The sequence below is a fragment of the Alosa sapidissima genome, chromosome 14, assembly GCF_018492685.1.
Source record: "Alosa sapidissima isolate fAloSap1 chromosome 14, fAloSap1.pri, whole genome shotgun sequence".
Taxonomy (NCBI): Eukaryota; Metazoa; Chordata; class Actinopteri; order Clupeiformes; family Clupeidae; genus Alosa; species Alosa sapidissima.
In genome coordinates this window covers 18,481,604-18,553,692 of record NC_055970.1, presented here as the reverse complement: position 1 = coordinate 18,553,692, position 72,089 = coordinate 18,481,604, and the positions used below count along the sequence as shown (strand labels likewise).

Sequence of the window (72,089 nt, the reverse complement as noted above, 5' to 3'; positions counted from 1 at the left end):
ACATTCAGCAGGCCCTGTTTTCCAATCACCACTGGCTGGCCAGGAACCCAAGAATGGGCACTGGAACCTGTTTTTTCCCACTTTACTTCCCAAATGTTTTTTTGTTTTATTTGTTTGTTTTGTTTTACTGTATGTTTATTATCTGTCTGCTTTATTTTATTGTATTGTATGAAGAGCCACCGTCAAGTAGTAGTTTTTTTCAACTGATTTTGGTAACCTCAACACCAGTATTGGTGCTTCTGAACTTATCCTTCAAAAGATATGAGCTAAATGATTTGAGTCAAAGAGCCTTAGGCTCGGATGGGGTAGGTGAAAGAGCTGGTCATGTTAGGTGCTTTCCTATGGTGCTCATTACTTTCATAATTTCTGTCAGGAAAGCAAGTGGTCTAGTAAGCATAGAACTAAAATAGCCCCCTTTTTTTAAAGGAACCTATAGTGAAACCTATAGTATCATCACTTTACTCCTTGGTTTCAATTTATGTATTTATGTTTCATCAAAAAGTGGGGCATTGTACCTGTTTAGTTCTGAAGCTAGCTAGTAGAGACAAGCGTGTGGATGTGGAAACACAACTAAATCCATTGCCTTGAGTAATTAATCCGTTATTAATCATTAATTAAGTCTGTTTTTGCACTCGGTTCACAGTTATTCTAGCCTGGCGAGCCAGACCCACATTAAAATGTAGGGTCTGGGCACTCACCGTTCGCAGTGCTCAGTCAGCGGGGCGGGATAATCAGTTGTCTTTCAAATTCCCTCTGCACGCAATAGGACGCAATAGGATATTTGTTTTCAAGTAGCAGGGAATTCAAGCCAAACCGTTGCAACTCTGCCATCAATCATTATGTTAAGCCCACCAAACGACTCTATACACGATTTCAATGACCTGATTAAGTCTCGATTTCTGGAGCTCACAAGCCAACGGAGAGTTGCTAGACTAGCCCTGGCAGCAAATGTAATTTGCTGCCGCTAGGGGCGCGTCTAGATTTCTAGGCTACAGTTATTCATGTCTCGGAGGCAAAATGTCTCCCTGAAAACTAACGCCATTCCCATGGCTGCAATCAGTCCTGGGTAAGTCACACTCCCTAAACGCTCCCCTTTTAACTAGGTGTGTGTGTGTGTGTGTGTGTGTGTGTGTGTGTGTGTGTGTGTGTGTTCAAAGTCCGAGTTTGATCTCAGCCTCTCAGAGTCTGGCTGCGGCTTGTCAGTGGCACAGAGCTCTGGCAGGAGACCACCGGGGCTGCTGACACAAGAGTTCAGAGTCAACAGTTGAACCACGGCACTCGCTCGCTGATAAACACACAGCTCAGCATATAGACTAAGACTGAGAAAACAGAGGTCCCCTCCACTGCCACCCCACACCCCAATGCAGGCGCTCACGTTCAGTCCAGCTGGTGGCTAATCAATCCGGCCTAATATTGTTTGCCCAGAGATTCTCAGATACGGCCGAACGGCAGACCACCCGCTGCGCTCTCGCGCTCTCTCTCTCCGTGTCGGCCAGAGCTCGGCGTCTCCCAGCGTGAGCTTCCCGATGCTGCTTCCCAGTGAGAGCGTTCAGGGGATCCTTTAATGTGGGAAGGACGGGGGGGGGCCTTATTTAATTGGGTGATGGGGTCAAATAAAGGTCCCCCCCCCCCCAGAGGAGGTCTTTGAAGGCCTCCCAACCGTTCTTTTGTGGTGCCGGTGTGCAGGAATCGAGATGTGCTGTTTGTTTTTTGGTTTTGGTTTTGTATTTGGTTTTGTTTTGTTAGTTTCACTCAGCAGAAGTAAATAAAAAATGTGAACGTTGACTACAGGACTGCCTCGGACGCGCAGACCCGTCTCGCATACAGACCCAGAGTTCCATGTGTGTAGAGGCCCTGGTCCTCAGCTGAGAGGGCCCTGAGGGCCACAAGTGGTGCTAGACATATTTCAACTCTATGGAATTTCAGCTCTCAGTGTGTTACATGTTTGTTTGTTTGTTTGTTTTGTTTTGTTTTGTTTTGTTTGTTTGTTTATGTTCTTCCATATGTAATTGTGGACATGACTTTTTATTAGGATTATTTAATACTTAATAGATATAGCTACCTTTTTTTATTCCTGAATAACTGTCATTGATGGCTTTTATTTTTTGTGTTTTGTTTATTTTCTGTAGTGCCAATTTCTTGTATAATCATGTACTGTATGTCTTTAGTTGCACAGATGTTTTGGTACATAAACTGCCACTATATGCATTTAATGGTGCTGATTCTGTTCATCATACATTTTAAGATGTTATTTCTTTAATAAATTAATGTCTTGACATAAAGGGGTTTCATCATCTTTTGTTGCGTTGTACAGATTGGCTCTATTCAGCCCTCTTATTGGAATGTTTAATTCAGTAAAACTGATCACAAAGCTTAACATTTAAGTAGTGATAGTTGTAGTAAATAAAAATGAAATGATGTGGTGATACAGTCCTACAGCTCCGTTTGCATTAGGTGACAGTCGGCTATTTTCACATGATATTCCGATCCAAGCAGTTTTTTCTTATCATCCGTCTCCCTAAAGCCCATCTTATCTCACAAGGAAAATCTGGGATCTTCAGTAAGCACTCAAAACTCATGTGATGCAAATATTGTCATGCAAATCAACGTTCTGTGGTGTGAATCTGTCCTTAAGGTCACAAGCAGAGCCTGTTATGCATATTTTGTGCCTGTTTGACTGCTTTTGTTCTTAAGACCCCTTCGCCTCGCTTGCGTGATGGACAACAGCGCTCAGCTTGAGTTCTCCTGCGCAGAATCCTCCTTAATGCTTTCAGGCTTTTGGATGCAGATCAGAGAACAGAGGTTGTCTCTGGTGGTGACCAAGGCCATCTGCTCTGCAGTCTCCATCAGCTCTCTGGCACCAGTGACACTGTAGAGGACAGAGGGAGACCGCTAGAGGTCACAAGGGTCTCCACAAGCACTGCTTTATTAATACAGATGTAGTACCAGTATGTATGTTCCAATACATTGCATGGGGCATTGTCCCAACATCCATATGGTCAAAAATCTTACCCAAAGCAGTGGTTCCATTTATGTGGAAAACGGCATTGGTACAAACTTACTGAATTAGTCTTAACTTTTAACAACACTATATTAATGTTTCTACAAACATGATTATTCCAAATGTAACATCTTTGATAACATGCGTAAGACACGCATCTTAAATTATCAGTCTCTATAATGTTTAATAGGGTATTTTATGGTTTTGGCAGTTCTACTGTGTGAGCAGTAAGACATGGGTAGTAGAGCACCAGAGGGTATTTGCATTGACGCCAAGGACCGTAACTTCACCTCTGACTCAACATCATGGGCTGTACTGGAACTGAGTTGTTGATGTAACTCAAAAGTAACTATTGTTGGCAGGCAATTCTCTTGTGTAATTGAATGCACTGTTGCTATTTGATTATGCAGTTTATGGCATGATATTTCTTTGTATTTCTGTGTTTGAACCTTCCATGACATTATTCTCTACTTCTTGTCGTATTATATAGATAGATGTTACATCCCGTGTGAAATAGACATTCTAATTCGTTTACAATTATGAGAAGCGTGATAACAATCGATGTGAGTGTGTCTCGTTTGAGGCATTGTTGAACAGCTTACAGTAAACACTGGTATGATTAATGGGCCCAGCATTTAGCCGAAGCTTTCTGAACGTCCAGATCTGCTGGGTGTTCGGGGCGCACCCCTGATCCCTGTCTGCTGTGTGCTGCCGGCCCGGAGGATAATCTCCACCACAAATCAGCTGTCAGTAAACAATTTACATCTCGGTGTGCTCGCCGTTTCACTCTTTTTCTCTCTCAAGCCCGAGGAATGGCAACAGCGAAAGTTGCTGTTGAAATATTGACTGATTGCTGCGTGATTTGAAACAGCACTAGAGACAGATAGACCTGCAAGGGGGAAAAAAAACCTCCCTCCAGCTGCAATTACAGTCCTCTCGGCCTCACAGCAATCTTCTCTTATGTAACCCGCCGCTACCCCCCCCCCCCCCCCCACACTGTGGCAGGTGACTGAGATCCATCTTTATAGCGTATCCTGCGGCTGAAAGCTCAGTTCCCCCCACCGGCAGAATTGCTGGAGAGCAGCACCTTCCAGCTCTTGCATTCCTGCGTCTGCCACATTCTAGCCAGCCGGACCTATAACGTGCTGGAATCCATCACAGAGGAGAGTTTCCGACCGCGTCTAAGACGAGTAGCAGGGTGGGAAGAGACCGTGGGTACCGGGGTGTTTATCGAAGGATTAGCGAAGAGGTGATCGCTCCTCAGATCTAGTCACAGGCTAGCCAGACAGCTCTCCCATTACTGTGCTTTTTCAAACAAATGAGGTCATCTCATGGTTAATGTTTTGTGGCTCTCAGCCAAAATGAGCCGGGAGAAAGAGAGAGATGGTGGGGGTGGGGAACTGTAAAGGGAGCCATATGTAACTCTAATTGAAATGGTGTGCTATGGGCCAATGGAGGCTCGCTGCAATGCCTTCACTGCCATCAGCGGCCATGTCTGTTATGTAATTTGCCACACGATCCCCGGCTTATTATTTGGTGGGCTTTAGATCACTGTCATCAGTGTCTCATTGTTGTACCGGCAGTCTACTTACCGTGCTGATAAAGGCTTTGAATATGAATGTGTACAGTGAGTTTTTTTTTTTTTTTTCTATGGGGGTGTTGAATGGTTCTGGTACAGCACTCCCTGTTCCCTTTTCATTGTTTCGCATCGGGCTTCAGACAGATTAATGATCGGAAAGGTTCTCCTGCAGAAAGGAAAGTGGGGGGGGGGGTTGAATGTAGCCTTCAGCTGCTGACTGACTATCGATGTAGCCTGCGTTCTCAGGTTGTGGTTGCATACGAACCAGTAGGGGCCTCAGCTGGTTCATAACACTTCATCAGAGACAGGAAGTGTCTGTCTGAGCGACTCTGGTGAAAGACTAGTGACGGACATTGTAAGTGTTAGATTAATGACTTTTCCCCTTGGTTTAAGACTGTCTCCCTGCAGTCAAGCCCATAATTCACTCAGAGCAATAATATTTCAATCATATTGGAAAACTTATAAAGATGGATTGTTCTTTTTTTATTTCTACAGCAGGTGTTTGTACTAAATATTAAAATGACCTGTTCTTTCAATCAGCTCACTTGAAGTGTAAAATGGCGAGCCACTGTTAACAGATTAGCCTATATAGGCCTAGGCTACTGTAGTCATGTAATCACACTCAAGGCCGACTGCAACAACTTTAGAAAACGGCTGTATTGAATTTCACTCTAATTTATAATGCCCTTGGCTGAATGCCCTGGTGCTCTGCCTTTGTGGTGTGTTGAGAGCGTGTCCGACATTATTGACCGTCTGCATATGTCGGGATTGATCAACTGGTGTGCTGGCTGTGCGGTGGCGCGTCTGCCCTTTGTGTTTGTGTGTGTGTGTCACCCTCACTAGTGAGTGCTGGGTGACAGAGACACTCGATTATGCTCAGCATCCCGGAACTGTCCTGTCTCCCACAATTAGGCTCTGCATCAGGGAGACGACTGCTCCTGGACCCTCGCTGTTTCACTGGGTCCCCTGTATTAATTTGCACTTAATCTCCACAGCCCACCCAACCTGGGCAGACCTCCTGGAGAGGGACACCTCAAAGTTGAGCTTTCTAGCCCACATTTCAAAGCACACACACACACACACACAGAGCATATATATATTCTCTACTGTCTTTCTCAACCTCTGGTTCACACAGGTCTTGAGCCCTCTTTACAGTTGTCTGCTCACTTTAACCTTGTACCTAATGCACTGTCAGAATAGTCCACTTGAAATTTTACCGTGCTGAGCTGAACTTTTCCCAATCATATCTCATATCACTCTCTCTCTCTCTCTCTCTCTCTCTCTCTCTCTCTCTCTCTCTCTCTCTCTCTCTGTAGTCCAGCCAGGCAGCACTGATGTGTGTGCCGCAGAGGGAGAGAGAGAGATGACCTCCAGCACTGCTGAGAGGAATGCTTCCCAGACAGGTGAGTCATGTATGACCGTGTATCAGGCTTGAATATCATACTCGTGCTCAAGGTCAATGTGCTGGGCTGCAATAACATAGATAATACAATCTTTCAGAGACCTTTCAGCTTTGTCTGAGGTTTAAAGGACTGCAGACAAGATGGCTCTGATACTAAGGACCTTATAGAATTGGTCATTCATTGCAGAATGGCACATAACCTTTCCAAGGTATAGACTAGCCTGTTCTGGAAGCTTTACATCAGGGAAAATAATTATGGAGGTATGACATGAAAGGGAATGGTCCTTTTGTGATCTATAAAAACCAAGGGCCATGATCCAGGTGGTGGCGACCTGAGTTGCCTTTGTATTGTGTATATTTTGTTATCTATAACCAGTGAGAAGGAGACAAATACAATATAAGGCTGGGATCACATTGACCTGCAGCAAGCGGCAGGTTTTCTATGGTTCGGCAGCAGAACGGTGGCAACGCGGTGGCGTAAGCTGAGTGTTGAACTTGGTTCAACTTTCAAACTGCAACGCGAGCATATTCAATTAATCAGTGAGTTAAGGCATACCGTTTGTGTTACCATAGGAACGAGATAGAACTTATTATGGTCTGAGTATTGTGTTACGCTTGCCGCTGCCGCTTGTCGCCGGCCAATGTGATCCCCGCCTAAAGAGCATCATGCATCAATGTAAAGTTCTGTCTATTCACAAGTACACATATTTGCATACTGCTGCTGGAATGGATAAATGTAACCCTGCAAGGGGGTGGTGTGAAACTGTGGAGCTATCAGGGTGTATAACTGACAGGCCATCTGCAGAGATGAGCCAGCTTCATCCAGATGCTGGAGACAGGCCGCCTAACCGCTCTGTCTCCCGTGTCAGGGGGACGGCTCTGTTGACGGGCTGAGTGGGAGCAGCAGACGGCTGGCCGTGACCTCGACATGAGGCAGTGTGGATGTGTGTGTGTGTCCGCCACAAACAGAGAAACCCCCCAGCCATCCCCGTGCCACGCCCGTGACAGAGAGAATTACCCGTGTCAAAGTGAAGCCTGAGCTCGCTGCGTTAAAATATGCAAGGCTTCAGCGTGGTGTCAGACTCCACATCATTTTCAAGTTAAGAGCTGCCCTTGTGTTTTTTTATGGTGCTTTTTACTCTTGAAAATCTGTGAAATGTTGATGTTTTTCACCTCACAGAACTCTTCTCCCCACAGTCCTCATTAAATGGAAATATGGCACTCCTACACTGCATTAATTTCAAAGTATGGAAACACGGCAAGCCTTTACATGTTTCCTTGAATCCCTTGCAACAATATTATGTCCCCATAATGAGGCGGTGTGGACTGGCTTTATGAGTGTTTGTAATCCGTTGTCCACCTGCTATTCCTCCCTCCTAATTAAGAGTGTAATCAGGCTGCCGGCCACTGCTGTGAGGTCCAGTGGACTTGCGGTGATGGGGCCAGAGCAGGTGACTGGATCCAGCTTTCCCCAGAGGGCTGGGGGTGGGGAGGGGGGGCCATCAAGCCCAGCTGGGGCTTGTCCTCAGGGAGGCTGTAAGGACATAGGGGGCATGGTCCAGACCCACAAAGGTTAGTCCAAGGGGAATAAGGCTCCGATTAGAAAGAGACCTGACTCTAAGGCGGTGATCACACTGACAAGTGGCAAGCGGCAGGTTTCCTATTGTTCTCTTTGGTTGGGCAGTGGAACTGTGGCAACGGTGGCAGCGCTAGCGTAACGCTAGCGTTGGACAAGCTGAGCATTGAACTGTGCAACGGAAGCGTATTCAATTGTCAGTTTAGGGAAACCGCTTGTGTTACTTAGGAACGAAATAGACCTTATTATGGTCTGAGCGGTGTGATCCCTGCCTAAGAATGAGTTGGATCAGCATCTGAAGGATAACACCTCTAACACAATCAGGCATGTTATGATCTACACTCTTAAAACAAATGTGTTGTTCCTATCTGGACACAGAGATGTGTTAAAAAACAATGCAAGTTGTGTTATTTTCAACACATATTGTGTAACAAAAATAAAAAAAGGAAGCAACACAAACTGTGTTGTCACTATCTGGACACAGAGATGTGTTAAAAACAACACATTCATTTTGAGAGTGTATTTTATGAATTATTTCAATCCTCTACTGTGTTTTATTCTATGCCGTTATCCATGATTAGTGCATGAAGGAAGATTCTGCATTTTCTTTTTGTGTTATTACCTTCATAAAAGCCATTAATGCAGATCAAATGTCAGGCCCTACGGACCCATTCTGCTGTAACGGTACAGCAACAATTCTGGTTAAAAGTCCTTCCTCTGCTATTTTCATTTATTCCTTTAACACATAGTGTTAATCCAAATGACATTGCCAATATCCATATCCATATGTGTGCACCCTGGGTGTGGAACCCTTGATTGAAGTGTTGCTGTTACTGTCATACTGTGTATTTCCATATGATCTAGAGGAGCATTTAGATGTCTAGTCTAGTCTCCCACAGATCCCTGCAGTATAGGCAGGCAGATAGGATGGAGTTCATTGTCTGATATTCCTCACCAACAGTGATACGGTAACCCATAAACACTTCAGCCAGTCAGTATCCTTTTACATAATTCCACTTTGAATGCTTCTGTATCTCTTCATATGCATGCACAGTCTTAACTCTGTAGGCCTTACTCTGAAATTATATCATTGGCCCATGGCTTTATCTGTTCCACAGAAATGACCAGTGTGTGAAAAACGCTCCTCTGCTGTGACAGTCCTCACAGGCACCCCCTCTCACACACACACATACACACACACACACACACACACACAGACACACACACACAGACAACCCCCCCCCCTAACAAGTGTTAGAACAGATCTGTCATGCCATCTCTCTAACAGAGAAGCAGATCTTCAATACAGAAAGTCAACTGACTGACAGTTTGTCTGTACTGGGAAATCTCTTAGTCTTTAGCTCTTCAGTGTGAAGGCTATAGAAGGAAGTCATTCACACTCACAGGACATGAAACTGCACGCAGAGGGGAAAACCGATCCTCTTTTCACAGGTCTTGGACTGTGTGTCTATTTATTTTTTACTGTTTGTGTTCAGTGGTTAAATGTTAAGTGTCTGCTTCTCATTAATAGCTGGCTGCTGTAACATTTTAATTTCCTTTTGTGGGATTAATTAAGTTCACCTTATCTAATCTCCTTCTGCATTTTACAATACCTTTCCCTTTCCACTGGCGAGATTAAATGCACCTGTTATGCTATCTAATTCATTGAGGTATTGGCTGCCCCTAGGACCTATGTTTGTGTGTATTGTGTTTTTTTTTTTTTTTTCCGAGTGGCATAATAGCTATATGACTTTATAATACTTTATAAGACCAGATGAAATAATGAAAAAAAGTCATCTATTGTGTTGGTCACAGATCCTCATAAAGAAGATTAAATTGAGATATTTTGTGATATCATGAAGTTAAAACAAATGAAATTGTTCAGGCTAAAATAATCAGTCTGTCAGGCTGTAATTATCAGTCTTTCAGCAGGGACAGAGTACAGTTGATGACTGTGACAGCCATGTGGATTTGATCCACCACTCCATTTTATTGACATCTCTACTACAGCGTTTTGTCAGAGACAGCTCCAGCTTGTCAAGCTTGATCTGATATTCCAGCCAGTGGCCTCTTGGGGTGTAGCACGGTGTGATGTCACTCTGGGCAAACATGGAATGATCTGTGCTGTTCCCTGTGCTCCCTCTCGAAACTGACCCTCAACCTCTCCTGCCGTTGGCCTACATGCATATGTGTATTTGTGTGTGTGTGTGTGTGTGTGGATGGTGCATGGACAGTATACGTGCATGTGTGTTCGCGTGTGGTGGTGGTGTTGGTGGCGACATTGGGGGGTGGGGTCACATCTTCAACCCCTGCCTCCACCACTTTGCTCTAAGATCTCCAGTGTTAGTACATTGTTTTGGCTGTGCCAACTCACAGCATTATGTCATCGGCGCTCGCTGTGGTAATTAACACTCAGGGCCCCCAGGAGAGGGGTCGCAAGGGAGGAGCTGCTCTCTATCTCTTTCTCTCTCTCTCTCTCTCTCTCTCTCTCTCTCTCACTCTCCGTCTCGCTCTCACACGGTCTCTCTCTCCCTCTCTCTTCTTTCTTTCACACTCCTCCTTTCTCTCCCTCTTAGTGGGAAAGCATGAGGACATGGGAAAGGCAGGGGTAGATTGCCACCGGCCAACTTTAATTTCACCAATCAGACCCTGATAATTAACGGCGTCCCATTCTCTGTCTGAGCCTGAAAGCGCACTGAGCCGTGGCCGTCACAACATTCCGGCCCTCGAATGAGGGACCCGGAGACCTGCTGTCTCTCCCCCCCGACGGGCCGCCACTCACATAATAAATAGCCTCTCAGTCCACTCAGCCTGATGAATTGGCCCCTTCCTCACTGAGATGTCCACTGGGTGAGAGCACCACCCCACTTCCTACATCCCCTCTGCCTTCACACACACACACACACACACACACACAAATACAGACACAGATACACACACACACACACGCATACACAAACACACACACATATTCAACACCGTCAGGTTTGTGTGGGATTTTGTGCACATAGTCTGCACCTCCACCACAGCAGCAGCTGTCTCCTCATTTATCCCATAAAATGACAAAATCACTTGTGGTTTCTGTCCTTCGGTTTGTAATTGTCATCAGATCATTACGTGCTGTCCCAACATGGGAGACAGCCATTCAGCTGGCCTTCCAAACACAGACATGCATCTGGACATAAAAATGCACACTATTGAGTCCAGTCTTTTAATAGGGAGGGAGCTGGCTACTTAACAAATATTTACAGTACTTGCATGTCAATGACAACATTTGTGGAAAAAAAACTGCAGCTGGCTGTGAAAGGCCTGCACAGCTTAACCTCCTGTTGTGCACATTCAAAATTTCAGTGAGAACTCAATGACCAGGGGGTATGGCTAGTAGCCTACAGGGTGGCTCCTCGTTTTTTGTACAAATGACCTATGGCTCAATGTCTGTACCATCTACAGCCTGTCAACCTCTTTGGAATGATGAGGTGATCTAGGAAGCAGGTTATCTAACTCAGCCCTGTACGTTCTGCCATACGGTTCAGCCTCTATCTCTGCAATCTCTTCCCAGGTGAAAATATGCAGCGGAGATATATCGCTGTGAAGCCGTGAGCAGGCAGCAGCATTAAACGAGGTGAAGGCAGCCATGAATTTGCCTGCCTGTGAGAGAGTCAGCTGCCACAGATTACAGAATGTGGTTTCCCATCAAAGAGGGCGTTCAGCCGAGGAACCGCTCTCCTCCTGAGATGGGTAAAATTGTCTCCCCACTGAACGTGCGCTGTCAAACCCAGCTGATGAGAACACCGAGGTTAATGAATTGTTTGTTTGATTTCTATATCACAGTAAATTGGATGGCAGTGTGCTCTTGAGAAAGTTGTGCTTACACAACCATTTGAGGCGAGCAATTAGCCAAGCTCTCCCAGTGGCGCTGTTGTAGAACATTCAACCCAATCCAGATGGTAGCGCACAATTGCCATCCACTCACTGTCTCGCAGTCTGAAACTCTGTTAGAATAAGCCATTATTTTGCCAAGAAATGTGATTGATGGATCAGTGCAAAATATTTACCTTAAATTGTAGTGAATGATGGATTGATGAAGTGTGTTAATTTGAAAAATGTGCTCTTCTATGTTTGGTTATCTCTCTTATTTTTTGATCATTAGGAATACTAATTATTATCCAAATGTGCTCAATTGCTCATTGTTTATTGAGTTCAGAATCAGATGCTTACTTTATGTAAAAGGCAAATTGAGTGTAGCTTCTGGTTCATCCTTGAATATATTACTTTGCCATCTGGTGGACATTTGTGAAGATGCAGCTGTTACATAAGATAAGGTACACATGGTAAACAGCACATGGTGAAATGGCACCTTGTTACATACACACACACACACACACACACACACACACTGCTGATTGTCAGTTTGTTCTGTGACATTATTTAATTGCATTGCTGTGCAAATAACTCTGTTTCTGCTAAATGATGTCTCTCAGAAACCATTAAGAAACCCTTTCAAAGCGGATATTTATTCAGACATGATGACTGTCAACACTAAAGGCACATTAGGCAGAGAAATAACAGAATGTTTGCTCACGATGAGAGCCCCGCACAGTGTACAACATACTTAATGATGCCACCAGGAAGACAGAAAACAGCCCACCAGAAGGTCAGATGAATCACCATATTTCAGAGTGGGGCACGTTGGTCTGACACTTTTTTTCACATTTCCTAGGCCATGCAGATGAACAGCTTCTGATTTATCTGTGGGCTGCATGAACAATAAGCAGTTATTCCGAAACTGACCTTCCTGGGAATCATGATTTATTTATCTGGTGTGCGGACCTTCACTCTGACCAAGTCCTTCTCCATTATGCATATCCATGGGGCATTCCCATAAAATGAGAGGTGAGAGAATAGCAAACACAGAGAGGATGGCAGACATGACTTTGCAGTATTGCTTACCGTCAAAATGTACTTAAAATGCTAGGCCTGTCGGTGCGAGTCCAGCAATGCCATAGCCATCGTGAGCTTGCCTTTTTGTTTCATTTAAAGCTCCAGTGACTGAACAACTTGGTAGTGCAAGTGGGAGGGAGTTCCAGAGTTTGGGGCCAGCCACGCTAAAGGTCCTGTCACCCATGGAACGGAGATGTGCAGTGGGGGTGGATAGGAGGTAGGCATCAGTGGAGTGTAAGGTGCGGGTTGGTTGGTAAGGGGTCAAGAGGCTTGAAAGATAAGAGGGTGCAAGATTATGTTGTGCGTTATTGTACAGGGAGCCAGTGTAGTTGATGGAGGATGGGAGTGATATGTTGCCAGGGCCTGGTACGGGTGAGAACTCTTGCAGCATAATTTTGTATGTATTGTCTAATCTCTTTGCTGAGACACCAAAGAGCAGGGCATTACAGTAGTCAAGTCTGGAGGTTATGAAAGCATGAATGAGAGTCTCAGCAGTGGTGGGGTTAAGGGACGGGCGGATTTTAGAAATGTTTTTGAGGTGGACGAAGGCTGTTTTAGTGATGTATTTGATTTGAGAGTCAAAGGAAAGGGTAGAGTCAATTATGACACCAAGGTTTTTGACTTCAGAGGTAGTGGTGGTGAAGTAACCAGGGATGGATAACTGTGATTGTTCCAGCTTTTTCAGTACAGATGGTGTGGCAATGAGTATGGCTTCTGTCTTGTCATGGTTTAATTTGAGAAAGTTTTGTGTCATCCAGTTGCTTATGGCATTGAGACAGGTGACCAGATTGGAGGGAGGGAGTGTGTGGGAGGGCTTAGTATGAATATAGATTTGTGTGTCGTCAGCATAGCAGTGGAAGTTTAAGCCATACTGACGTAAAATATGACCATGGGGGAGGATGTAAATGACAAAGAGCAGGGGACCTAGGACAGAACCCTGGGGAACACCATGTGAGAGGGGTGAACTGGGGGACCTGAAATTACCTATGGAGACAAACTGTTCCTAGCTGTGAGATATGACCTAAACCAGGAGAGTGGAGTGCCAGTGATACCCAAGAGTGTTTCCAAACTGGTGAGCAGTGTGTTGTGACAGACTGTGTCAAAGGCAGCTGTAAGGTCCAGCAGTAATAAAATGCTGACATGGCCTGTATCGTTGACATGGACGGTAGTTTTTGAGATCATCAGTAGCTGCTCCAGTTTTTTTTAAGAACAGGAGTGATAGCTGCAGTTTTGAGAGAGTGAGGGACATAACCAGTGAGAAGAGATGAATTTATAATGTGAACGAGGAGGGGTCACAGCACCGACAGGCAGGTCTTGACCAGTGGAATAGGCACAGGGTCCAGGATGCAGGTAGAGGACCTAGCCTTGGTGGCAAGGTCATGGACAAAGTGCTCATCCACAGGTGCAAAAGCAGAGAAGGACTAGACTGGTAATGCAGGGGTAATGGGGGCATCACTCAGTGTAGCAGCAGTGGGGAGTGATTGAAATTGCCTGTAGATGGTGTTAATTTTGTTTTGGAAAAAATCAAGAAAGTCACAGCAAAGATCAGTTGAAGGGGTAAGTGGAAAAGATTTGTTAGGCTGGAGTAGTTTATTGACTGTGGAGAACAGGGCTCTAGGGTTATTCTGACCTCTGGCAATGATGGTGGAGTAATGCACAGATTTAGCCTCATTAAGAGCCTCCTTGTAGGCCAGTACATGGTCTTTATATGCCTGTGCGTGAACAGTTAGGCCAGTCTTTCTGCTACGTCGCTCCAGTTGGCGGCCAGCAGCCTTCATTTTGCGCAGTTCAGGTGTAAACCATGGAGCAGAGCGTAGAAAGGAGACAGTGTGTGTTTTCAAGGGGGCCAGATTATTAAGTATCAGATAGCTGAGAGTTGTAGAGTAGGACAAGATCATCAGGACGTTAAGTGGCTTATCCACGAGTTGGGATTGTAGTGTGTCTGATAGCCTTAGCTGTGTTAATGTTCTTGGTGTTCCTATATGTGATGGAGGTGGGTGGGAAAGTTCACATGCTGGGCAAGATCAAAGCAGTTTAGCATATTGAGAAAATTATTGGCAAAGTTGTTTGAATCAACATGTATATTAAAATCACCCAGAGCAAGGATAGATGGATACAGAGGGCATACAGAAGATAGAAGCTCAGCAGTTCATTTAGAAAATTAGGTGATGCTTTAGGCGGCCTATAGATAAGCAAGATAAGTAGTGGTAGACTACCAGTAAGTTTCAGAGTAAGACGTTCAAATGATGAGAAATCTTGCAGAGGCACACACAACCTTAAAACAGGAGCGGTAGAGCATAGCAAGCCCCCCCCCACGTCCAGCCGAGCGTGGCTTATCAATAAATTCAAACCCAGGCGGAGTGGCTTCATTTAATGTGATACATTTGGCACTTGCCAGGTTTCAGTTAAGCACATAAAGTCGATGTCCATATCAGTGATTAAATCATTAATGAAAGGTGCTTTGTTGAGGGAACGTACATTGAGCAAGGAAAACGATGCATTCAGAATGTAACCATTCTGGAGGGTATTTAATAACATTATGGGGCACAGGTTGTTAAAGTCAGCAGTGCGCTCTACAGCGTTGCGTAATGTTTTCCGAGTCCAGCTCCAGAGAGAGTCAATGTTATTTGGGTGAAGATAACGGCCAAACTGTCTACGGGAGCCCCTGTGGTTGTATTTTGAGCGACGATGCAGAATGCCAAGATGTTCATGACAAGTGCAGTATAATAGCCTCGTGAGACCATCCTGATCTCGCGAGATTCAGGTTTTCACTCGCAGATCAGTCTGGCAACTTTCCGATAGAGAAAATTTGGAGCAGTTCACCAAATGAACGGCCAATCAGCGTTGGTTTTGCAACGAACAACATGACGGCATCCACAGATGAGATGAGCATAGCTATCGCGCAAGTTTTATTCAAATTAGAAAGTTTTCCTGGGTAAGCTGTGAAGCTATGCGTCTCAGCCATGCAGCTGGGAGGAATGAACGACACAGACATCCTCCACGGCCGATTCCAGTTCATAATGGAGGAATATACTTTCTTCAGAAGTGTAGGGCCTACCGTGAAAACTTGATGGGAATTGCCGTTGATTAGGTTCATGTCACATACAAATGGTAAGTTAAAAAATGTTAACGTTAGTTACGTTACCTAACTAATTGTATGTTAAACAAAGACATAGAGAGCCGAAGTCACGCCCTTGACCCTTCTTTCAAAAAAATATGAACGGGAGGTAATGGAGAGAATTATTTTTTGGTCCAGTTTGAATTGTGCCACGAATTTCACATATGATGTGTGTGAATTTAAAAGATAATTTTTCACGTCAAGAAAGTACTGTAACGATTTGTTAGCGACACACACAGTTGTCCAATCAAAAGGTTTATTAGCTGAGAACGAGAGCTGGGACCCAGACCCAGAACACAATACACACGGGGCAGGTCAAGTACACACACACGCTACACATACAGGGGAGGACGCAGCCCCCCACACAAAAAGGATCACACACGAGGGAGAACTAAAAGGGAAACATGTCACAATAAAGACGCTAACATTACACTTATAACTTAGGAGAAATACAGACATAAACCCCAACTGTTCGCTCCCGCATCCCAGCATGCCCTGTGTGGGAGGACGCTATGCAATGTCTTGTGCGCCGACGTTACAGTACTGTTGTTCGATAGACTTCAAAAGTTATGTTGGTTTTGTGTGAATCCGCTCAGTGGACTACATCTCTCGTCTCGAACGATGTACGTCACCAACGTAATGAAACGATAAGATTAGCTGTTATGCTAGTTAACGGTTGCATCTTGCTGCCTGCTATGTCACTTAACAGTATCTAATGTACAGTCTATGGACGAATACAACTTACCTGATGTGTTTAATCCTCTGACTCATGGTATTTTCATTGGCAAGGAAAGCCCAATTAAGACCTTTTGCTGGTATGCTTGTACAATCTAGTGTGGCTGTGAATGAGCTAACGTCACTAGCACGACTGATGGGTTTGTAGTCGTTGGAATCATGATCTTTCACAATGTTGTAATTCAATAGTTATGAAACAAACGGCAAATGTCTTTACATGAAAAATTGTCTTTAAATTTGACAAACATCATATGGGTAATTCAAGGCACAAGTCAACCGGGACCAGAAAATAATTTCTTTTTCGCCATAGACTGGCGTTCAAAATTTTTTGAAAGATAGGTCCCATGGAGGCAAACGGAAGGGGCGGGACTTCGGCTCTCTATTAGAACACTTTGTTCATCTAATTGGTTGATTTGGCCCGTCGATAACCAACATAGGTGGTGATAGACAGATGGTTTATCCAATCAGCTAACCAGTATTTCCGCCCCTTCCCAAAAGTTCTCCAACGGAAAGTTCCCAGATGGACATGCAGAGCAAATGCGAAGCATCCATCTGGCGGAGTCAGGTTAGCAGGCCATCTGGATACTTGTAACAGTTTTTTCGCAGGCTGTGGAGACGGGCCGACGAGTATTTGAGAGTCATGGTTGAGTAGCACAGTAGTTCACACGGCACGCATGGAGACCAGCGTAGCAGCCAGAGCTCATAGACGAGAAGCCAGAGCAGCCGCGATATGGATGCAGATCGCATAGGGAAGGAGGGTGGAAGACAGGCACGGCCAACTAAAAGGTTCCAGCAGGCAGACGCAGGTTAGCGCTGACACACCTAGCCGATGTCCTAATAATCTAGCACGTTAGCCAGCAAGTGTAACCACTGACACTCTTGGGAGGTAACCAGGTCCCTGCGAGTGTAACAGCATAGGCAAGAGGCTCACCCACTGATGTAGCAAGCAAGACACTACCAAAGCAGTCTCAGTGGAGTATCCTTGAGAGGGCTCGCACAGTGACACATAGGGCAGGCAGGGGCGGGGTTCACTCTTTATTACGACATCCCGTTATTACGACGACCATCTATTACGACATACCGTTATTACGACATGCCTCTATTTAGACAGAGAAGCCCCTGGCTGCAGCTTGCAGATCGGGGCTGGGCTCAATGTGGGGCGGAGCGCAACGTTGAGCTCAGCCCACCTTCAGCACGTCTTCTCACGCATGTCCGTAGGGCCTACCTTGTTTCCTACTGTCCAAGTTATATTTCTCAACATAATCTCTAGAAAGAATGCTTAAATCTATAAAAGCATTTCCTCGACTCAAAACACGGAGGTTAGACTCTCGCTGCAGGCTAACAGTACTACTGGGTAGGGTAGCCTATAATGCGTAGGGGAGAGGTACAATTGTAACAGCGGTACAAATGTATCAGTGTTTTATTCTCAAGATATGGTGTAGCTACGGAAACGTAAATAGACACATATCATGTAATTATGTAGAATCTTACAGCCATCCAAATATGAATGGTCTACTTAAATACGACCAGAGATATTAAGAAAAAGGTACAAAATTCAAGCATCGCGATTTTTTATTGATTCTTTCAATCGCAACTGTTTGTTTAAGTTTGCTTCGTGAAATTTGAGCGTGTGGACTTCAATCACATGTCATTCATTGCACCACTATGTCACTTTCTTTCTTACTTAGGTCAAACAGAACTACACAAGCCTTTTATTGGCCTGACTTTGCACTAGTATTTTATTGACTGTCTATGCACAATTTCAACCAAATTTTGCTGCTCTTATTTTTTTCATTATTATATGTGCCCTCTTATTTACTTACTTTTTTGTTTACTTGAATGTTATGTTTGTCTGTGGACTTAAATTGGTAAAATATGTCTTGTCTTCACCGTGGGATAGTGAGAAACGTAATTTCGATCTCTTTGTATGTCTGGAACATGTGAAGAAATTGACAATAAAGCTGACTTTGACTTTGACTTTGACTTTGATTCATATCTTCAGTCCCTCTGTTTCAATTTAACATGATGAAAATAACAGTTTAGCTACAGTGTTTCCCCTACAATGTATTCATCAGCGGCGCAGCGCCGCTGCTGGAATTCAAGCGCCACTGCAAAAAGAGTTGCCTAATTAAAAAAAAATAGACGCAAGTGAACTTCAGGAGCAGCTGCCGTTCGTTCAGGTTTCATGTCAACAAATAATAGTAGGCTAACGTTGAAGGCGCAGTCAGGGATTCCACAGGAGATCACGCTTGTTTGTGTTTATGTTTAAGTTTATTAGCAGATGCAATTTTGTGCAAAAAAACGTAGCCTACATTATGTTAACCAAGGAACCAAATTAAACACGCCAGCGAGGTAGCTCGCCCCTACCTTCAGTAGCCTATTCCCAGATAAATCCACGCATTGTTTCGTTTTTGTTTGTGATACAGGCAATGCTTTCAAGCCCTGTGTTGCTAACATACCTAGGCTGTGAAACTAAGGTCTAGCTAGCTAGCCTATTGGCGGGTTTAATTGAATTTGAGTAATAGGATACGCAAGCATTTTACATCTGAGATAGTTTGTAATTCCTGTAGAGCTCATCAAAATTATAGATATGATACAAGACACTTATCTGCTATAATCCAAGTGAATTTTCTTCGAATTTTTGACCATTTATTTTACCAAATGACATGGGAAACATAATTAATTTCATCCACATATTCTTATGCACCATGCACAACAAAGCTACTAAGTTAGCTTAAAACCTTGAGAATCAAGCCAGCGTCACGGGCCGTCACGGCATTAAAGTGACAGGCACTCAATTCGACTTGCACAGCACCAATACAGTGTAATGGCATGAAAGAGAAGAGAAGAAGAAGGACAGCTATAGTTTATAGTGCTGTGCAAAAGTTAAGACACCCATGCTGAAATTGACTAAAGGGAGGAATAAAAACATATTTTGCCTTTTGTCTTAATGCCTTAATTAAAAAAGAAATAGGACATCAATTATTTTTAATGCATCATGTATCGTAAATAAATACATTATATATAAATGTCTTAACTTATGCACAGCACTGTATATTCTAAATAGTAAAAGTTTGTACAGTGGCCTACAGTGTACAGTTGTACAGTGGCTAATACTAATAATGTAAATGAAAAAGGTGAAAGAAAAACATAAATAATCCTGTTCAAGTACTGCAAGAATCATGCTTGTGTTGATGGTTATGTCATAATTTGTAACTCAATCTGTCCATTTCTTTCACAAAATCCACCAGAAGTCACAATTTAAGGAGTCATTTTTTATAATGTTTCTCTTTTTTTTGGGGGGGGGGGGGGGGCTTCCTACGATCAACAGCACCGCTGCTGGAAAAAATTCTAGGGGAAACACTGAGCTAGGATGCAATTCATGAAAATTGGGCACTTCTGGATAAGTTTTTGATTTTTGGCAAGGTGTTAGGTATACTGTAGGCCTAAGGTTTTAAAAAATCCATGGATACAAGTTGGGGTGGCCCCCCTAGTGGCAGTTCCAAAATGGCCCCCGCCGAAAAGAGAAAAGGTTATATCTCAGCTTCCTTTAGTCTTAAATTGTTGTATAATGTATTTTCTCTACTTTGTTTGATACAAGGAATCCAATTTTGATATTGTAACGATTTGATAGCGACACACACAGTTGTCCAATCAAAAGGTTTATTAGCTGAGAACGAGAGCACACAGACCAAGACACAGAACACAATACACACGGGGCAGGTCAAGCAGACACACACACTACACATACAGGGGAGGACGCAGCCCCCCACACAAAAAGGATCACACACGAGGGAGAACTAAAAGGGAAACATGTTACAATAAAGACGCTAACATTACACTCAAAACTAAGGAGATATAAAGACATAAACCCCCCAAATGTTCGCTCTCGTATCCCAGGATGCCCTGCGTGGGAGAACGCTAACACTGTCTTTTGCGCCGACGTTACATAGCTCCCCCAACAAGCCATTGCCGTCCTCGGCAATGCCCACGAGGTAGCCACATGCTAACGTCGGCGCGCGTCGCCCGCCACTCAGTTCAGTGCGACAGTACCGCCAACTCACGTGGGGTGCACGCCGCAGGAGCTCACTCAACGGGGCGCCACGCTGCTAGCAATCCAGTACGGGCGTGCTAGCAGCCACGTGGCCGACCCGCTCGTCACCAGCTCCCTCTCAGCAGCCGCCCTCAGGCTGCACTTTCCGCGGCGTGTCACCGCGGCACTCCTCCTCTCCTGGCAGGGCCCTAGGTGGCCTTTTCAACCGTCTACACTGTACCAAGCACCGGGGTTCGAGGGGGGGTCAGATGAAGCTGCACCAACGCCACTCCGCTCCGTCGTTTCACCAACCAGGACAGACAGGCACCGACTCCGCAGCAACCTGACCGCGCTGAGTTCTCCCGCTGCAGCTACCGTCTTCGGCGTCCCTCCTCGTGTTGCCTCCTCGCAGAGCCATCCTGCTTTGCTCCCGGCCTGTTCCACTCCCTCGCGGCCTCAGCGAAGGCATGACCCCCGAGATGGCCATGCTAACGAACTCCACACAACAAACTTTTTTTTAAAGGCGCTGGCCAACAGGCCAACTAGAACGGGCGCCCACACAGCACGGTGCCTCTCACATGCACCCAAACGTTTTAAAGTTCAGAGTTCAGAGAGCCTTTCCGTCTAAGCTGCCCCACCGTCGTGAGTTCGCTGCCCCCAGCGTCTCCGCCAGCCGTCCGTCGTCCAGGAACCTCTTCCTCGCCGCTCTCCCTCGGCTCTGCTCGCGCGTTGCGGCTCGCAGCGGAGTCAGCGCCCAGGCCAGCGTCGTCTTCTCCGCGACCGCTACTTCAGGCCCCTCTTCCAGCAAGATCTCCTCCCATGGCAGCAGACAGGTCCAGGCGACAGCTCCTCTCCTCTGGCGGCAGGAACAATAGAAGGCCCCGAGCTTTTTAGTAGCCCTTACAAGGGCTCTCTCTGGATCTAGCATGGGCCTCCACCCAGAGGTATGGTCTTCCATTCCCAGCTTCTCTCGCTGGTTGGAGGCCATGTTCGAAAGTCACTTCTGACACCAATGTAACGATTTGATAGCGACACATACAGTTGTCCAATCAAAAGGTTTATTAGCTGAGAACGAGAGCACACAGACCAAGACACAGAACACAATACACATGGGGCAGGTCAAGCAGACACACACACTACACATACAGGGGAGGACGCAGCCCCCCACACAAAAAGGATCACACACGAGGGAGAACTAAAAGGGAAACATGTTACAATAAAGATGCTAACATTACACTCAAAACTAAGGAGATATAAAGACATAAACCCCCCAAATGTTCGCTCTCGTATCCCAGGATGCCCTGCGCGGGAGAACGCTAACACTGTCTTTTGCGCCGACGTTACAATATGTTCTGCTTATTTTAAGTCCATTTCCATGTAGTATTATAGCCATATTTAGCTCATAAACTGTCAATATCTGAAAAAGTCACATTGAAATACTCAGGTCCCTAGACCCATATTTTTACCTCCAAGGTATGCTTTTCTTTGTTGATTGGACAGGTCACTCACTATCACTATAGTGTCAAAAATCACATGTTGTGGGGGGCGCTGTGGCACAACAGGCTACAGCACTCATACCATATACGGGTCCAAGTGCCCACAGGGACCCAGGTTCGAATCCGACCTGCGGTCATGTCCCGGTCCCACCCCATCTCTCTCCTCCACTTACTTCCTGTCTCACTCTTCACTGTCCTATACAAATAAAGGCAAAAAAATATACTTGTGACCAAAAGGACCATTGCTGAGGCCTTAAATAAACACAACTTCAGAACTATGCCACAGTGAAAAGTTATATTAGGCTTTTCACCATGTTTAGGGTCAATATTACATTTTAGTCAAATAACACACAAAAAATACACTGCACTCTTCAAATACTTAAACATCATGTATTATTCAAAGATTTTTGGTTTCACTCTTCATCATTACAGCCTCCCTCACACTTGCACAATGTGGTACAGCAAAATACAGGCAACCACACAGCCACAGTTGAGGAGGAGTGAGCATCCCTTGCTGGCATCTTCCAGATCTGTCCAATATGGCACCCAGACTTTGGTTCTGTCATTCCATTCCCAACCCCACTCACTGGGGTCTGGAATCTCTGGAGTTTTGGAGAGGGATTGCTTTACTATGATACTAGATTTAAATGGACTTAAGAGAATTTCATATCAAAATTGATGTTTATGCAGATTGGATGTAATGATCTTTATAGCGTATAGCCTAGGCCTACTTAGAGCATTCTTCCTTGAGAAAAATTGAACTCCGAGTCCGGGTAAATAGACGGACACAGAGAGGTCAACGGGTAATGACGAGCTGATTTTGGGCTGAGCTCAACGTTGCGCTCCGCCCCACATTGAGCCCAGCCCCGATCTGCAAGCTGCAGCCAGGGGTACTTGGAGAGACATGCCCCTACTCCGATTTTTTTTAGTACCGCTATTCCGACATTACCAATCCTCATTTTCAATTTATCTCTGCAGTTCCTGTATCCTATCAAATTCCAACATCCTAGATGCATGGATGAGCTGTAGTCATGTCATCTGCACCTGCAGCTACACCAACAATCCACCCGCCATCCACTCCAAACAATGTTTTTCCCAATAGTTGATATCGGCACACATTTCAGTCAAAACCCTATAGGTGATTTTGAACTGGCCATGTGAATAAATGTTACACATTATGTAAAACACAGCTCTCCTCATTTTATTCTCTAAGCTCTCAGGGGAAAACGGTCAGAAACTCCATGCATCAAACAAACTCTGTGCGTGCAGGCCACCTAATTAATTAACGGCCGTCAATCAATGGCCAATTGCGCAAAGACGGGCGGAATTCTTACGCTCCAGTAGCCTAAACCACTTCAGTGAACGTTCACATAACCCCCAGAGTTCAGTGTCCATCAGGGTGTTCAAACTGGATGTGCGATATATTTAAGTTGCTTATATTGCATTTTAGAGGACAATGATAAAGCCATGTGCAACGCATTTTGGCTTGCCAGCAGGTTGGATAAACTCAATTTACTACACAATAATGTAGGCTAGGCCTATATCTTTTATATGTCATGCGTGCAGTTGTTGAATTGCACATAACATGTCTGCATATTTATTTAGTCTTCTTTCTCTTGACTTTAGGCTAGCGCATGCATTATCATGGCCCTATAATTGTGCAAAGACAGGCGGGATATTCAACGCTCCTTTTACAGTAAACCACTTCACAACGAACGTTCAAACTAGATGTACCGCATAGCGGTACAAAATATGACCGCCGCTCAGTCCTGTACATCCGTTCCGCGAAAATAAATCACACTTAAATTTGTCTCCATATTTTACTCCATCCCCCACTCTTGAAACTTTTGTGTATGCTTGTTTGGCATGCCTGAGTGTGTGTGTGCGGCTGCACAGAAAGTAGCCTACTGGTGCTGAAAAGGTGAATAGATTGTAGAATAGCCAAAGAAGATATAGCATTGTTATAAAACCTTTAAAATCTCTAAACAATCACAAGTAGGGCAGTTCATCACAGTTCATCCATTGCAACTGGATTGATGAAAGGTCACTTACACCTGTAGGCTACATTGTATTTGGGAAAAGCAAAAGGTATCAGCATAATGTTATTTATTTATTTATTTATAAACAAAAACATCTCTGTCAGTTCCATGCCGTTTTCAACAGCTATCAAAGACAAAGGTCATTTTTGGATGGATGGATTTTTTGTGAATGTTTCTTCTTCTACATAAGATTTTAGTCATCTTTAGTTCATGTAATACTTTATTGTCAATGCACAAATTAAGTAACAGTAGTCTGAAACGTTATTGTTAATGCACAAATTAAGTAACAGTAGTCTGAAACTAAATGCTGTTTTACATCTAACCAGTGGTGCAAATAACTGACATGTCCAAATGGGTCTTGATGAAATGCGTCGCTAGACTGTTCATACACATTTTAACGGGCCAAAGTTGAAGAGCTGTTGTCCGTTATTGTTCGTGCAAATATAGGCTGATTCATGTTCCCTTGCATTGTGTAACTGAGGTCCATGGCTAGTCTGGCTTTCACCAGACCAAGCTCAATCTTTTAAGAAATCCAAAAATAAATAGCGGGCAGATCAGGCTGGGTTCACCCAGCCTAGTCCATAGGCACCCGATATTGTTTAATTTTCCGATTGAGATATCCACGCTCTGGCTATTCTAAATGCAAAAATGCATCAGGGAGTTATGACAAAACTGTAACTAACAAACTAGATCCTAATAGAAAGCTGTTAGCTTCCCTAAGCTACAAGTAGGCTTACAAGGTAGGCCTATTTGCAACATAAATTGTCAATAGGCTATGCTGGCGACACAAATAAAATCTTCTTTGGAAACCAATGGCTTACGCCTTACAGTATCAAGCGGACTTAAACTGCCATATCGTGGCGTTGTTGTAATAAAATTCACGCAGCTCCATGAGTCAAGGAAAGCGCGAATGAAGTAGCCACTTCTAAATGGGACCCACTACACAGTAGCTTAAGGTGTGTTGCTAAAGCAGCCATAATGAAATGAAGGTGTCATTGTTTGGATACTTCACACACACATGCTTTTTAATTTCACAGACTACAACTACCAAGCTGGAATCAAAGCACATCGATTCCCCTCTCACACCCTGCACGCACTTAAAACAAAATAAACAGGCGTCTCAGTCTCACGCATGTATAGGCAAAACTGTATCAGACCGGTGTAACGTTGGTAAATCTTCCATGGCACAGAATGATTTTTGTAGCACATGCAACAAATGACAGTCGAAAGATACAATTATAGTGCTGCTATCAATTTGCTTGGTATAACCACATTTAGTTTTCTACAAATGCAATCAATCAAATTGGCCTCCATCACTCAACCAATGCTAACGGTAACATTACCTAGGCCCTTATTGATATTATAAGATTAACGTACCTGCAGTAAAAACCAAGCATGTCCGATAAACATCCTCAGATTAATTTTGGCTTCAAGAAGAAATGGGAATTACATTTCATGTGAACATCGTCCTATCCTTATTAGACGTTCTCTGCGGTAAACTACAGTCCTTGTAGGAAGCGTCCATTGTTTTTCCAACCCACTTTTAACTTCCAACAAAATTACGTCTCACTGCAACGATGCGCCATCTAGTGGACAAACGACTACTTATCGCCAATACTGGAAATGCCGCCATGATGATGATGATGAATATTTATTTTGGCTTTCTTTTAATCCTACTGAATTTGTAATTATGTATCGGCCGTTCTAATACCTATAGTATGTGGGTGCTAGCCTGACGAGCCAGACCCACATTAAAATGTAGGGTCTGGGCACTCTCCGTTCGCAGTGCTCAGTCCGAGGGGCGGGATAATAAGTTGTCTTTCAAATTCCCTCTGCACGCAATAGGACAGCGGCAGCGCTATGAGTCCCATGCGTTTCCCACCAGCGGAGCTAGCTGGCTAGTTCAAACGTTTGCCAACTTAATAAAAGCTTAACTCGTGTCACACTGTTCGCCAACAGCAACATCCATCTTATTTGTTTTCAAGTAGCAGGGAATTCAAGCCAAACCGTTGCAACTCTGCCATCAATCATTATGTTAAGCCCACCTAACGACTCTAAACACGATTTCATTGGCCTGATTGAGTTTCGATTTCTGGAGCTCACAAGCCAACGGAGAGTTGCTAGACTAGCCCTGGCAGCAAATGTAATCTACAGGCCAATGAGTGTACAGTCACTAAATGTACACATAACCTAATTTTTTTAGACCCCCCCATGGATGAAATTCTACGAAACTTGGCATACCCCCAGAGAATGCCAGGTCAATCATACACATACAATTTGGTGCAGTTCTGAACATCTTAACTGAAGATAGGGGTGATTAAAGCAGAATAATATTGCATTTTCATTTTTTACCGGGGGGGGGGTGCAAATCACAAATGAGTGATTATGGGCCAGGTTGATGTGGGCCCTTGAGACCAACATGCCATAAAAGATTCTTCATCCTCAGTGCCACGATTCAGGTAGTTATTTAGGAAAAACTGCTTTTTTTGCGGTTCGGGGGGCCCAGCACGAAAGTGGCACCCGGGGACGAAACAAAATTTTTCCGTAAAAATCTAGTGGGGCTACATACCCACCAAATTTCATGTGCCCCGGTGGTTCGGTGTCCCGGGTATCGTTGACCAAAAATTCAGGAAGTAGATGACGAAAAAAAAAACAATTTGACAATCCCTATATGACCCCCAGAGTTCAGTGTCCATCAGTCCCAACATTTAGAAACATAATCGAAAAGTCCAAGCGTGAATTGGGTGTGTTTTGATTTTGAGAGAGACTGGAGAAGCAACTGCGATAACCTTGTTTCTTAAATCCTTACCTCCAAATATCCACATCTAATGAGGGTCGGCGACTATCCCATACCCAATACTATTTGCAATACCCTCGATATACGTTGGGAAGCTTAGTTTATGGCCGAGTACAATAACTTAATTTTGTAAATTTTACCAAAACGACTGGTTTCGCCTTGCAGGGTCACATTTCATTTGTTGTCTTATCTTTTTTATTCAAAACAATTCGTAGGTATCCATACTCAAGTCTAATTACCACCAGACACAAATAATCATCACCTACGGTATAGGTTAAATCCTATCTCTCTCTCCAAAATCTCTTTCTCTGAGATGCACGAGCCTATAGGCTATAATTTAGGCTACCTGACATTTCAAATGTGACTCTCTAATCAACTTTTTTAGCTCTTAAACACGAAAAATACACTGTTCAACGGAGCTGGTGTGTGTGAGGCGCACTCTTGGACTCCTTAAGACGCCTTTCGGTTGAAGTTATTGTGCGTATAGGCTATTATAGAATCCAATCCTGTTGTCCCTGCTATTTATCAATGTAGCCTTTCATTGTTTTTTGCCATGAATCATCTGAGCTGTGATGAAATCGTGTGTTGTTTAAAGTTGGGATTACTGTAGGCCTAGGCTATACTGCCCATATTGGAATAAAAAAATAAAGGCCCACCCTAGGCCTACTTCGCAAAAGTCCACTCTGTTAAAAAATCCTGTTAATGACCTCGTGTCGGAATGGCAGGACGTTTGAAAAAAAAGTCAAGTGTCGCTACTCCGACAATGGGAAAAAATTGTCGCAGTAGTGGGACGCTTGAAAATTAATGTTAATGCCGCCACTTCGACAATTAGACGCCAATGTCGGAATAGCTGCATAGCCGGCAGGGGCAGCGCACCAGCAGATCGTCGTATGAGGAGACAGGCAGTCCACTTTCAAGTTTTAATCCGCTCGAAAGTAGCAGAGACGCAGAGGATCCACAGTATGTAGCATCAGAGTTAATAGATCCACAGTGTGTGTAGTCCAGGTTAGCTCCACGCCAGTAAGGTGCACGTAGGCCAGGCAGTTAGTTTGTTACGGTAGGCAACTGTTGATAGTCAGATCAGTTGATTTGTTCAGATCAGTCTCGAACCAACAAAAACCCAAGAATAGACAAAAATAGGAGCCATGAAACTACACGGTGCACATGGCATCATGCTATGGCACTGACAGTATGGGGGAGGGGGGGCGCTACACAAAGAGTTAAATAATTTCTCACTTCAGTGCTGTGGATCATCTCGTACAGATCTTATAATGTGCAGTAGCCTATAAGGGTAAATCACACTAATTTGAAGTTATAATAACTTACCAGTAAGTAATAACTACCAGTGAGCCGCAATCTCCGCTTCACTTACTATAAGCCATATGAAGTGCGTCCAAATTCACCCATTCTTCTCTGTTGAACTCCTCTAGAAGTAGGCTACTCATCACACATGTGTCACATGAAAGAGCCTTTTATCAGCTTTTAAACGGTGCTAGCTAGCCACTATTTGCTGTGATAAACAGTTCACGAGAAAAATAACTTCAAGAGATTTAATAATTATTCTCTGTGCCCATCTTCACATCCACTGGTCTCGGTGGAATATCGTACACACTCTTCACGCAACACATGACAAACCATATAACAGCAGACCTTACCGAACACAAAGGTGTAATGCATTCCCGTGTATAATTAGCTGTTCCAGAGTAATCCGGTTTTGAAATAAATTGTAGCTAAATTCAACATGGTCTTTCGGCTTTAAGCATTTCTTAAAACTGAGCTGTGCTTACATCACCTAAATATCTGTAAATATTAGAATCAGAGAATATACAGGCAGCTCATGGTTAAGAGTTTGTCAATGTAGCCTTAATGATTTCTTTTCACAAAATGCTAAGCATGCATGTATTTAAGTTTCTTAAAACTGAGCTGTGCTTAAATGGGTCAATGTATGATTTCATAACAGACCAAATAGAAAATAAATGTTAAATATAGCCTAGATATCTGTACATATTAAAATCAGATTATGTAGGCCACACAGTATAGTTAGATAAAGTTGGACAGCTCCAGAACTCACAAATGATTGACTATGGCATATGAATGCTGTTCTATTGACCTGTAGATTTGTTGCTACTGTGCATGGAGGACAGGCCAATTATGAATTCTGTCCAATATTGGTGTTAGGTTTAGCACATTTTAATCATTTTATACTGTATCTATAGTGGCTGGTGAAAGAGTTGAGTGGCTTTTTTTCAGGGGGGGGGGGTTAGTTGGCAGTGTCCCCACCAAAGCTTAGACCAAACCTACGCCCTTGAGCACAACAAAAAACAGCCATGTTGTGCTCCTTCACCCATGGAGTTCATCCCCACAGATGGGTTTTTGTGTTACATCTGTCTGATTAGTGCTTCCATTGCTTGTCCGCAATGCTTGTTTTCCACCATTATCTGGTCTGTCTCTGAAATGTAACATGGCGATTTGGACAGCTTTAATTTGTAGGTGCCCAGTATCCATTAGCAGATTCGCTGGACCTTCCCCGCCCTACGCACTTCATGTTTTAATCAGTGTGTTTCTTTCAAAGTACAACACAATTTATGGGGGAGGAGGTGTGATCCGGGCTGATTTATGAGACATATTAGTTTAAGTGGCAGTGTTGGCATTTCCGGGTGCCATGACTCTCTGACTCCTCTCGGGCTGCTCACTGGAGATTAGATTGTAATCCGTGTTGTTTAAATGGCAACGCCACCCCTTTCACACAGAACTTCACACTGTCTGGTTGTTTCAGAAGTAGCCTTGCCTGAGCCTGTCCGATCCTCTTGCTGTTGTGTGCTGAACCTGGCTGCATTTTTTACAGGAGCTGAAATTCTATTTGCATGATCTCCATGTGACAGATTGGTATTGAGACTATTATCATTCCTCTATTGCTGTGTTTGTGTTTAAAGAATTAAATCTGAATATTTATTGGCTGCATTTATTGAGGTAAAATGTGCTGCTCTTGGCCAGGGGTGTCTGTGTAAAAAAATCCCTTATTTAGCCCTGACAGCACTGCAATGGTCTTTCAGAGCGAGAGAAGAGATCTTTGAAAGACCAAATGCCCCTGGTGACAATGCGGTCTGACAGGCAACATTTCAGCGTTATCTCCCGATGACTGGGCTATGGCTAAAATGGCGATAGTCTGTCATCTCCTGTTGGTCGGGGACGCTACCTACCCTGAATAAATAGGCCACCCGCTGGCCCTGGTGGATTTATATCAACAAAAGAAGAAAGGCCATTCTTCAGCACCTCATCCTCTTCCTTATGAAAACATTAAGCTTTCTCACTGTTTAATCAGACAGGGGACATTGGACCAACTGCAATAAGCCCAGACTAGACCTACAGCATACACCTATAGCAGGGGGTGGGGGGTTGTCTGGTGATCATTGTTTGAGGTATGTCAGTTTTAGCTCACTGGCAGAGATGTTTGGTAATATAGAATTTATGGAAGGCATCCTGCGCACATACAAGTGCGGGGATCTTCAGATGGGAATTACAGTCTTGTTACACCGCCCTTGCCAAACAATAAAGCCACTTTTGCAGACATTTTATTAAAAACTGTCTGGGCAGGTCCAGTGAAAGACAGCAAGTGTTTTCTTTATGTCCATCCACTACTCTTGTTACCATTGGCATTTGTTGACTGAAGTAGGGTTTTTTTTTGTGGTTCTGTGGGCGAACATGCTCACAAAGTGTCAAACACAAGGAGAATCATCTTCAGCAGAGACAGCTCGTATCAAACTACATGGACAAGTGTAATCATCAGAGTGCAAGCGAATGCCAGTGGGGAGGTACTTGATTGATTTATCTGTTAATCTGGACAGGTTTATATCTGTAAGGATGGACATAAAAACAGACCTCAAAAACAAAACAGAAATATTATCTGTATTATAGGATTTGACAAAGCCAAAACAATGGATTTTTTTACAGATGTATGGTGTATAGTGAATTATTTATTTTTTCTAGCTTTTCTAGTTCTAGCTGAGAATGCTGAGGTGAATTTCTAGTCAAGCCTGGGAAGCTGAAATGCTGTTTAAATGGAAATGTATGGGAAAGACACTAGGGTCTGCATCAAATACTGGTGACTTAATTATGTGTTTAGCTTTTGGGTTTGTGCAAACTATGTTTTTCTGTTTAATGGCAAGAACAAGCGTGATGATTTATAAATTAAACTCCAAACATATAATGGTTGTACATATATTGATATGTGACCTTGATTAATGTATATTAATTATATTTTACCACATGTTTGCCTACTACATGATACATATTGTAGCAGGAAATAGTCAAACCCTTTATGAGGATCTTGTGATATTTTCAGTATTGGTACAGTATATCAAACTCAAAGTTGTTTGACCTACGACAAAGCTGCAAGAGGCTTTAAGATCTGAAGCCCACTTTGCTGGAACTTTGCAGTAGCTGATACCACTGGTGCCAGATAATCTGACCCCCCCCCCCCCCCCCTCTTTGATAAAGCACTGAACATAAAGCAGTCAGCGATTACAGATCTCAGCTTCACCGCTGTGTAATGGCACACATTTGCCTTTAGTGCATTAGGTAATGGCACTTTGGACAAAATGGCTCCTTAATAGTGTTATCACTGGCTATGCATGCTAATCACCTGAAGCTTTTGCTAATGTGCATATCTGGCCATGTCACTGACCACATATCCTGTCTATGACTATGTGATACAGATATAACATTCCTTTATTTTGCTGTATGATTCCTTTGCGTTACCAAATTAGCATAATGGTTACCTATGCCAACCTCACCATTAGCATTCATCATCAACAACAACAGAAAATACCATGGCATTAATGTGATAAAGGGAGTCCTCCTTATCTGAGCTGGTTTGGACAATGGCAGCAGATGCTCAGAGAGCAGAAGGCCTTTGGAGCGCTCGGTTGCTGCTTCTTCTCTGCAGAGAACCTCAGCAGGGGGGAGTGGCCTCCACCGTCGCCGTTTGGATCCGTGGTGCTGGGCTGCTGGCTCTAGCCGGCTGCCTCCAGACCTCATTAATATTCCCATCAGCGGCCGCTCGGTCCTCCACCTCACAGGTGTGTCAGACATCTCCCTTGGACATTCGGCTGCTATTGTTCCTCGCCTCTCTTATCGGATTATGGAGGGGGGGGGGGGGGGCACTTCTGTCTCAAAACACACACCCCCTCGGGACTCAGTGTGTGTTTGTGTGTGTGTTGCTGTGTTTGCTTGTGTGTCCCCTTTCACGGAGTTCTCTTTTCAAGTTCTTTGGCAGTGCGAGGTCATCGTATTGGATCTATGGTCAGTCACACAGGCTTTCAATCTGCTCCTTCAGGAATAGTTCGATTGTACGCAGCTACATGCACCACAAATGCTTGGTTGCAATGTTGCAAAGCCTTGCATTATTCAGAGATGTATTCACACAACACAATTGTATCAGGTTCATAAATATTCTCCCTCCTATTGCTGTTGCTTCGAGTATTTCCTTGTGTTTGGTTTGAGGACGTGAGTCTGTGAGTGAGAAGGTTAATCCAAACGTCCTTGTTTCCAAATGCACATTAAGAGCTGGCGTCCTTATTGTGTGTGCATGTGCGAGCGTGGCATTTTTAACTACCATATATAATCACTTTAGAGAGCATTACTGCAGAGGTATTGACCAGTCCTCTTATTGAATAAGAAGATCCTTTAACCCACTGGAAAGAAATGAAACACCCGAGCCTCTATGTGCCTCCTCACCCTGCCACTGCGATAGAGAGGAGTGCCTGAAGTAGAGTGTGGCAAGCTGGGTTCATACATAGTTCTCAGTGTCTTACAGACGTGCAGTGAAGCCTTGAGGTGGTGCTGAACACCCAGGGGACCCAGGCCAAGACACCGGGAGAGATTTGTGAGGTGTCAATGCCTCTGTCTGAAATCCCCAGGGTCTAGGAGGCAGGAAATGTGATGAAGATGAAGGCATGTACAGGCCCCTGGTGAATACTGCTACGAGTTACTGATCTTTGCCTTGAGAAATACTAAATGTTTGTGAGATGTTTGTGAACATCTCAAACAGATAATCTTGTATGTGTGTGTGTGTGTGAGAGAGAGAGAATTTTATTTACCTCCATGCTCAATAATTATTTTTCACGAATAATATTACTGTTTGGAACTATAATAACCTTTGCTGAAAGTTACAGTAAGCTTTGCTTTGCTTTGTGGAAAAGGGATAATGCAATCTTATCCGTGTGCACTACATTGGTTTGTAAGGGTCTGTGCAACATACCTGTTTAGAGTCTCACCTTCAGTTACCCCCCCCCCCCCCCCTCTCTCTTTCACCCTCTCTCCCTCTTTCAGGGTGACTTGAATCAGTAGCTGTCAGACACTTGCTGTCAGAGACTTTAATGAAGCATGAAAAGCAATTGAGAAAGACCTGACCAATAAATTTAGGTGTAAGCTCTGACTCACTCTTGCAGCTAATCTGCATCCAAATCACAATTAATCACAAAGACTTTCTTCCCAACACAGTCTGATAACCGCTGTTTCATATTACACCTGTCTATAGAGCTGTTCCAAATACAGACTGTGTATTTTACTGCTGTTTCTTTGATATCGCCTTAGTCTTGTCAGTTACATTTTCAGAACATACTAGAACCATTTACTACAGCTTGTCAGTGACAGTGAGCGACACATATTTACTGACTGGTATACTCACATTGTCTGAATGAGTACACTAGACCCTGCATGAACCACAGCAGCTGCACAACTGCTGCTATGTGTATTAAGAGCTCACTTACTTTTCTTAGAGAAAAGAGCACACACTCCACTCTTTTAACAGAAACAATACCTCCTCGAGTTTGAATTGTCCAGGCACAATCTTCACATCCCATGAATACGTCACTGGAATAAAACCAATCTTAGTAAGATTTCACAAACTCTTACTTTCCACTTATGTTTCCTTTGCAAGCATCCATCTTCTTACATCTGCATTTGACATTTCATGATTTCATTTAATTTGGTAATACTATCTGACAATCCACATAGCAACACAGGATCACTGTCTTTGTTGAATTCAGAGCCTTATAGACCCTTTCAACAATAAAAACAAAAACAATGCTTGAACGTTCTATTTGGGCCCCAATCTACTTCCTCTGCATTAAAGGTCCAGTATGTAGGAAATAATGGAAAATAAACTGTAACCATTCCAAAAATGATCACCATATGTTGTCAGAGAGTAAGGAAACACAATGAATTGAAGTAATGGCTTATTTGACAACATTACTCTAACCCGTAAAACCCCTTAAAACCCATGAAAAGAGAGTTACGGGGCGGAATCTCGGAATTTTCGTTTATGTTTTGAACGATTAATTCTAGAATAGTGTATTAATAATGGGCTAGCGCGTCCTCCTATTTGGGTTGCCAAATTAGCAAAGGCCAACTGTCAACAGCTGTCAGTTGTATAAGTATATATACTTTTTTGATCCCGTGAGGGAAATTTGGTCTCTGCATTTTAACCCAATCGGTGAATTAGTGAAACACAAACATCACACAGTGAACACACAGTGAGGTGAAGCACACACTAATCCCGGCGCAGTGAGCTGCCTGCTACATCGGCGGCGCTCGGGGAGCAGTGAGGGGTTAGGTGCCTTGCTCAAGGGCACTTCAGCCACGGCCCACTGGTCAGGGCTCGAACTGGCAACCCTCCGGTTACAAGTCCAGAGTGCTAACCAGTGGGCCACGGCTGCCCTGTAGTCATGAACGCCTACGAGAGGCAGGCAAATTTCCAAAATTAAAACAAGAAACACATTAAGTAGACATCGGAGGAGCTTCCTGAGGTGGTGACGTCTTCATCAAACGAAGAATATCAAGTCTGACGCAGAGCTGGCCATATTTCTCCACAACAGGTAGCCTAGGCTAAACTTCATCTGCATCGCTAACTTCAGCTAAATATGTTACGGCTAAATATGTTACGTTGGTTAGAGAGGTATTTTTTGTTTTCACTGTTTCCGTAATGTGTAGCTGGGTCATGGTTGGAGAAACGTTAAAGCGGCTGCAGGTCAACTAACGTTAGCTAAGTCTTCATTACATCTGGCAACCCAGAAGAGGCTCGCGTCTGGTAGTCTTGAGAACGTTCACCAGTGTTTTGATTTTGGCCTACAGAACGTTTGGTAACAATCCTACAAAATCGCACCTTTAAGATAACATATGGAATGTTAAAAAGGAAGTCTTGTGGGGCCAACTATGATGCTGATAATGGAACTCTCTAGACCCTTTCAAGAGAGTTCCATTATCAGCATCATAGTTGGCCCCACAAAGCTTCCGTTTTAACATTCCATATGTTATCTTAACCCTTAAAGGAGTACCGTCACACTGGTGTGACGGGAATGTTGAGAAATGAACGTTCTAAAGAATATCTGGGTTCATTGAATTCAACATAGAATTTTAGAACCTTCAATTGTTGCGGAACTTAGAACGTTCAAAAACCTACACCTTTAAGGGTTAATGCAGAGGAAGTAGATTGGGAACCAACTAAAACGTTAAAGCATTGTTTTTGTTTTTATTGTTGAAAGGGTCTATGAGGCTCTGAATTCAACATATCATTTTAGAACCTTGAATTGTTGCGGAACGGAATCTTTTGTCAGAATGTTCAACGGGGTTAACGACTGTAAGTCTCTCTCCTAGAGCCCACTGACCTTTTAGGGTAACTAAAACATGCGGGAGTGAGGGCTCAAGCGTGGCACATTCTCAATTCCCTCCTCTAATGTGTGTTATTATTTCAGCAGGAATCCATTTGCACGGAAGACGTCCATCAAAGTAACAAGCTGTAACAACTGTGCATTAAGAATTTATGTTCGGTTGTCCTGGATTTCACTAAACTAAAACTAAATTTTACTCAGGCTTTAATGTCCACACATTTATCTCCACATGACTGTTTAATATGATATCCACAACCCTTCGGTTTTCACCCATCTGCTGAATTTGTGTGGGGACTGCCAGGGCACACTGCACATGGTGTTCTCTGTAGTGACTCAGTGTAATTTAGCAATAAAACATCATGACATTTTTTTGCCTCCCAGTCTCAATCAAACTTTCTTGTCTCCAAGATGAGTGTGGTCATTGGAGGATACTCAAGAGCAGTTATGGTGCATTCATGCAGCAATATTTAGAGTGTTCCCAGCTGCTTAGAAAAAATATATTTAATGGAAAAGAAATACATGTGTGTGTGTGTGTCATCTAACTCCCAGTCTCTGTAATTTCCAATTTGGGGTAGAAGCAGCCCAACCATTGGGGCCAGGGTGCCTATTAACCCTGATGTATGTATTGTCTGGTGAGCTTTGATGGCATTATTTTAGCCCCTGACACTGACATGCGGCATGCAACAGAGGGCATTATTATAGAGACTGAGAACGGAGAAGGGAGCAGAGGAGGTGAAGAGGAGGAAGAGCTATCTGTTCCTCCACAGGAGTACCAATCTACAGAGAGAAAGAGATACAGAAATAGATAACTGGAGAGAGAGAGAGAGAGGCACAGTGATAGCAACACATTTGCATGTATAGCAGTTTCATGATCAGATGGGAACTGAAACCTCATCTCTGTATGGAGCGTTTTAGTTCGTCTGGCAGTAACACCGGCTTTATTCGTGCAGGGCAGTCAGTGCCTCTGCAAAGGCTACGGCAGACATCGCCCAGACCCCATGCAGGCGTGCAATATGATAAGTGTAAGATTCCTGGAGGGCTCTGCTTTAATTGATTCATCCAATACAGCCTTTAAAAGCTCTCATCAGGGCTTAATGAGGAGAGCAATCCATTGAACTGCAGAGAAGGAAAACGACCAGCACCAAGCACCAGCCATTCCCATTTGCTTCTTTAGGTTCTCACTGTTTACGTCAGAAATAGCCTGATTAGGTTTAATTGACCAAAAACGAACTCTTGTGTAGTACCTATAGATGCCATTTAAAAGTAATTAGATAAATTAATGAGTGGAATTGTTGTCAGAGAGCTCGAAATGTCACATAGAGTGTAATGTACCAAGATTGAATGAAAAAGTTACATATTTTGTTAACCCTCTGTTGACTGTCTTTCCTGTCCACCATTTTTGAGCTTGCACGTGTCTTTAATCATACCAGGATTCAGGTGCGTTAAAAACATATGATTCACTGTGTTAGCAGTCATGTGTCAAATGCAGTCTCATATTCTCATGGTCGAATGTATGAGAGTGTCAGTCATGAATGACTAATGGATGAAAAAACAAACTGAAAGTGGTAAATACTTTTGAACTGAGAAAGTGTCAACAAAAATATTATCTGAATACTTACTGAATACTGAGTACTCACGCAATTATCAGCATTTTGGTAATGCAGATTTGAACAATTAGTAGTGCTGGAGTGTTGATGAATTGCACAAAAGTGCTGCCTCACTCCTCCTCCTAATCCTCCTCTCTGCTGCTCTATGCATTGCTTGCAATGTTCTGTTGATATAGCTCAGTAAACAATTGAGGAACACTTGATCCGTTCCTTTTTGCTTCTGATTATGTTTTGTCCTTGCACAAGTCAAGATAAGCCATTCAAAGTCATAAAAAAGACAACCCTTTTCAAGCTTCCAAATGTCTGTCACATTTCACAACCCTGGTATTCTGTTGATGTCTTAATGCAGAGTATTGCTTTCTCTTTTGAAAAAAAGGGCAAATCCCTGTAATGCTTCAAATGATTAACACACAATCACTCCCTGATCTCTATAGTAACATTGCCATGCAATGTAAGCTCAATATAAAGATACAAATATTTAAACTAATTTTCTTCTTTTTTGTTTACTCTGTGACCTGTTTCTCGATTGTTGACTGGATTATGAGGTTGTAAGATTAGCTTGAAAATGTACATACTTTTGTGTGTGTTTATGTAACTCCAATTAGGTGATGTAACGTGACTTTGATGGAAGGTCAGTGGGGATCAAACTGCCCTTTATTTCTGCCCGGTGACCAGACCACCATAATTAACAGATTACTCCTCAGACGGTGGGGCCCCACTTACATGCCTCTTGGCATTCTGATAGACTCTTCCCTCCGAGTTAAATGATTTCCTCCAAGTTTGGCCTCAATTAAAACTTGTTTAGTCAGCTGGAAAATAACGAGTTCAGGTCAGGATTCTCTGAGGCTTTGCAGAGGCCCATTTTATCATGTGTGCAAGTCAGGCAGGCAACACAATCATGACCATCAGGGGTTACCCTAACAGACTGTAGATAAGGAAATGTCCCTTAGTGGCCATCTTGTGGAAAGGCTCATGTTAATTACTTTTAGACCTTTGAGAAATTATCATCGCAATGGTGCTTCTGTGACCAATTTTACTTCAGCCTTTTCACGTGCATGTTGAATACAGTCATGGCTGTGACTCCATTGCAGCCGCTAAAAGGGCACCTGGTGTGCTCACCTATAAATAGTTTATCTGGGGGAGAGATTTTCTTGGTGGCTAATGTTTGCAGACAAACACGGTGGAGATGAATTGCCCAGAGAGTGTGTCCTCGGTGTGACATCACAAGCAGAGTTAAAGACATGTTTGGTGAATCAATGCTGTTTGTGGGTTCAATGGACTAGGTGCAAAATGTCAGGCCGCTGTACTGATTCCTGTCAGTTGACGTGTATTTAAACGACTCCACTTATTCATGGTGACTAGAGTAATTCCCAGTGGAACTTAGACTGAAGTGTCCAATAATGTTCATTTAACATATCTGTGAGCAGCTCTCCCATGCTCCACAGACACCCTGCGCTTAAAATGAAGTGGATGGGAGAGGTATTGATCTGTTCAGGACATAGCACGGTTGAAATGATGTCTTGGAGATCCATACATCACAACACAATGACATAACACATATTGTAGTGTCAGACTGAAAGCCGAAGTAATCTTACAAGAGATCTGGCCATGACAACGTAGGACTTTGAACATGTTGCATATATTGTTTACTGGACCTGGTCCTGAGGATAAATGAGAAAGCTTAGCTCTGTTTTCATGAATTAAAATAATTGTGCAATAATTCAGTTGGGGACATAAAAGGGAAAGAGGAGAATGTTACATTTCCCTTGCCTCAACCATAAAAGTTATCTCTTGTGACGATAACAATTATTGTGACCCTGAGCCTAAATTGTACAAGAATCTAAAATTATGAAACAAAAAATATATATTTCAGAATTTGCAGCCTTTCAAATGAACGTGTTTTCCCCCCTCACAGCTCTTTTAATGTTCTGCATGACATGATTAATTGGAATATGACACATCTTGTTACAGTCAGTTGTCCATTAGGCATATAGCAAAAACAGCATGTAGATATATTTTTTCTTCAACTTCATACAGCATGTAGATAACCTATATATTTTTTTTCTCCAACTTTATACAGTTTCTCTGTGTATTGTTATGTTCTAGTGAAATGCTGCACATAAAACATCAGATATGTACACATGCACTAGGCTACTGTCCAGGCAAATGCAGCTATACCGTAGTTGGTCGTGTACAGACATAATGCAACCTACTCTTTACCAGTCTTTACCAGTTGTTTTTTTTGTTTGCATTTGGCTTTCCTCCCATCCCCTTCATGTTTAAATAATAAAAAATAAAGCGCGTTGCGCACTACTTTTCCTGCCCGTGCATACATCCTTGAAAGTCATTCGGAATGCTCGAATGTCCCATCCTACTGCAAGGGACACTCATGAGAGTATAGGTAGAAGGGTGGAGACAAGCAGTTCAGATGAAGATTATGATTTTCTGTGCCCCTTTCGTGTCCATGCAGTTGATGCTAAGGTGTAATTACGTCATTCTAGGTGGAAACAAAGCAGCCGACGGTTGTTCAGCACCACACATGCTTCAGACAGCGGACACTTCGTTCCCACACCGAGAGTAAACGCGAGGCAAAAGAACACAAGGGAATAATTCAAACCAGCCGAGATTATTTTTTTTTGGTGATGACCGGATAAAGGATGATCTATTGATCATGCCGCGCGAGTGCTATGGTATGCCTATGGAATATTTGTCTCTGGGAGAACGCGTGCATTAACTTTATCATTTTGTTAGTTTCGAGACCACTGCCTAGTTTTCTCCTAGTCTTCGTACGGGCAGCAAATGGAACTGGGTTAGTGCATTTGTATTCTTTTCATTTGAAAATGAAATGTGTTACTATGGCCACCATTGCAGGTTATGGGCAATTTTATTTAGAGTTTTTTCGATGCATTGAATTGTGCCCATGTGATAGTGCTCTGTAACATCAGAGCCACTGCTAAAAAGCAAACGGATACGGAATTCAGCTTCTTTCCTGTTTTATATGAGCTTGATTTGATCTGCTGCATTATAAAATGTCTACTTATTTCCCTGTCCTGTGTGGATTACAATGTGAAAATGTTCAAATGTAAGTCAAATTATTTTTACATCTGCACTTGCCATAGAAATAAAACAAATGGCAATGTTTGTACTATTTTTTAAAGTAGGCTGCATCTACACTGTGAGTATGCATTAACACTAGTACTGTAATAGCATAAAAGTAGTGGATCTGTGGATATGAAGCCACTAATCCCGGTTTTCCTTCCCGTAGGGTTTTGTTTTCCTTTTAAGATAAGAATCGGAGCTCAGTGAGATCAACCATGGATGCTGTGCCGGAGTATTCCCTTTTTCTCATGAGGATTTTGGAGGAGCTGGACACTAAGTACACCACCGTGTCCTACCAGGATCTGTGCAAGTCTCTGTGTGCTCGATTTGACCTGGTCCACCTTGCCAAGCTGCGAAGTCTGCTCTTCTACACGGCATGCCTGGACCCAAGTTTCCCTGCCACTTTGTTCAGAGACAAGATGCGATGCTCCGTGGAGGATCATCAGTCCAAAAAGCTGATGGTGGCTGCCGACATTGTGACCATGTTTAACCTGATTCAGATGAATGGCGGCAATGCCAAAGACAAGCTGCCCGTGGGACACAGGCCCAAATTCCACAAGAACCAGTCCTTTGAGTCGTGCCGATCTGACACCGAGGTGTACAAGTATGCTGCTGACTGCGACAAAACGTACGACTTCTTGGACGTCAGAGGTCATCCTATTAGCCGCAACTCCCCTGGGTCGAAATCGGACTGTAACAACTGTCAGTCGTTCATCCCGACCTCCGACCCCAACTTCCTCCTGGGAGTCAATAAGGATTTGAAATGCAGAGCAGCCTCATTGGACAAGCTCCAGCACCTTCCCCAATACTCAAGCAGCAGCTCTCCTCCGTGTGAGATGCAGAGCACATATTTCCCCATGGATATAGACAGCGAGTCAACCACGGACCAGGACTCTCTGCATATGAATTCAGGGGTAAAGGAAGTGTTCATTACCAACGCAGAGCCTTTCACTGTGCACTCGTGCGTGCAAAAAAGGAACATTTTCAAGGAAGATTTTCATAATCTTGTTGCCTTCTCTCCCAAAGTGATTGCCAGCGAGGCCAAGGTGAACCTCAAGCCCCATGGAGACCACCACCACCACCACCACCACGGCAGGGAGTACCACAAGCCCGCCACTTTCTTCAACCACAGTTTCGAGCTGCCGTACAGCAATCCGTACTTCGAGCCCGTCAGCTCACCGGTACCGGAAAAGAAGCGGGTGAAGCACGAGAGCCTGGACGACTTGCAGGCGTCCACGTACTTCGGGCCGACCACGGTCTCAGAGTGCGTGAACACCAAGCGGACATCGGCAGGGAAGCAAGGCAGGCAGCCGCACTGGCCTGTCAAGAGCCTGAGTCTGAACACAGAGGAGGGGCCTGACTTCGAGCGGTCTTTCCTGGGCAGCAAGCCGCCAAAAGACAATCATCGCCATAACATCATCAGCATGGACAATGACCATAAACCATATCAGTGTGCCAAAGAGAAGGCCAATGTCTCTCCCTCAGGATTTCCAAAGAAATCCAATGGACCCAAAACTAAGGACATGGCCTCCATGGCTTGTGTCCCAAACGGGGACAAAAGAGACGGTCCAAAAAGACATAAAGACAAAAGTGTCAACTGTACGTCCTTTCAAGCTGGTAATATTGACAGCGCACTCAGTGTTGGAACCCAAACAGAACAGTCTGAGCAGAGAAAGCTGAAGGACTATTCTGGACACAGCAAATATGCCGACAGACAGCCGTTCAAGCACTCGGACGAGGACTCTGAGATTATCAGCGACGATATCAGTGATATTTTCCGTTTTCTGGACGACATGAGCGTGTGTGAGTCCCTGGGTGTGGTCCAGCCGTCATGCTACAATAGCAACGGCTCCCTCTCTCAGGTGACCAAGTCGGACGGCGACAGCTCACCTGAGCGGAACACCATAAGGCTAGCCAAGTCGGGTCTCAAGCTGGACCGCCTGTTCCAGTCGCTGGAGAACGACGACGAGCTAAAGGCCAGCGTGTGCAAGCTGGTCCTACGGATCGGCGAGATTGAGAAGAAGCTGGAGTCGCTCTCGGGCGTGCGCGGGGAGATCTCACAGGTCCTCTCCAAGCTCAACAAACTCGACGAGAAGATCCAGGAGCCCGAAGCCAACGGCAAACCTGGTGAGGCGGGCGTGGCTGACCAGATGCACATGGACGCTGGACTGTCGCCGCACGTCTTCCAGTGCCACACCACGGGTCACAACGTGAAGGTGGACAACAACCCGGAGTGGTGCTGCTCGGAGGCTGGCGGCAGCGACAGCCTGCGGGTGAAGGCGCTCAAGAAGAGCCTGTTCACCCGCAGGTCATCGCGCTCCCTCAATGAGGAGAACAGCGCCACTGAGTCCAAAGTGGCCAGCATCACCAATTCTCCCCGGGACTGGAGGACAGTGTCCTACTCCAGTCACCCAGGGGAGGAGGGGAAAGAGAAGGACAGAGAAAGCAAGGACAGACACCGGAAATCCAAAGAGGTGAGAGAACCCTGGTCAATGTTGTTATGAAACCATCACATTCAAGTGTGTGGATCAGTTGCTGAGCTGTTTACTGTAATTGTGTATTTCAAAATAGTCTGCATTGAGATTTCGATATAACATGAATAATAGTATGGCATAATTGTTTGACATGTTGTCATGTAAGAACATCACTAGGACAGTAAGAGACAATAGCAGCATGCAAAGAGTGTTAGCTGTTGTATCGCGTTAACAGCAACGCATGAAAAATTCTCTCAGATCTACAGAGATTATTCCGTGCTGTTCCCCTCCTGCTAGCTGTGAGACTCACCACAGGCGCGGGGCCGCAGTGGAGCTGGGCTTGTTTGGATGCGATAGCTGGGTCACAGGCGTCATGTGGTGGAAGGAATTCAAGAAGCCGTTCTCACCCCAGCTTGCACTGAAATGAGACAGATTTCATCTGAGCTGGGATGAATAGAGAGAAATGGTAATGCCGCTAAACCCAGCCTCAGAACAGGTGCCGCATTCTGGGAGAGCTTTCACTGGCTTTCACAACCCAGGAGCTTACTGCAATCTCCCTAAAATTAACATCTCCCTCCCATTTATCACCTGCAACGAGGAGGCGTCAGGGTGTTGTTGGTAGGTGACACAAAAGCATCTGTTGTACTATGAACCAAATGCACAATTAATCCCATTTCTACAATCATTCTGTGTCTCTGTAAGCTTTATTCATTTAAACAGGAGTAGCAGTTGGTAAAGGCTGCCTACCAGTCTGATCTTTTCCTTGTGCTCTGGGTTCACATCTCTGCTGGTCCCTTAAAGAGCAAGCTATTCAACAGTTTTTATCAGTACGCTTCTTCAAGTTTTATTTTTTTTTGTTTATGCTGGCTGTCCCAGGGTTGCCAAATGGAGATGATGCTAATTGATAAAGGTCTTGACCAGAGCTGTCACACAGCACCATCCCCAGCCAGTCAATGGGTGTCTGGAGGGAAGAGCAGCCTTGTAGGCCAACTCATTTCAAATGAATTGCATGCCGTCTTTATTCTTGTCACTCGCTGATCCCTCAGGTTTCTGCTGACTCTTAGCCAGCTGTCAGTCAGACACCCCCCCCCCCCCCACCGGCCAGCCTTTAATCCCCTTCTCCCCTGACAGAAGACTCGCTGAGGATACTGGGAGGAGGGCCACTCCCTCATTATTATACCATCAGTATCCATCACTGTCAGAATGCTGCATTTGAACATGCCAATGAATCATCATCTGAAGAGAATTCCCCCTGGTCTGGGAGTTCAGCTCTCTCACCTTTACTTTAGAGGCTGGCGCTTTGCCTGGGAGGAAGGCAGTAATGTGTCCCCCCGGTGCCCCATAGTTGAGCCTGTCTTTTTTGGCGAGCTTTTTTTCCACCTCTTGAATTGTTAAGAGGGTTGTTTACCTATGAATGTCACCTCCAGGGCACACTACTGTGCCACACAACAATGATAAACTCACTTAACCAACCCATTGAGCCAGCCGTAACACCATTTGCTCAAGGAAAAACACATATGTTTCATAATTCACCTCTTTTGAATTTAGCACAGCTAGCGAGAGGATCCACTGTCACAGAGCATTGAGCCTGTATGGAGATGGGAGAAAGCTGCTGTGTCGGCTCAGTTGAATCTCACCCCTGCACACATGAAGGTCAAAATGAGCGGCGCAGATGGCACGCAAAGGTCCAGAGGAAAGAAAAAAAAAACCCTTGAAAGCACTACACCACATTCTGTTACACCACCAGCAGCAGCTCCTCCTCCCACCTCCACACTTCCCTCCCTTGGCCTGACCTCTCCATCACCACCACTGACTGACCGGCGAGGCCTGGCCGGGACGTCGTGGTGCCGTGGGACCGCTTGAGGTGTGATGACACGAGGAGCCTGTCATCTGACGCTTGGCACTGACCACGCCACTCTGTCCTCAGCACATGCTGTTCTCTGAAAAAGGCGACGCAAACTGTCCTTCAAGCTGAGCCAAGATTGCACAGCCCTAACACTAGGCAAAGCTATGGCAATTAACAGATACTGTAAGCCTGATTGGCAAGAGCTCTTTTATTTGGTGCTCATCCCGTAACACAGGGACCTGCATCCTCAAATTAAAATTCTGAGCTTCGTTAGGCTAAGGCTTGCAGTTAATGATATGTGTGTGCATTAAAATAACAAGATCAGATGTACCTTGACTATCTCGACAGTGTTTCATTGCAGGGGGAAAGGGTGTTTGTATGATGCAGAGCAATCAGTAAAGGTGCCATCCAATCAAAATGGCATTTTATTGCTATGCAAAGCTCCCCTGTGAAGCCCGACATTGATTGTGTTCTCCCAACCAAGCATTCTGTGAGCGATGCCGCTACAACATCACATTATCTGAAGTGAAAAATCACCTCCTCTTCTCAAAGCACTTTTTGCCCGTTTCTTTTTTTCTTTTTTGCAGGATTTAGGAGGATAAATGGGACTGGAGTCTGTCTTTAGATGACCAAGGCTAGGGGCTCCTTGTTGGAAAGTTGGTACTCTCTCCCAAATTACAAGGCAACTTCACAGAGTTAAGAAATCAATAGAATCAATGCTGTGTGCTGTGGTGGTGTTTTTTCCCTGCCATTGATTTCTGGGAGGAGAGAGGTAACTACGCATGTCAAAGAATTTGCTAATCCCTGGGTACGTGGGTGTTGCTGCTGGCCGTTGCAGGGAGAGCAGCGACCGGCCAAATGCAGTGGCCACAGCCCTGTGTTGTCTCATGTTAGAGTAGTTATTCGTCCTGGCACTGGTGCTTGCCTCTCTGGACTGTGATTGCAAACATGCTGTTTTTTAATTTGCACCTTTGGTGCAAGAGGTGCTTACAGAGGGCAGATTGACCTTGCAGAGAGCATCGAGAGGTGACCTGTCCTTTCCATCAGAGTGCTTTGTAAAACAACACACATTACTGTAACTTGCTGTTACCATGACATTTTTCTCTAACCTGTCTTATGTTTTTCTCTATCCCTGACATAACTTGACTCTGAACTGTCATTCTGTTTCTTATACAAGGCCATGCTTATTATTACACTATTGTCTCTTATTCGACTGTACCTTGATTGTTCTCTATTTTTTGTAAGTCGCTTTAGACAAAAGCCTCAGCTAAATGAGGGAACGTAAATGAATGTGCTTTGGGCCACAGATGCAGGCATAGCTGTGACAGTGACAGAGAATTCACTGTAGATTTGCTGTCTCTTGTCTTTACCTGATTAAATTAGACAGTCAAGCATATGAGACACTAGTTTGAGGGCAGAAATGGTTGGACATTAACTTTTAACTTGTGGTAACAGTAGAAGTCAACTCTATTTTATATGGAAATGAAAGTTTAGAAACCTGGGCTTACTCACAAAGCTGCTTTTAATCCTTCTCCAATTCCCATAGCGTCCATTATGGTATTGTGATGCGAAGGAATGATCTTAAGCGTTTACTGCATCAGCATATTAGGTTCGCCTCAGGTAACTATGGTATTTGATGTCAGGTTAAATAGGTCCCTAATTGCCCTATTGTTTCTGTAAGAATTATTATAGTAGTTTGTCTCCTGCTGCCGTACTTTTGAAGTGGTTCCCATGGGCGAAATGAAATTTGAAATGCACAACAGGTGTCATGAAAAGCATTTGGGGACAAAGGCTTGGCCCGGGGTGTGGCCCAGGAATTCCATAACCAACCGCCCCCCCCTATACAGTATGTCACTGAGTCTGCTGGTTGGTATATAGTTTCACCTAAACATACCACATTTGGTAGGTGTGTGTAACTCCCCAAGACAAATAACTTATTTATATTATCATATTTACAGTCCATTAGCCACGCACAACAGGAAGTGAAATAGTTGGGATTTTGTGTGTTGTGACACATGATCCATTTTGATGCACTTCTCTTAGAAGATTCATCCAAATCATGCTAAAGTTAGTATACATGTCAAGATGTTGTTGATTCTAAATTGCAAAGATATTTTTGATATGATGATGCGATTAATTTTTTTTTTTTTAAGTATATTTTTGGGGGCTTTTTATGCCTTTAATTAGACAGGACAGTAGAGAAAGACAGGAAGTGAATGGGAGAGAGAGTCGGGGTGGGATCCGGAAAGGACCACGGGGCGGTAATCGAACCCGGGTCGTCGGCATACGGTGCAGGTGCCCCAGCCAGTTGCGCCACGGCTGGGGCCGATGCAATTAATTTAAATATCTCGCCACACGAACAGGAAATGTGTAATAAATTCACACACATGTCATGTGAGTGCATTGTTGGATTACAAAATGTCATGGTTAGTGGAAGCATAAGTGTTTGGGGCTGACATTGGCGCTTGTATTGTATCCTTTTCCGGAGGCTAACTGTAGACTATCCGGGACTGCCAATGCATCTAGAACCCCAGCAGAACTAATCAGGATTGGGTCAATATGAGAGAGTGGACATATTCATTCGCGTAGCAATAGGCCACTGGTGACTGTATGTGTAAACATACTGTTGATATAGGACATCCCAGAGACAGGGAAGGATCCTTTAATTCCTTTAATTGAGTGTTGTAGTGTGTGTTGTCACATAGGCATTATCAACATTTCAGATCTGGGCACTGTCTTTCTCGGGATGCCTGCCAAGCATCATTGTTATGGCACCTAACAAGAGAGTGGGGTGCTAAAGCAGCCTGTGGTAGAAGCACCCATGTTACTTACTTTAGCTGCAATCAAAATGGTTTTTAAGTTTTACAGCCAAAGCAAGAGAAATACTTAACCTACCGCATAACGACACATATAATGACTGTTGAACGGTGCTGCATGTAAAATCACGCTTCTTACTTCTCTCCATTCCCTGCTCTGCAACTCCTGGTACTGTAAACTGTGATTCTTATATGCTCTCCTCTTGGCTGCTCAGTGATTGTTGAAACTCAATGAACATTTCACAAAAGCTTCACATTTTGTACAAAAAATATATGTGTTCTAAAGCCACATTTATCCTCATATTAGCATATGAGCATATCAGACTCAGCTATATAGAAGATGCTAGCCCAGCTGGGGTAGCCACGCTGAGAGATCTGGTGCTTCCACAATACCCTGGTGTTTGCACAAATTATTTTTGTCTCGTGTTTACACAGCAGAAACCTTGAGCCCCTCTAGCATCCTGGAACACAATAGTGGTGATATTGCTAAGACTGGGGCTTATTGCCTACCCCCCCATGGAAGACAGGGACAAGATGCTGCTCTGGTGATTAAACCCAAATTAACAAATTAACATGGACGGTAAAGAGAGATCACCCAACCATGCACTACAAAGACTAAAAATAAATCCAAACAATTTTAACTAAATTCAATTCACAATGAGGTCATTTATGGCAGAATGAAAGTATGGTGACCAGGCTTGGAATTTCACCATTCTGGGGGCAAGGCCACTTGGCCTTCAATTGGGCATATTTGGTGGGGGGCTAAATTAATTTGGCACAAAGGCCACATGTCAGGGCACCAAGGCCAAAGTTAACTATAGCATATAAAAATGATCAAAGTTGTATTTAGCCTATTCACTGCAGTAGACCTGCATCACTGTATGAAACATGACAAAAACATGAAAAATGACATATTACATAGAACTGTAAATCTTCTGATCATCTAATAATTACAGATATCTAGGCTACATATAACAGTTATTTTATATTTGGCCTGCTATGAAATCATGTATTGAACAATTTAAGCACAGCTCAGCTTTAAGAAACTCAAATAGCCTAGATGCATGCTTAGCATTTTGTGATCATTAAGGCTACTTTCACAAACTGTTAGTCAGCTGTCCTCTGATTTACCAATATCTAGGCGATATTTGTAACATTTATTTTGTATTTGGCCCATTATGAAATCATGTGGAACAATTTAAACACATTGTAAAACTTAAAGCCCAAATTCGGAGACATCCATGCATGTCGAAATTTACTGCAAATTCGAAACTGGATTACTCCGGAACAGCTAACTGTACAGGGGACTGTTTTACACCTTTGTGTTCGGTAAGGTCTGCTGTTTATTCTTATATATGGTTTGTCATGTGTTAAAAGAAGGGTTCGTGAAGTATTCCACCGATATGAGTGGGTAGGGAGATCATGGACGCAAAACCTTCAGTAGAATGTATGATTAAATTGAATTATATTATTTACTTTTATCGCAAACCGTTCAACACAGCAATTATCGGCTAACATCGTTTAAAAGCTGAGAAAAAGCTCTTTCATGTGATACTTGTGATGTCTGTGTGATGATGAGTAGGCTACTTCGCGAGTAGTTAAACTGAGAAGAATGGGTGAATTTGGACGCACTTTCTTTCTTGCACTGTCACTTTCTCCACTGCGTAAAAGACTAAATTAATTTGCGCTGTGAATGCTAAGATTATTTTGACAGGCCACAGGCTAAATAAAAATCGCTATTAGTAGGACGCAAAGCAGAATATTGAAAGAAGGGGGCACCAAGGCCACCGTGGCCTGTAAACCTCTGATTTTCAAAGGGGCATTACGGCCAATGCAACCCTGATGGTGACTACTGTATAGTGACAATTCGTTAAGGTCATCAGCACATTATCTGGATTTCAGAATCTCTTTTACAAGAGAGTGTTTAACCATGGTAAGTGGTGGTACTGGTGCAACAGAGTTTTGTTAATTTGTGTGTTTGCTCTTTTTTAATTTCACTAATTGTTTTGAATAAGAAGACTAATTGTGTGGACTACTGTGAAATTGGTTCGCTAACTTGGTTTTAATGAGATTTTTGTACCATCCCATCACCCCTCATAGAAACACACCACAGGATGTCTGTAAGTCCCGCTGGCCTGAACTCTGATCATTTGCCATTTGACCCCCCTATAGACGGACCGCCAGTACGAGGTCCCGTCTGCTCACCGCTCCTCCAAACCTCTGAAAGACGCCTACCTGGTGGAGCAGGTGTTCAGCCCGCACCACTTCCCCCCCTCGGTCAAGTCTCACAAGGGCAGCCCACTCTACACAGACCTAAGGCTGACCAACCTGTCCGAGGCCAAGCGCGCGCAGCCCTCTTGGACCATAGAGGAGTACAAGCGCAACTCAGGAGAGAAGGGCAAGCTGGCCGCGCTGGACCTGCAGGTTAGCACCGTCCGACCCCTGACCCCTGTCTCCATGTCTCCCTGATGTCCTCTGTGTTTTTGTGTCTTTGTATGTGTCTCTATGTGAAGCTCTTTGAGTCGCATTGTGCTAGAAAATGCGCTATATAGATAAAATACTTGAATATTTACTGGCACATGCATACATATCTGAGATGAAAGTGGAGCAATTTGATTAATTTCATTCAGAGATCTGAAGTCTGAAATGAAATTATACCTGCAGCTGCAACCTTTTGTAGATTTCTACCCAGCAACACATTGTTTGCTGATACACCCACATTGGCTATTAGGAATATGCCCCAGGTTACACATCTCATTATGGCTAGAACTAGAACAACATTTTGTGATTGTGTGCTCATTCTACTTTTGATACCATTCATTACTGGCCAAAAACAATCTCATATTATGACAACTTTTCAGCTGTTTCTGTGGTGTCTAGGATCGAATGCTATTGTTTATCTAGTTTAGCTCCTGCTATATCTTCCTGCCCCTGAGTGTCTGTTGCTGTAGATGTATATGAAAGGAGAAGTCCAAGAAATGGTATACTTGTGTCTGAAATGCAGGCCACTATTAAGCCTTTGCTTGTGTTCAGAGGATTTGATGAGGTCCTGGAAATAGACCCTCCTATTTATATGCCCCAGCCAGCCACACCGATGTGATCTGCTCTTTTCAGGAAGCCTGTGCCGCCCTCTCCGCCTCCACAAATGTAGTTTCTGTATTATTTACTGTAACCTGACAATGGGAAGGTTTCTGTGGATTGCATGAGATTGCAAACGAGCAGTAAGGTCTCGCCTTGAGAAAGACAACGGACCTGTCAGTCAGCAAGTGGAAGAGGTCTGGTTCAGACAGTGGAAGTGTGTGAAGCAGAAAATCACAGAAACAGACTCAGAAATGAGTTGGCAAATCTCAGACTCAGACTCAGAAGTGAGTTGACAAAAGATTAGGAAGGGAAGAGTCTAACCACAATCTAAGCATATTGCAGTGCTAGGTCTATGATGCAGAGGGGTTTGGCATTGGAGGAATTAAGGACAGAATTAGGCCTACTTTGATTCCAAAATTAATTTCCCAAAGCAAACTGTTGTCCTTCTCTCTGGTACCCGACTAAAGATATTAAAAAATATTCAGGCATGCTTGTGGAGGCATTTCTCCTGTAATTGTTGTTAATCTTTTCCATCAGAGAACTTATTATTTAATGGTTTGATTGCTTTGGCACAGTTGTTACCTCCTGCACATGCTGTTCTCTCTTTAACACTCTTTATCTCACCCCGAAATAGACACAAACCTTTTTGCAATTAATGAGCCGGCAAACCAATACTTTTGTTTATCGACACCAAAAAATAAGCTCCCCCTTATGCATCATGATCATGTTTAAAGCTGCCCAGACTTTGTCAACTCTTTTTAAAAAATTTAAATCACAGTTAGGGCAACTGGACCAACTTGAACCAGTGCATGGCTCATTTTCTAAACTCCTGCTGTACAGGGCGGGTTTATCGTTTCTCTGCATCTCTGGCTGAAATGAGAGGATGCACTGCATTAGAGCAGGCTCCCAGATATGGAGTGTGTGATAGGTGAAGTGATTTTAATGCGCTCAAAGGCCCATGCGTGTTTACTGCAGCTGTGCCCCTTTGCTTTGTTTGTGTGCAAGCACAAGGCTTTGAACTTGGCGGCTAATGTAGAATTCTCAGTTTGGATGTAGCCTGCTAAACTCCAACATTGGACGCACATGAGGAATAATGTTTTTCAAGATTCACAAAGACATTAGTAGATCATTATCTTTATTCAACTGAAAAGCAAAGCAGATCATAGTTTGAGGCCAGTCCTCATGTTTCAAGTGTGCCTTGTATGCACAAAACACCCCTTTCTATCCATAGAAACATATAGCATAGCATTTAAAATATTGTCATTGACAGTAACCTTGTGACTAAAAGAATATTCAGTCTTCTAAAAAGCTTCAATTCATCACAGTCCAAGCCATGGCTCAGAGACACTTAAGGCCCGCTTCACAGCAGACATGGCGTGGACAGATTCAATCTGGAGGGCACTTCATCACCCTCAACAGCATTGATATCTCATTACTATATGATCAACTGTGAGGGGCTTGGAGAGGAGAAAATACAATTGACCTTTGTTCCACATCCCACCAAATACATAAATTACTGTAATCACAGAGCAGACATACAGCTAATGCTCCCTGGTCGCCCACCACCATTGCTCATGGTGACACACACACACACACACACACACACACACACACACACACACACACACACACACACACACACACACAGACAAACACAGGGCTGTTTGAGTTGTTTATTACATCCTGGCCTTCAAATATTCCCCTCTTCCTTTAACTGACACCAACCCACTCCGCTTTAAGCAGGAAAAACGTGCAAGTGCTTATGGTGAATACTGGACACAACCGTAATATATACTTACAGTAAGAAAGGGAACTAACCACACCTATAATGAATACTGAAATATTGAGTTATCAAAGGATAAAATAGTTTAGTATTTCTCTTAGTAACCCACCAGTGGACCTTGTACATAACCCTGACATTATTATGCCTTCACAGTTCTCTTAGAGGTTTTATCTCCAGTAGATGCAGAAATTTATAATCGCATCATCAGTGACTGTTATGCATTTTGAACATCTTGCTGGAAGCCTATTAGCAGTGACTCTGCCACCTTGACATTAAAGCACTATTAATTAAATGCTATGGGGAAGCTTGTCGCAAGGACATGCAGAAAGGAAAAACACCAATTCTTTTCAAAGATATTCAACCCTGACAATCAATGCAATGATGCCCCCCCCCCCCCCCCCCCCAACACACACACACACACACACACACACACACGCACACGCACACACACCTTGCCCCCTCCCTCTGAGAGCGGCATCTCCAGCAGAAAGGCAATAAATTCAGGCCAAGTGAGGGGTTTAGCGCCTGGGTTGCACATACTGTATCTGCCATTGTCCGTGGGAAATGGACGTCCGCAAGGACACGGCTTACGCTGAAGATCGATGGTTTCTGCAGAGCCGTGTGCTTTATTTTTGTCCTACAGTTGGTTTTTAGATGATAACGCCGGCTCACCCCAGCAGGCTAACAGCTGTCAGAAAGCAGCTTGCTGTTCTCTGTAGGAAGCTCCTGCGCCTCATATGGTGTGCTGTGCTCAGCCAACCCCCTCACCCAGGCACCAACAAAAGACAGACAAACAGAGAATAGTCCAGAAGTCCACACCACACACCTCAGTGATTATGCTGCTGGACTCTTTTTCTTCCTCTCTCTTTCTCTCTCCCTCTCTCTCTCTATCTCTCTGGGAATGTATTCCCCTCCTCCTCTCTTGTTTAGGAATGAATTGAATATCAATTAAAATAGCCATGCACACTTGCTGAAAATCCCATTCACGCCAAATGTGTCGCTTCAGCACTCCTTCCTTCGACTATTTTTAGGGGTAGACAAGAGTTCCATTCATCTTTGCCCCGTTTCTCATTTCACACCCTGGAACACATCACTGACGCACACACACACACACACACACACACACACACACACACACACACACACACACACACAAACACACACATACACACACACACACACACATACACACACACACACACACACACACACACACATACACACACACGCACACACACTCTTACACACGCGCGCACACACACAGGTTTCTTGCCCACTCAAACCCTGTCCTACCTCTGCCCCTAAGACACAGGAGTCCCTGAATCCCAACAACCTGGAGTACTGGATGGAGGATATCTACACGCCGGGCTACGATTCGCTGCTGAAGCGCAAAGAGGCGGAGTTCAGGAGGGCCAAGGTATGCAAGATCGGAGCGCTGATTGCAGCAGCCGCCTGCACGGTCATCCTGGTCATAGTGGTCCCTATTTGCACTATGAAGTCCTAAGGTGGTGTTGTGCTTTGAGGTAGCTGTGATGTAGGTCTACAGTGCCAGCTATGTTAGTAATCAGTGGATATACAAATGTTGACAGGAATATGTGTATAATTTCAATATGATCAGAAGATACATATTTAATGTATTTAATTTATTGTTATCAATGTCTATGGATGATTACTTAGATTACAACCATTTATGTGGCTCAGAGATTGTAAACTTGTTTTTTGTAGGCAAGACTTAATATACTCTATTGTAGTTAGTTTAGAACACATTTTCTTTACTATTTATGACTAAACTACACTTAACAGCAGAGGAATGCATTTTGTTTTTGAAAGCATAGGATATTTTTATTTTGATATGTCCAAAAGCCTTTTTTTGCCGAGAATTATTTTTGTGAATTAACCTGAATAGTGTGGTAAAATGGATCAAAAGGTTTTATCTTTCTGACAAATCAAGATAGTTTTACTGGGTTTGTGCAATGCATCGTAAGTTAGGAGTACAGGTTTGAAGGCTGAAATACCTGAATGTATGGAACGCAATTGTGTATTATAACAGGGTAAAGAGATCCCTCCATCCCATCACTATTGTAAATGTACTGAAGTCTGATTTTCTCTCTTCTTTATATTGTATTCTTTATTCCAAATAGTTATCAGCACAATGCTGCTTCTCATAAGCAGGATCATTATTTGCCTAGTTAATTCAGAATCCATTATAAATACTTGAAACTCCTCTCAACTGTCACAGTCTAGCCCACTGGGATGTGGTGTCTTAACTGTGTGGAACGCCTTTCGGGATATTAAAACAAACAAACGAAAAGAGAAAACTCTCTTGCTGCCACTCTCTCTGATTCACGATCATTTCTCGTGTAGACTATTCTCTATATCGAGGGGCCTTAGGACAGCTGAATGAATGCCTGACAATCGGTCAGACGGTGCCGGTCAGCCAGCTCAATACATATCCCTCAGCCCAGACACTTGCGTGACTGAGTTGGGCACAGGCAATGCACACGGCATAAACAGGATATTTGGAGGTTTAACTGTTAGCTTGTCGTGGTGTTTGCGTGCCAATCAACAATCCATTCTCCATTTTGGCGCTGCTGTTGAGCAATGACCGTTACCGTGGGGATGGAATTGGCCAGTTGAGGCCAACTGTGATTTGTTTGTTTTCCTTGACCGTGTGGTTGACCAATCCAGAATGTTTGTTTGTTGCCTTTAACACAGGAACTGTGAGCCGTAGCACACTGTAGGATTTTGTAAATACCTTCAGGATACAAGCGCATTATGTGAACAGGTGTAACTGGAATATTAAAAAAAATAAAAAAATAAAAGATTACTGTTCTAACTGTTCACTGTGTCACTGCGTCACTGCATTGGCTTCCTGTGAATCTGCCCAGTCTCATGACTCTCTCTTTATTCAAACACACCAGCGATTCCCAATAATCTGGTCATTTAAACCTCAGGACATATTTTGTTTAGCTATGCATTATTCATAATCCGGCAATAGGTACTTTATAGCCTTCATATACCATAATATAATATAACAGCAAATCATTCATCACATTGATTTGTAGTGGGGGTGATGCAAGTGCGCCATCAGATAAATGTTTTACAGGCTTATAGCCTACCACTTCCAAACCAATGACAAGGGTCCTTTGATCCATATCCAACCCTTCTTTTGTCAATTCAAACCAAGCCCGGAAACATCTTTTATCCCTGTCAGTTTGGATAAGACCTGGGTCACAACCCAGTAGAGAAGGAACAAGCTCTTTCCCAAAACGCTATATCCACCATTTTAATGAATTTTCATGAATCATTTTTTTAAAATGTTGTTTTCCAACTAATTTCAGTGGAACTGTAATTGGGTTATTTGAAATAACACAACTGCACCTTTATTGATATTACCTGAAATACACAATTACATAATATGACTTATTAATGTTTTCAAAAATGGATTTATAGCATTTTGGAAAAGGGCTCTATAGTAAAACAATTGCTTGTTAGAGTCATTAGCAATCTAGGTCATACCATTCACACTGAAACGAACCCTAGTCGAACCCTTGTCCAATCCACTTTGAGAATTGAAGCCTTGTTGAAGCCTTGGTCTGAAAGGGATTAGTTTTCCAGGGTTTGTGAATGATCATTTCCAGGCAGATGTGAGTGAGATTCACAACTTCACTAAGTAGGCCAGTTTGCTTGACCCAGACTCAGGGATGCAGAAGGAACTGGGGCTTAGATTTGGGGCAATAGGCTCAGCTGTTTACCAAGAACATGGACTCCCAATGAGCGTTCTGATCTGTGAATGCAGTCACACACTCCCTCAAACCCAACAGCACATCCCAAGTCCTCATTATGTCATGAAGTGAAGTTTGGCAGGCTTTGATAGACCTTGGGGAAAATGTCGTTCCTTCATAACCTTGCCATCCATCTAATTGGACTTTGCTGGTGTTCAGTATAAGCTCTCCTGAACTGTGTGAGAGCAACTGAGCTAATAAGAACACACTCACTTTTTCAAGCATTGCAAGTGCACACAGTGTTATTACTGAGCAGCTGGGGAATGCAGACATGAACAATTCAGCAATCTGCCGCGTCGCTGGCTGACAATTCTGAACTAATAATAGAGGAGAAACAGATAGAGATGTTTGCACTCTCCATAGTGCCCGCTTTCTGCGGGTAACAAATATGTCAGCCCTGACAAGCAGTCACGTTGCTGCATCTTCTCCTTTGGAATATCTCCTGTGGAGAACCTTTGTGTTGTGAGTAGCATGACAACGGATGTTTGGTGTATGAGATGAGAAGCAGACACTATGAGGGAATTGTTATAGGCAGGTTAAGGGCACTGAATGCCGCTAGGCAAAACCTAAAGCAATTATTTACAATGATACCACATAAACATTCTAAACAAAACAAAGCTAGTGTTGTGCATGCTGCCTGCGTCTCGGTTGAGGATTATAGTCCTCCATAGACCTATCCTGTCAAATCCAGTTTGGTCTCCCATCAACCAGTGTTTTAAATCACAGGATGACCTTTGAGCATTATAAACTACCATAGTAATTGTGAAGGAGACACAGTCATGTTGTGAGGCTGGAGCTCTTGGACAGGACAGTGTGTATTTATTTGTTTATTAATTTATTCATCTGTGTGTTTATTTGTCAAGGCTCCTTTGCTTTCGGGACATGTACAGTTCCGCAGATAGCTGAGAATGTTTCCATAAACGACCAAACATTAAGAGACGCTGCAGTCTTATACGTCATCAGTGTCTCTCAGCTCTCATCCCGTAGTATCCCATAACACGATCAATAAAACTACTTTGTAAACCCCTCTGCAAAATGCTACTGTATACATGAAAGCTAATCCTCTTGTAGGACAGCAACTGAGTGGCCTGATTGTGAGTGTGGATCAACCCATATGAATATTAATGATATCCCCGAAGTAAGTAATCTAATTAGGACTCCCCATCCTAGGCTCTGTACAAAGACATTAAGCACTTATGGCAGGTAAATTAAAGACGTTTTTATCACTAATTACGTTGCCGCTCTTCGACTGCAGTTAGAATAAGCATCTAAGGATCCTCAGTCTGAAAATCTCTCTCTCTCTCTCGCTCTCTCTCTGTTCAGTGCTCTGCTCTCTCTGCTATTCCCTGTGGTCACATTATTTAATGGAAAGACACCAGAATCTTTTCTATGCTGTGTGTAGGGATGTCTGTGTGTAGAGATGTGTAGGAATGTCTGTGTGTAGGGATGTGTAGGAATGTCTGTGTGTAGGGATGTCTGTTCGTAGAGCTACGCTCAGTCACTGAAGAGATTGTCTTAATTAAAGAGTTTGCTTTTTAAAGATTTCTTGACAATCTGACCCTTGTCTGCAACTTCCTGACAGACTATTTTTTCAGGGCATATAAAGACGCTCTTCTCTCCTCTCATTACCTCTCTCCGGTTGACTTTATCTGATCAATGTGATATGAATGTTTTTCTTTTTCAAATAAGGGTTTTGTTTTGACCTGAGTTTTCCTCTGTTCCATATCCTGTAATCGCAGACATGGCTTATGCACTCTCATTTGTACTCTATAGTTGTTGGTCATTGACAGGCATGCTGAACTGGAATATTTCCTCTTAGTTTGACATTGACAGCAGTACAAGAATAGAAGAGTCCCATTACTCCTAACTATCCCACATCCATTGCTCATGAAGGGATTATATGGAGGGAGCTATATGCTGCTGGTGAGGCTTGGCCTCGCCAAGGGGCTAATTACCTCTGCAATGGCATGTTCGGAGAATAAAATGGAGGCTGCTAGCTACTAGTTTCAGCCTGTATATGGAGATGCATTTTCTTCTCCGCATAAACTACTTTAAAGAGCTATCTAATTTTCTGCTCTTTACAAGCTTATTATTATGATGCAAGAGATGTCAGATGGCTTCTCAGGCGGACTGTGTACTGTGTGCTGTGTAATTTTGCTGGTGTGGTAGGAGATCATATTTTCATAGTCAGTCAGTGGGGACAGAGAGAGGAACTGCTGGTTTATTTCGAAAGCAAAGTTAATAAAAATGCTATCGTCCATTTGTGAATATTGCAATTTTAAAGGGACACCAGGCAAGCCTGATGCTTTTTCTCTACGAAACTCCCACTCGCTCGGTCTGAAGCTCTTTTCCTTTTCTTTGCATCTTCCGTCAAGGGTTTTCGCTGCTTCTTTGCCGGCTCTGCCATTATACACACGTTTGCAACAATCGCTAGCGTTTCGTTAGCCTCCCTCTGTGCTGTGGATGCAGGATGGAAACTGAAACTGCTTCGGTCGCCGGGTACGATACACTGAACTTGCAAGCGGGATATTCTTCCTACAGGCAGTAGGGGCAGGCGAGAGAGTCTTCATTCGCCCTGTAATGAGTCATTTAACCATATACCGACTTACGAAGATGAGTAATTAACACGAAAACTTTGCCTGGTGTCCCTTTAAACTAAAATTGTAGCTGAAAGTACCCAGTGTGCTGCAAGAATAGCTACTGTATGTGCCTGTGTACCTATATGGCTTTACCTGAAGAATCCTGTCCTCAGCAACATGAAGACTGATGAAGCTCAGTTATATGCAGACCTCACTGCAAATAGTAATATCTCATAGTTTACAGTTTGTACAGTGTAGCAAGGCAAGTGGTCTCCCAGAGTGACATATAAACTCTGGTTAGGGAGAAGCAAGAGTGCATTTAATTGGGAAAGAAAGTAATAAATGTGTTCTTCTGGTCTTAGCGCTGGTTTTATCACCCAGAATGTGTGACTGCTACCCAGGTGCCTTTCCTATGAAGAGAAATTCAAAGACAGCAAGACAGCACCAAGAGACTGCATTGAACAGTGAGCGTGAAAACAGTGACTGTTTTTGGGAGACCCTGGTGCACACGCTACAGTATTTCGGTATGAGCATGTATGACCTTGCCTCTGTACCTTGTGTTGAAGATGATTGAAGTGGATCTGTTCTTTTCAGAAATGCACAGAATCCACAAAAACAACAGAATATGTCAAGAGGACAAAGAGGACAATGCTCCTTTGGCTCTTGCAGGGACAATGTCTTCATTACCATTTCAAAAAATGTCTTTTTATAGTTTGACATAAAAATATGTATTCATCAATATGTATGAAGGTGTATTTTGTTGACTTAAACTCCCACAAGTGTAGATAGGTTTAGGTGCGTTGGACCGAATCTGAATCGAGCTGGTGTCGTAACTCCCCTACCTCAGCAGCCCTGTGCTTGTGTTACTTTGGCCAGTGATTTCTACTTAAGCTTTCATCATCAAACAGAGGAGAATGTCTGTAGTTTGTGCCTGTCGGGGCTGCTGCTGAGTGGTTACCAGGGTGCCGCCACATTCTTCCCTTCAGACCTGTCAAAGTCAGCCTTTTCATGCCTGTCCTTCTCATTTATTTATTTTGCGCTATTCCTCGGTGTAATCCCAGGTCCTCTGCATAACAATGGCTGACAGTGTACTCAGCACAAGCTCCTTGCACTTAGGTTCTGTTTGACGAAATACCTTACATGTGTAGGACCTGTAGTGTATCCTGGTCTACACTACGCAGAAAAACACGGCATTTTCAGATCTTTTTTCTGTTTTTTTTTTTTTTTTAATTATATCTTGCAGTTAGGATGTTTAGCTTATGTATTTATCAGTGTTCTTGTTTCAGCTCTGGCTGCTTTTATACTCAGCTCAATTGTTTTAATTGTTTAATGTGGAATTATTTTTGTGTCTCATTGTCTCCTTATCTGCGTTGCCACAGTGCGATGCAGTGTTGCCTTTAAAATTAAGTAACAGTCTAATATCGCTCCGGCAACATTATTAGCATCGCTACTGCCACAAACATCCTTACACTTCCACCAAGCTCTCATATCACCAGCTGCACTTTAATTGTGTCCAATAAACCCCACATGCTGGTGGAAGGAATTAAAATAAACTATTGACATTTGTATTCCCCTGGATTACTCAATGATGCACTAAATCTCTTCAGTGTCTGAAAATGTTGGAGCCCTCACCATGCAGGCCAATTTACCGCGCGGTCTGTTCGGCGCCGTAGCATTAGCCAGTGCATACGTTCCACTCCTTTGCCTTTTATGTTCCTACCAAGCCTCTCGTTCATTTAATCCCCATCTCCAGCGGCAGCCCTGTAAAAGGTAATATTTGATTTAAATGCAACACCCAGCGTTATTCCTCTCTCTCTCTCTCTCTCTCTCTCTCTCTCTCTCTCTCTCTCTCTCTCTCTCTTGCTTTTGCTCTCTCTGGTTGTGTTCAAGCTTGCTCTGACAGATGAGACAGTCGTGGGAGCCATCTTTATTCATGCATTCCTGGCTATGACTGTCTGTTCTCTGCTGTGTTGTGCTCTGGGTTTTTCTCTCTCCCACAGACACCCGCCCAAGTGTCACAGCGTGTGACAGTGCCATATGTAACTCACCGCATCTGTGCCTACTCAGGATTTACTGTGCTTACAATACAGCCTGGCATGGACCACAGCTCACACACACACACGCACACACACACACACACACGCTCGAAGCTCTGATGACGGCGGATCGAACTCCGAGTGCAGTGACCTTTTTGGCCCCATTAAAGCTTTCTGAGATGTGCCCAGTGCAACGTGCCACACAAATCAAACGAAGGGTCAATGACATCAATATCACGAAATAGCAAATGTCACATGAAAAACTCCTTATTATGCCTGCCCTCACTGTACGATTTCTCTTCAACCTCCTGATATCGCAGTTAAAAAATGGTTAAGGAGCACACAACATAGAGGGAGTGAGTTATTAAGTCGTATAAATTGTAGTAATTTGCCTGGTGGAAGAAAAAGTAATTTAACAAAAAGACCTGTCTGGTGTAGGCTTGTGTAGTAGCATCTCATAGTGCTTTTATGGCTGGAGTCTGCTGTGATTCTTTGAGGTGGCACATTAGATATAGAGATAGAGTGCAATGTTAATGGCAGGAGAAAAAAGTGGATTGATAACGGATTGGTGTAATCATGGCAGGTGATCTTTCTTCTCAACCTAAGGTTTTGAAAACTCTGCATCACAATGTTAATGTCCGATGCCAGAGGTTAACTGCATGTATTGCAACATGACTTTTCAGTTCAATAAGGATTTGACAGGCTGATATATGTCCATATCTCATGTTCGTTGATTATATATTAGAGATAGTTGTTTGTCTGGGGATTTATTTATGAGAACATCCTGCTGTGAGTATCTTCATTTCATCGACAGTCTCTCAAAACACAGACAGCTCAGTCAACAATGTTCCATAAATCGTAGTTTCGCTAGTTCCCACAAAACACCCACAGTAGCCTATCTAAAGTCCTCTCCTCTAAAAAAAAAAAAAAAAAAAACGTCATCACACAGGCCTGTGTTGGCCCACTTCAAACAGGTGCGGGAAGGGATGACTAATTCCCTGTGCACCCACCTCACTGCATCGGTATCATACACAAATGTCAAGGGGTCAGGCCACGGAGGGAGGAAGTCTGGTATCGCCTGCAGAAATGGCTCAGCCTGGAATAGCTATGTGCATCGGACATAAATTATTCAGCCACTCTCCCCCAGCAATCAGGACTTTTGTCCGTCTCAAAGGACACCACCACCACCATAAATGTGTAGGAACATAACTGTTCTTTAAAGACATTTTGCACCGTGTTTCCAATTATGCTGTTTTATTAATTGTTTTTGGGTCGTTGTGAAGCAACAGCATCGTCAGGCTGGTGTCTGCAGCTAATTGAAACAAATGGGACCAATTTAAAATGCCCCCTCGTTCCCGATCCACACACAACTAATGGAGAGGAATGTAATGGAGTGAAGGGTGAGGTTGGGGAAATGAACAGCCAGCAGATTGGACAGTTGTTAAGCCATAGATTGGAAATCACTGCAAACGCAATAAATCATGCCGTCATTTTATTTCACACACTGGCTGCTTTTGCGCCACCACTGGTTTTTCATTGGTCTCCGGCGACCTTGGCTCTGAACTCAGTTAGTGCACATTGTGTTCTGCTCCCGAGCGCTGTGCTCCCTTCTTTTGCCCCATGATTTTACCATTTGCTGTGTCCTTATGAGCATCATAAACAGATAAGGAAGCGCTCAAATAAAGTCAGATGGTCACAGTGCTTCCGGAATACTTCAGAAGATATGCCTTGCCTATGTGACGTAGATGATACAGTTACATGCTCTTGTTCTTCATGCTGAATAGACTTTCTGATCTCCTGCTAATAACTTAGCATCTTGTGTCTACTATCAATGTTGTGATAGTCACGCCATTTTACAGCAGTATTGGAGTGTTTGGATTCAGTATGTCTGTACTGTAAGGTCTATACATGAGGACTCTGTCCTGTCTCCAGATGTGCGGTGAATGCCTGAGCTTCTCCATCAGTCTTCTGTATTGCCTCTAAGCATGTGACGGATAGACCTGTCAAGTCACAGCCCTGACTCCCTCTCCTCTGCATTCTTTTTAGGCAGCAGTGTTTCTGAAGATGTCTTCAGCCATGCAACAAATAGAACAGAGAGCAACAGCTGCTGACAACAGCAGAAAGACACAAATAAACCTCCTAATATTTTGTTTCTTTTTTGGGGACGGGGCTTTTGGGAACTGTGATCATAACTCTAACCAAGTAATAAATGGCCTTCAAATGAAACCCACAAGAAAATGAATAATACATTGATTGTTTTCAATAGATGGATGGATTATCCATATTTAGTCAACACCCCATTGATTTCATATAACTGTGACAACAAAAGATTCCTCTGAGGGATGAGTAATTTGTTTAAATGGAATAATCCTATTTGTGTGTCTCATGCAAACAGGGTTTAATATGCAATGGAATATTTGCATCATATTCATTGTGAAAGCAAACCGTTGCAGCTCTCTCATTGTTTTTGTCTCTATCGATTTGAGGGCAGTGGTAATGTAATGTTATTACCAGTGTAACTCATCTGTGTAATGTGTAACCTGAGTGGGACTGGGCTTGCGCAAGCCTGGCAGCTCTGAAAGGTACCCTTGACAAGGACCAAAAATCAGATGCCACAGAAGGTACTGGATTCATTTGCAGTAAATTACATCTCATTTTCAGCTGTGATGATATTGCCTCGTGTCTGAATAGATTAAACTGTTCGGTTGCGGTTTGCTAAATTACCATTTCTCTGGTGGAATTCGCTGCTACCTTGAAATATGGAATTATGGTCAATTGGAGACACCGCCTCTTGAGGAGAAAGCACTTCCTCCATTTTAGTCATGCCTCACAACGACTGCCTAATTGTCTTGCCATTTTGGACATTATTGGGGTTCATTAAAACCTTCATAGAAAGTAATTATATGAGGCAGGTATAACACATGAGGCTGTGTCTTCATCTCAACTGTTTCGCAATCTTTCCTAAAAATACAAATTGGCATTCCTCTAATGGGGTGTATATTGTTGGGATGATAGTTCCGCCTTGTCCACGATTCATTCTCAGTGTCTTCTCCCACAGTTCATTAATGTTGGCCAATAAATAATGTGCCCTCTATTGCCATTAAACACTCGTTTGCCTTTAATTGCCTCGTAATCACTTTTTGGACATGAAAACGTCAAACTTTTCAGAGTCCTCTTTAAATTGTCGTGCGGGAGCAGGGCAGCTGTCCAAGGCGAGTTTTCGAAGAAGCTGCTTTTTGTGGGTTGTTGCCAGCTGACCGGTGGCACCCAGCACACACACATGCACACACCCACACACACACTTACTACCACCCTTTCTTGGCGGAAACAGATGGAGCCTCTGCAGCGCAAACGCTGCTTGTTGTCATCTGGACAAACACAATTAACTGCAGTCATCTCCGGCCAGAATGATGAAAAACCAGAAGAAGGGTCCAGTACCTCTGCTGCTATATACAGATGGGAAAGGGCCACAGACCACAGCATATGGTTTGGGTATCAGCAACCTAGTTTGCACTGCTGTTGGTTGTATGATTTGGTCAATAAGGCCAACATTTTGTTTTTCTTGTGCAGTGAAACAACCACATCATTTTTATTCCAAGCACCACCCAAGTCCTGTATGGGCCCTACATATGGCGAATAAGCCAAATGATCTAAAATAAAAATCGTTTTGCATCTTAACTGCTCTGTTATCACCATGGCAATATCTCAAAGAGGACTATTTGAGTGTTATCGATTGCCTTTTTGCCTCCATGAAGACAGAACTGTTCCCTGGACTGCAATGGAGCCCTAACTGCCTCCTCTCAGATAATGTGTGTGCATTAGCAAACTGGAGCTGAATGGCTGTAGAGGACCGATGGAGGAGACTGCCATTGCATATGAAACGCTTCAGGTTTTCTGACTGCACACTAAGGAGAGATATTTCTGACAAGTGGCCAAGCTATGGGTTTTTAAACTAAACATAAGAAGGTAACCATTCTGAGGGCGGCTCGGTTATCGTCTGTATATTCATATTTCTCAATAGGAATGAAATATCTAATGGAGTGAAAATACATACATTTTTACCAATAAATACCTTTCTTTATTTTGATATTGCATGTCAGAGTATAAAACCACAGTGTAAAAAAAAGCCTTTGGCTTTAAAAACTGGAAATAAGTGAAAGCACACCTTTGATATTCACCACAGAAGTCACCTAGGAAGAGACAGAATCTGATCCGATCTGAGAAGATGGAACTTTTTACTCTGTTGAAAGAGGATGGTTTTGAATAGTGGGAAAAATGTGTATTTACGCACCTGCTGAACATTTTTATAATCCATATAACTACCAGCACACCAAAAAGATATTTGTGCTAATATTTTTCATACTTCGCTTCTACATGACCACTGAATGTCAAGTCTCCATAAAACTAAAATAGAAATATCAGATAACCTCAATCGAGTATCAGATCACGGGGAGATATTTGCAGTATGATTACAAAATGGTATTAGTGCCTATCCGTTCAGGAGGCTGTCTGTCTTTCTTGTTGCTAATAACTGAATTCCACACATGTAGGTGGGCAGATTAATTCAATATGAAGCTAGTATATGATAAGGAACTGGGGCGGACTAATGTAGTTAGCTTGGGATAGCTCATTAGAAGTACTGATTGCTAGATTCCAAAAGAACACAAGAAAAGAGATGGAAATGAGACATCCCCTAAAACACACACACACACACACACACACACAACTCCCTCCCCCCAAAAATATTGTCTCTCCTGTCTCTAGTGCTTTGAATCAGGCTCAATTAACTGATAAAGCTATAGCGACTGCCTGCAAACTTGTCAGCTGTTGCTGTATGTGTCCAGTGACAGCGTGTGATATGTTAATCAACTACAGATGAGAGGAGAGGAGGCCCAACTGTTGCATTAATCACAGCACAGCAAACATGACTCTAAATCATTTAATGGGCTTTAACCCTCTCCTGGATAGCTAGGGGATCGAAAACATAGAGAGACCTATTGATTAACAATAACCTTGGAGGGCCAGGAGAACTGGACATATGCAAAAGCCAAGTTCGATGAATTTTTCATGAACCTTAGATGTCATTTGCCCAAAAGTCTCATCCACAAGGCCAGCTGTAATCCAAGCTAAGGCGTCTCCAGGCTAAATCTCTTGTGCGGCTCCACTGTAAAATGGATTCTTCTCCAGCAGTCCTGTGCTCTGTTGTGGACAATGGTGAAATTATATGTCCTTACGAGGACAGACAACCTCCTAGGGCAAATCATGTTTTCCCATCAATAATGATCTTGCTTGTGTTAGATTAAATAGCATTCCAAATATTCAAATGTAAGACCGTGTGAATTATTCATTATTATGGCCTAGATAGAAATTTAATCTGGCTCTCAGCGGGGTTGGATATATTGGTGTAAAATATGCACAAATGTTAATGCCCTAAAGAAACGCGAGGCTGTATACAGTGTAATGTGAGAGAATAAAAGAGGATTCGTATTGTTATTTGTTTATCAAGGTGTTTAGCGCCGGCACTGCCATCACACAGTGTGTGTGTATGTAGACTCTGTGGTCTTGACTTTCAAAAGCCAGAGCCTATCAGAGGAATTACAGTGAGTGCATTGCTCAGGCATCCATCACCCAGACCCAGCCTTGAGATGAGTTTCATTCTTCTCAAAGCTTTGAGCAGATAAATCTCTCTCTCTCAATCTCTCAATCTCTCTCTCTCTCTCGATATCTCTCTCTCTCTCAGCCAGAGATGAGGTATCAGAAAAAGATATTGCTTTCTCTCTATTTCTCCCCCTCCTCTCTCAACTGTAATTGTCCTCTACTGTATTAAAAGGCAGCTTTCAGTCAAATGACTTTGGTGAGTGGGGGGACTGGATGCTTCTTCGATGTAGGGTCCTGGAAATTAATTGTGCAGAATTTTCCAGGCTGAACAATGTAAAGTTAATGTCATCTAACTGTAGGTGATTATTGAGGTGGAATAACAATTCGTTACCCCCTTTTGTTCCTTTCAGCCCATTTCTCTCTCTCTCGCTCTCCCTCTCTTTCTCTGTCTCTCTGTCTCTCTGATACACACTCACCCACACACAGTCTCCAGATAACACATCCCCCTGTCCTACGGGAGACAGCAGCCATTGACACTTTTTGGCCCAGGGATGGCCTGTATTGACTTTGACATTGGTGCACAGATATACGGCTGCCAGGAGTCCCATCCCTCGCTCGTGGTGGATCACTCATCTGCCTGCGCTTCGCACTGCCATCAATCCTGCCCAGCGTGAGCCCAAGATGGGTCTGGCAGGAGGATGTGTGTGTGTGTGTGTGTGTGTGCATGAGAGAGGGTGTGTGTGGGATGTGTTTGTGCGTGTGTGTGCGTGCGTGTGTGTGTGTGTGCGTGAGTGTGAGTGTGTGTGCATGTGTGTGTGGGGGAGGGGGGTGGGGGGGGGGTGGGGGGGTGGAGGATGCATCCACTTGCAGAGCGGCCATCTGCAGGGGCTAGAGGAGTGTGTGTGGTAAGGTGTGGAGGGAGGGCGCTTCCTCTGCAGCCAGGGGGCTGCGCCTGCGGAAGCCCCAGGCGGTACTGCGGGGCGGAGCCACTGAAGGAGCCACCGCCAACCCCGCCGGGGCGCATCACATCCTCTCCTTCCCGCTGCATGTCAAGTGGGTTTAAAAATAGAGGAAAGGAGTAGCATCCTGTGTCTCACTTTCCAATTAAAGTTTTGACACCAACAGAATAGGAGCAAGGATTCCTGTAGATTTCTCCACCCGCTGTTGTTCTCATGCCTGTTATCTGTACACAGGTGATGAAATACTATAATATATACAAAAACATCATGAGATACATTGGTGCAGGTAAGGAACAATGCACATACAGTAATGCAGCATCATTTAGTTTCTTAGTGTTTTATGCCCCCAACGATGTCTTCAAGGCAGCGCTGCCTGGAAGACACTAGGGTTAGGCATGGGTTAAGGTTAGGGTTAAGGTTAGGTTTAGGAATAGGTGCCTTTAACTCAGCGGTGGCAGTGCTGCCTGGAAGACGACGTTGGGGGCATAAAACACCATCGAGCCATCATTTATCTGTTTGTGATCACACAGAATGAAGAGGACATTGACTTTTGAGTTAATTTACATAGGTTGAGTTAAAAATATTACTAATGGTTTTCTACATACTCCCTTATTTTGTCTGTAAATAATAGATTCAAGAAATGGCATATTTGTCAAAACAAATGTTAATCAAATGGATTAAAGGAAAGGAAAACAATGTCGAGGATAGTGCAGGAAAATTACATTGTTTGGACAATCAAACACTCCAAGCACTTTTGAGCCATTTTATGTGGCAAAAATCCTTGAAGTGATGATTTCATCAAGTTCACACAGACATTTATCATAGCCCTGTTGCAGAATTATGCAGCTATTTACTGTCTGTCATGGACCATTTGAGTCAATCAGTTCGACATGTTTGTGTCTGTATGCTGTGTATGCATTTTGTTGATAGAACAACAACATCAAAGACTTCTTGTTTAATGTACTGAAAAAGTACAATATGTTGTCTTTTTTAGTTTCAGATTTTGGACCTAATCCTGGTGGGCATCTGTGAGCTTGTGCTGTGAAATTGGATGACATTGAAACATATGGGATGTATAGAATCCATATGGAAATTACATGCACAGAGATGTACTTTCTTCTTTGAAGTGTGTAAGTCCTAGGATTTACTGCTTATACGCTGCTACGTGTGTGGAAAATGGTGAGACGTTCCAGCTGTGGAATACCAAATGCAAACTGTTTATTTTTCTCAGCTGCCATGCTGTTATGTCAGAACAGAGCTGAACAAATGGAGCCAGAAAGTGCCTTGCAGAAGATGTTAATTACTTTACCACACATAGGGGTCAAGGCATAATTTTGCTAATTAACATTCAGGTTAGCTTTTCAAATAATTTAGCCATTCAAAACAAATGTGTTTTGCGAGGTTGATATGATATATAAATCAACAGGAAGACCCAACCAATGATAATTGCTTGCTATCCATTAAATTGAGCAGGCTTTCCTCAGCTTAACTAAAATTAGTTTCACCTGTCATACTGATTTTTTAAATATAGAGTACATTTTTGAGACAGTGTCATTATCATTTAGCACCTCATATCCAATATTTCATGTGCATAGGATTTAATTTCTAAGAGCTGTTAAAGTGATCTTTAATTAATTTAAAAACATTTTCAAAGTCTTAATTATCATCTTTGTATATTTTTTGTTTATTTGCTATGAAGATTGTGGCTGCAGGTTTGTGTACAGGTTTGTGTAAATCAGTTGTACACCTGGGGATCTGTTTCTGTGAGAGAAAGGCACCTTGTCATTCTGATTGAGAGTCTGTCAATTTACCCCCTATTCCAATCTCGCCACGGCCACTTGTGTGCCCAAGGCATTTTGATACATAGGAGCTGTGTCTGTAAGCCAAGTCCAATATTAAAACTCAGCTGAGCGGGGTGCAGATTTAATTAAGTTCACTGAGTACTACCGCAGGAACACTGAGGCCCACTGTGCGCCACACATTTGTCTTCTCATGGAAAGCACTAGAACAATAGAAATGGACGCTGAAAATGGGCCAGGCATCTAATTTGACAAGGTCTTGGTAAGAAAAGGGAGAGGCGATCTTAAATTACCTAATCACAAGATCCCAGGAGAGAGATTATACATTGCCTATTGCGCTGATTAAGTCTAAGGCAAATAAGGGCTGGCAGTTTCCTGGATGAGATTTGCCACTCTTGACCTTGCATTTTCACAGTGCTGTGAAGAAAAGGACAGCAACATGAGGACTGTTTTTGGTGATGCTGAATTTTCTCTGCATCTCTTACTTATGCAGCCGTGCTGCCGACCTCACGTGACCTTCCTCTGTCAGCTGTGGACGGAGGGGGTGGACGTGTTTAGGCTGACAGGCCGTGGATGTTCGTGCCAAGTCCGACGCGCAGTCAAACCTCTGCGAGCGTTTCCTTCCAACCACATGCTGCAGCACACGGCGTCTGAAGCCTTCAGACACACACACACACACACACACACACAGCCAGACACCTCGTCCTAGCAGTCCCCTTCACGGCCCCCAGCCTAGCCTACTGCATCCAGTTAATAGGACATTTATGGAAAACTATACAACATTTCATTGTGTGTGAGTGTGTATGTGTATGTGTATGTGTTTGTGTGTGTGTGTGTGTGTGTGTGTGAGAGAGAGAGAGTTTGTTAACCTTTCATCTAACCAGCCTGCTAGAAATGTATGCTAATGTATTTAAATGAACACGCTCTGACTGGAGTCTTAATTACAAGGAGTTGTACATCATCTGGCTTTATTGGCAATCAAGCTTACCAGTGTTTCTCTCAGTCTTATGAGAAATAAAGTGGAATCATCTTCACCAAATCAGTCATTCAGCATGATTGGCTGCCAAAGGGAGGGCATGCAACTGATTTACAACCTCAGCTGTTTCTGTTCTTATGCCAGCCTTTATCAAATATATAATGACAGGTGTCTCAACACATACTGTAATCATATTGTACCTGTTCAGGTTGTTGTGACAGTTGTTCTGGTGGTATCATGTTAGTTTGACAGCCTACTTCGCTCTGTGATGTTTTGCGTTTTGTCAAAACAAAACAGCTCAAGAGCTCCCAGAATGACAGAACCATGTCAGCAAAATAGAGATTATCTATGTTGTTTCTGAAAGAACTGTCGTCGCTTTATATTATTCGTGTAGCCTTGAATGCATTTTACAATCATGGTTCCAATTTAAGAATCAGCTCATATTCATATAGATTTTATATACCACTAGTAAACGTCTTTAACTGCTTCAGGTGTAAAAACATGCCCATGTTTTTTGCGTGTTTTTATTAATTTCTCATTTGAACCAACAGCAGGTCTATGAACCACTGAACTGCCTTCTGCTCACCTTGTGTACATCTATAGCTCACACTATATACAAAAATTATCAATTCACTCTCTGGAACCTGCGGAATTGCTGTTTCCTGGTGATTTGACGACAAAGTATTTATCATTAAAAAAAACTAGGGTCTCTACTGCAGGCTTCCTCTGCCAGCTTTTTCCCATGTCTTCGGGTCTGGAGCCATCCTGGAAGAGCCACTCCCCTGCGGCAGAGCGCTCTCTTCAGGCCCTCGAGACAATCTCTTCCCCTTGTCTCCTTCTCTCCTTCAATAGAGCAATCCCACTCAATTTGCACACCCTCAATCTCATCTCATCTGACTTCCTCTGAGTTATGGCCTGCTCCCGGAGGAACTGGCAGCATCAGTCAAGACAAGAGGCTGTTTGTTTTGTTGTTCTCTCACTCTCTCTCTCTCTCTCTTTCTCTTTCTTTTCTTCACTCAGAGGTTGCACCACAATGAATAACACAATGAGCAATAGCAGATTTATTTTCGCACATAAACAGCAAAGTGCTAGACTCAATCGAGTGTCAACAAGCACACAGAGTGCAGATGCTCCAGTGGTGGAGAGTTCCTGTGGAGGATGCAGCCATTCACAGAGGCCATTGTGATGGCTAATGTCAGCAGAATGCCAGAGGAGGTGCATGATCCCTCTTCCACATAATTGTATAGAATTACTGGGGATTTAAGGACAACATGACTTTGCAGAACAGTCACACTCAATGGGAATGGAGAAGATAGGGACTGAATGGCGATAAAATGTGATTTTCACACTTTATATCAATGTCTGGGTCTGGCTAGTTTGCTTTCTGGGTAAACTGCAAACCCAAGCATTCAGATTTTTTTTTTAGGGTAATTCTGTTTTGCAGGCAGATGGCTCTTTTTTCATAGGGCTAGGGTCTGCTGCTGACAGATAATGTCTATACAAAAAATGGGTTACATTAGTAATCTACAAACAATTCCTGCTTACCAAAACACAGATTCAAAATTTGGCCCTGTCTCTTTCTCTCTCTGGTCCATATTTTACTCATAGCATCGTAGATGAAATGGTGAAAATGAGAAACAATGGATCATCTGCAATGTTCCCTCTTGCAGGAAGTTAGAAAAGGTGTGATGCCTCTCACTACCGTCTTCACACTGAGTGCAATGTAAGCTGTTCTACGCCTCTGTGATTTCAGCAAGTAGGGATGTGCCGCTGGGATGCTGGTGGCACTACGAGCAGGTCAGCATTCATTGGCTAACCACACAACACTCCCCGAAGAATCCCACCGCCTCGTCGCCAAAAGACTGTGTAATCCAAAGCAATTGTATTTTTTTGTGGGAGCAGTTATACATTGACATGGATAGTTTAAATGCTAATATGATTTAGGTTGTAAAATTAATATTTATGGTGGTGTAAACGCTCGTGTGAAGAGCTGTGATATGACTGAAGAGGTTTCAAATTGCTGAGCACTGAAAGGATTTAGAAAGTGAGCGGTAAAGATAACCTCCCGTCCATATATTCATTCACATTTTCATTTTCTTATTCAGTCATTTCAATCCAGTGGCAACCAAGCCAGAACTCAGTTATGGTTGGGATATGTGTCTTACCTTTTTAGGACCATGGCATATTGCATTGTGTTAACTAAACTTCTGCACACTTGCCAGAAAGTGTTACCAAACTTCCTGAGGACAAACTGTTCTCTCTGAA

At 43.5% G+C, this 72,089-nt stretch overlaps 2 protein-coding genes across 5 annotated transcripts in view; both read left to right on the top strand.

The window, feature by feature from the left end:
• Positions 1-707, top strand: part of adamts17 (ADAM metallopeptidase with thrombospondin type 1 motif, 17) — an 83,193-nt gene extending 82,486 nt beyond the window's left edge. The window contains exon 23 of the mRNA XM_042062347.1: positions 1-707. This exon is cut by the window's left edge and continues 474 nt beyond it. The gene's annotated coding sequence lies outside the window, so the exon portion shown is untranslated.
• A 31,008-nt stretch (positions 708-31,715) lies between these two features.
• On the top strand, positions 31,716-54,933 carry minar1 (membrane integral NOTCH2 associated receptor 1). 4 transcript variants are annotated; one of them, XM_042062280.1, is made up of 4 exons: positions 31,716-31,795; positions 40,259-42,566; positions 49,401-49,652; positions 53,399-54,933. In XM_042062280.1, the coding sequence occupies exons 2-4, from the start codon at positions 40,308-40,310 to the stop codon at positions 53,594-53,596; spliced, it is 2,709 nt and encodes a 902-aa protein (XP_041918214.1). In that variant the 5' UTR covers positions 31,716-31,795; positions 40,259-40,307; the 3' UTR covers positions 53,597-54,933. The 4 variants fall into 4 exon arrangements, with proteins under 4 accessions (XP_041918214.1, XP_041918213.1, XP_041918216.1 ...); XM_042062279.1 differs by lacking the exon at positions 31,716-31,795 and adding an exon at positions 39,060-39,802; XM_042062282.1 differs by lacking the exons at positions 31,716-31,795; positions 49,401-49,652; positions 53,399-54,933 and adding exons at positions 39,060-39,802; positions 42,864-43,565.
• Positions 54,934-72,089: the final 17,156 nt, after the last annotated feature.

Coding starts and splice junctions, on each gene's coding strand:
- minar1 (XM_042062280.1), top strand. CDS start 40,308: ATGGATGCTGTGCCGGAGTATTCCCTTTTTCTCATGAGGATTTTGGAG. Junction 42,567..49,400: donor GACACCGGAAATCCAAAGAG/GTGAGAGAACCC, acceptor ACCCCCCTATAG/ACGGACCGCCAGTACGAGGT. Junction 49,653..53,398: donor TGGCCGCGCTGGACCTGCAG/GTTAGCACCGTC, acceptor TCTGCCCCTAAG/ACACAGGAGTCCCTGAATCC.